The following is a 72,089-nucleotide window of genomic DNA, read 5'->3' as shown; positions in this document are numbered from 1 at the left end:
CTCAGGATAACTATAATATCACATCAATATAATTACTAAAAACAGTTTTAAAGTGTTCTTGCATATGCTCTCCCAATTCTTCCTCCTATTTTTAATAGTGGCACTATATATGTTATTTGAGCATATAGCCATTATGTACAACACTCACTCCCTCTCAATCTTGATTCATTAAGCAACTATGAGCGACTAGATGTCTAATGCTCACCACCAGTCTTTACAATATCTCACTATTCATTTTGGCTGTCTGACACTCATTTTTCTATTAAATTTATAAGGAAAAATATTCTCTAAATTTTTGCATTCTGATAATAGTTTGTTGTGCATTTTATGCATGAAAGTAAATTTTTCTGAACGTAAAATCTTTGTCTTACACTTTTGTTACTTGGACATCCTAAATATGTTACTCTGTTGTCTTCTGGCACAAAGAGTTACTGACAAAAAAAAAAATCTGTTAATTTTTTGCTGATGTAAGACACATACTATTTTTGCCTAAAAGTACAAAGGATTTTTTTCTTTTTTTTTTAAGTCCGGTAATTTAACGAGAATATATTTTCATATTGGTCATTCTGCCACAATATTTTCGGATACATGGTGTGTACTTTCAATATACAATCTTAAGTGTTTTTATTTTTTAAATTTCATTTATGCTTCCTTATAGAAAGCATAAATTCTTATAGAATTTAGTATTTATTCTGCTTCTTTGCATTAGTTTTCTTTTTCAGGGATACCAGTTATCTACTAAATATGTGTTGCCCCTCTTCAACATATTACACTTTTTCTAAAATCCTATTTATCTCCCCATTTCTTTTCTATATTTAAACATTTCCTCCTTTCTAAAAAAAACTTTCTTAGTCTGTTCAGGCTGCTATTAAAAACTTTTATAGATTGGGTGACTTACAAAGGACATAAATTTATTTCTCATAGTTTTGAAGACTTGGAAGTCCAAGATCAATGTGCCAGCAAACTTGGTGTCTGGTGAGAGCTGGCTTCCTGGTTATAGATGGTGGTCTTTTCGCTGTAACCTCGTATGGCAGAAGAGGCGAGGTATTTCTCTGGGGTTTTGTTTATAAGGGCTCTGCCCTTATGACCTAATCACTTACCGAAGACCTGACCCCCAAACATCATCACATTGGGGGAATAGATTGCAATATATGAATTTTGGGGAGACACATTGTCTATAGTACCTTCTGTTTCTCTTAAAGTATCAACCCTGAGATAATATTTCATGTCTGATATTTTATAATTCTGACTTATATTGATCTTGTGTAATTATTATAACATTCTATGTGTTACTATATTTATTATATATATTATGTGCCACTATTTTTTATCTATACATGTTACATCTTATATTTTTTCCTTAACGTTTTTAGCTTGTTTTGAAATAGTACATTACAATTTTGATTCAATATTTGAGCATGTATTGCTAGTATAAGGATGCCATTTTGCCTCTCTCTGCCTCTCTCTCTGTCTCTCTGTCCCTATCTCACTAATAACTTTGTTTGGGATTGACTTTGATACTTTTATGTTCATTTTTATGTAAAGTTAGTCTTCCCAGAAGAAGACAGTTGAGGGTAGTTTTTAAAATTTCACAGAGTTCTTGTTTATTGTTTCATTTGTCCTTTTTTCCTTCTCTTTTCTTTAGTTTTTATTCATTTATTGATTCTTTTTGTGAGGTGTATGTAGTGTTAAAAAGATAGGTTGGCTCACTTTCTGAGCTTTCCTGGCTGTGTTCTCCTTTCTCACTTTTATCTGGGTCTTCTCTTGCCTTCATTCTATTGTCTCTTTCCTGCTCAGTTTTGATTCCACTCTCAGTGGTTTCTCCTCAGCATAGAGCTCTGTCCTTGGAAGGAGCCCTGGATGGTCACTATTGAAAGTTTGCAGAATTTAGACTAATTTAACTCCTTCAAATCGTCTGTGCTTCCCCTGCATCCACTTACTACTGAATTGGGGTGAACAACTGTTCATTTCAGCGGCTGTTCTCAATTTCGCCTGTTGGTGCTTTGCCTAAACCTGGTTGCATTTGGGAGTTCATGAAAGAGCTTGTCATCTAGTTTTTAATATCAGTGCTGTCCACGGGAATTTGGTTTTGCTATTTAGTTGCTCTGTTTTTAAGGTAGTGATTTGAAAGTTTAAAAAAATATGTGGTAACACTGTTGTCATCTTCCCAGAATAGCCCCTTTGCGTTTTTCTTTCTTTCTTTCTTTTTCTTTTTCTTTCTTTCTTTCTTTCTTTCTTTCTTTCTTTCTTTCTTTCTTTCTTTCTTTCTTTCTTTCTTTCTTTCTTTCTTTCTTTCTTTCTTTCTTTCTTTCTTTCACATATGCGTTAAGAGAGAAGTTTTGTTGCTGGTGACAGTATTGTTTTGTTTTTTAAAATTTCTGTTTGTTTTAAATTTTCAGGAAGAATGAGCCTTTCATTTTCAGATTTTATTATTTAATTCCTAGATTTATTGTTATATTTCTAGTTTTGTGATCAGGGATGGTTTGGGGTGCAAAGAGATTCATAACTGTTTTATCTTTATTGTGAAATGTACCTTTTAGCATTAAAAGGTTCCCTCTTTTTGTTTCATTTAATAATTTTGTATCTAAATTTACTTTTTGTTTGCATTTTTCATAATACTATGCTATTATTTCTTACTTAAACAATGGATTACCTTTTAAAAGGACTAAAACTGGGAAACAATTCATATTTGTGGCAGGCAGAATAAAGTTCCCCCAAAGCTGTGCACATCCTAATCCTCAGAATCTATGAATATTATTATGTTATAAGGCAAGGTGTAATTAAGGTTAAGGATTGAATTAAGGTTGCTAATTAGCTGACCTTAAAATAGGGAGATTATCTTGTATTACCCAGGTGGGCCCAATATAAGCATAAGGACCCTCGTATGGGGAAGAGGGTGGGGAGAAAAGTCAGAATCAGAGAAAAGGCAACACAAGAAAATCTCAGTCTTTGTTGGCTTTGAAGATGGAAGGGGGCCGTGAGCCAAGGAAGGTGGGCAGCCTTTAGAAGCTGGAAGACGCAAGAGAACTGTTTCTCTCCTAGGGCCTCCAGAAAGGAATGCAGCCCTGTCAACACCTTGATTTTAGCCTAGTGAGACCAACTTCAGTCTTCTGATCTCTAGAACGGTAAGAAAAAAATTTGTTGTTTTAAGCCGCTCAGTTTGTGGTAATTTGTTACAGCAGCAACAGGCGAGTACAATATTTATCCATATATTTACCATTTCAGCCCTCTTCATTCCTTTGTATATTTCTCAGTTTGCATCGGGTAACATTATCCTTTTGCCCACTTCCTTTAACGTTTCTTGTTTACAGGTCCGATGTCTGAGAAAGTCTTTGTATCTCCCTCAATTTTGACAGATATTTTCATTTGGTATAGAATTCTAGTTTTAGTGTTTTTTTTTCTTTAGGCAGTTTGTAGATGTCACTCTATTGTCCTTTAGGGTGCATAATTTCTAATTTTGGTCTGCTGCAATTTATGTTTTTCTTTGCCCCATGTGTCTTTTTTTCCCTCTTGCTGTTTTTAACTTTCTCTCTTTAACATTGGTTTTAAGCAATCTTGTTATTATGTGCCTTGGTTTAGTTTCTGTTATGCTTATTTGGTATGCTGTTCATTGATCTTTTTGATCCTGTGGTTTTATACTTTTTATGAAATTTGGAGGTATTTCAGCCATTTTTTTCTCCAAATATTTTTTTCTCCCTCCTTTACCTTTGAAACCTCCCATTATACCCATATGAGACCACTCGATATTGTCTCAGAGGTCATGGCTGCTCTCATATTTTTTCTTCTGCTTTTTCTCTGTTTCATTTGGATAGGTTTTATTGATATTTGTTCAAGTTTATTAATCTTTTCTTCTTAGTGTGTAATCTCCTATAATCTCTTCCAGTGTATTTTTCATTTAGATACTTTATTTTTCTTCTCTACATGGTCCATTTGGGTCTTTTAAAAAATATCTTCTGGACTTCCCTGGTGGTGCAGTGGTTAAGAATCCACCTGCCAATGCAGGGGACATGGGTTTGAGCCCTGGTCCTGGAAGATCCCACATTCTGTGGAGCAACTAAGCCCGTGCACCACAACTACTGAGCCTGCGCTCTAGAGCCCATGAGCCACAACTACTGAGCCCGCATGCCACAACTACTGAAGCCAGTGCACCTAGAGCCTGTGCTCTGCATGATAGCCCGGAGATGGAAACAACCTAAGTGTCCATCATCGGATGAATGGATAAAGAATATGTGGCACATATATACAATGGAATATTACTCAGCCATAAAAAGAAACGAAATTGAGCTATTTGAATGAGGTGGATAGACCTAGAGTCTGTCATAAAGAGTGAAGTAAGTCAGAAAGAGAAAGACAAATACCATATGCTAACACATATATATGGAATTTAAGAAAATAAAATGTCATGAAGAACCTAAGGGTAAGACAGGAATAAAGACAAAGACCTACTAGAGAATGGACTTGAGGATATGCGGAGGGGGAAGGGTAAGCTGTGACAAAGCGAGAGAGAGGCATGGACATATATATACACTACCAAACATAAGGTAGATAGCTAGTGGGAAGCAGCCGCATAGCACAGGGAGATCAGCTCAGTGCTTTGTGACCTCCTGGAGGGGTGGGATAGGGAGAGTGGGAGGGAGGGAGACACAAGAGGGAAGAGATATGGGAACATATGTATATGTATAACTGATTCCCTTTGTTATAAAGCAGAAACTAACACACCATTGTAAAGCAATTATACTCCAATAAAGATGTAAAAAATAAAAAAAAAAAAGAGAAGCCACAGCAGTGAGAAGCCCGCACACTGCAATGAAAAGTAGCCCCTGCTCGCCACAACTAGAGAAAGCAACAAAGACCCAATGCAGCCAAAAATAAATTTATTAAAAAAAATATATATATATATCTCCTTTTTCTCTCCCAATAACATTCATGCTTTTCTTTACATCATTTAGCATATCTGTAATACTTATAATACCTTTTTAAAGAGACTTGGGTGCTAATTCATCACCTCTGTCATGTCTGGGTCTGTTAACAATGATTGGATTTTCTTTTCTTGACTGTGGTTCCTCTTTTCTTGCTTCTTTGTGTGTATGTTCATTTTTGATTAGATGCTGAACACTGTGAGTTTTACATTGTTGAGTGATGTATTTTTTTGAAGAGTTGATTTTGTTCTGGTACACACAGTTATGTTTGGATCCGTTTGATTCATTTGAGGCATGCTTTCCATTTTTATTAAGCCAGGTCCAAAGAAACCATTTTACTAGAGATCATTTAATTCTACTACAAAAGTTAAAGACTTCTGAGGATGGTATCAAATTTCCCGTAAATTACAAGGTCTCTCCACACTGACTCACCTTTTTGAGCTCCAGGAATTGTTAGTCCTACTCTGTCCTAGTGTTTTTTGCCCTGGCCTCAGGGAATTTCTACTTCTGAATGTGCACATCACTACTCAACCAACATGCAAGGGTACTCTCTGCTGATTTTCAGAGCTCTCACTGTGCATCAGACTATCCTCTGGTCCTCTACCCTGAAAATTATAGGTATCTTATTCTCCCTGAACTATAATCCCTGTTTCCTCTATTCAGCAAGACTGATGGGCTGTGTCTTGTTAACACTCTCTGAGTTGCATTCTCAAAACTATCTCCATGTAGTGAGCTGTTACAATTGTAGGGTTCACCTGATTTGATTTCTTTTTTGTCAGAAATCCCTGCTGTGCCCCTTGTTGACTAATGTCTGAAAACAGCTGATTTATACATTTATATGTATTTTTTTATTTTACATATATTTTTCTATTAGGAAGGCCACAGCAATAAATCTTTCAAGGGAAGAAGTGAATGTCCTCTATTTTTACTTTTAAAGACAAATTTTCATAGCCTAGTAACTTGAGGGAAGTCCATCCTGCCTCAGTATATTATGATGGCCTATGAAAAGTATATGCTTTCTTTGGTGTATATGTGTGTGTGTGTGTAATTAGGGGAAAAAAAGGGAGAATTTCTGGATTAGTATGCGTGGTAGTTTGGCTTCTCCTAAAATCAGAACATGAAATTCCTATGGCACATTCATGAATCTATACAATTGTCAGGAAGGGACAGATCAGGTCATGACATTAGCCAAATCAGCCTACGCTAGGGTAGAGTCCCAGGGTATGAATTGAATTACATCAGGATGTTACACTGAGTGGCTAGAATTATACATATCTAAGCAGTAACAGTCATATTTGAAGCAAGGGCTGGTCCCATAAGAGATTGTGAAGCCATCCAAGACAAGAGATCAAGTGCTGAAAACCTAAAAGTTTTAGAAAAAGAGTGCAAGATAGTATAAGATAAGTTTGGGATGGGAGATTCAGGTCAACAGTTCTAAAAGGCTGGAACTTCTTAATGGATGGTGGCCAGGTCGGGGGTTGGGTAGAATCAGATAAGAAAGGATGGTTTTCATTGGTTAGTTTAATTGAAACCAAGCTAGTTTGCACAGGCTCTTCTCATATCCTGTCTTGTATTGTTGATTGAGTACCCTATCCAAACTGTAAGCACTTTGGAGGTAATGTGTAACATTTCTATAACCTACATACCACCCAGCACAATGTTTTGCTCGCTGTATGTTTCCTAACTGGCTGAAAACCTTCCTAACATATCAGCCATTTCATTTAGTCTGGCATAAATAACGCTAAGTGCTAGTTCATGTAAACTACATTTGACAAATCGGTGTTAAATGTTTTATGATTTATTATACCTGGCAATATTTACTAAACCCGTTTTACTCTTTAAAAAGTAAATCAAGAACATGTTTGCAGGAGGTGTGTGAATTTTAAATCACTTTCACCCACATTAAATGGTCTCATTTAATTTAATGAGAATAGTCTCATTTCCATTAGGAAGTTCTCTTGTGTTTTACTACCCCAATGCCCTAAAGAGGGAGTCAAGTTTATATTCCAGAAAAGGGGCAGAGTTCCCTGTACCACTTTCATAGAAAACCTGCCTATGTTATATTGAAAGTTCCATCCTGCACTGATTACTGGTCTCAGTAAACACATTATGAAGGCTTTTATGGTTACCAGTGCTTGAGAGTTATTAGAAAATATAATAAAAAAATATTTAATATTGCCATGTGATTGCTTCCTCCTTTTTTTTTTCTTTTTTGTTTTCTATTTTAAAGTGTTAGTTAAAGTGGTAATATTCACCTCTACCTTCCCTATACACCACGATTATTGTAAAACTAAGAGACACACACGCACTTTAAAGAGCAGCTGAGCAGCCCAGGTTTGATGCTTTCCAGATGACTTGGTGTCAGGCAAAATGATCTCTCAATCTCAAAGCCATAGGTGCTCAGAATGGAGAGTCAGGACAGGCACACTCACTCCATGTCCCTGCTAAAATGTGACATTTACTGAATATTGAAAATATATGAAACCTGAACTCGTGAGATTATGTTTACAAACTATATATATTTTTTTAGTGTGTGTGTGTATAGGCACACGCACACGTGTGTGTAGGATGGAGGGGACTCTTCTTGACACAATAGATTAACTTCTACCAAATTTCTTAGAGCAGGCTGTCTTAGGCCTTGAGAATTCAACAAGATTTCTGAATATCCAGATTACTTTTGAAACTAACAATAAGTATTTTTAGTTTGTGAATGGGATGAGGTGAGTAAAGAGTCTTTATTCTATGGACTTTTTTTTTTAACATCTTTATTGGAGTATAATTGCTCCACAATGGTGTGTTAGTTTCTGCTTTACAACAAAATGAATCAGTTATATATATATATATATATATATATATATATATATATATATATACACACACACACACACACACACACACACACACACACACATGTTCCCATATCTCCTCCCTCTTGCATCTCCCTCCCTCCCACCCTCCCTATCCCACCCCTGCAGGCGGTCACAAAGCACTGAGCTGATCTCCCTGCACCACGCAGGGGCTTCCCACTAGCTTTTAAAGTCCTTAGAACAGGCTGTTTTAGGCCTTGAGAATTCAATGAGATTTCTGAATATCCAGATTACTTTTGAAACGAACAATAAGTATTTTTAGTTTGTGAATGAGATGAGGTGAGTAAAGAGTCTTTATTCTATGGACTTTTAAACCATTATAGGCCAGAAAAGTCATTCTCTAAAGAGGAGTTACTTAGAAATCACGGGCAGAGAGGTCTAATATCTATTTGTGTTGGCTTCATAAAGTGTCCGCTGGGCTAGGCTGAACTGCATTTCCCAGAATTCCCTTTCCTGTATGTTTCCTGTGAGAACAGGCTGGGTGGGATGAGGGAGATTTGGTGGCGGAAGTGGAACAGCAGCCATTTTGTAACTCATTGTGTTTTTGCTGATTTGCTGATGCACCTCATAGGTGTGAGGGAGTAGCTAGACTGCAACTGCTTCATCTTCCCTTGGATCTTCCTTCAGTTTCTCTGACTCCTGGGCCAGGTGTGTGTGTTTAGTTCCACGATGAAGGGCCCCAGCAGTCCACACCACCAAAGTCTGAGGCAACAAGAACTGACACAGGTTTCTCCATCTTTGTGGGGCTCTGGCTAGTGCTTGTGGATTCTTTCCCCCACATTATATCCATCTTCCCTTCACACACACAGACCCACACACAAGTATACGTAGCAGTCAAGATTCACTCAGAGAAGCTGAACCACAGGTTATACATGTATGTATAATCACACACATGTATATGTGTATATATGTTTAGCCTGTGGCGCTATTTCCCTCAGTGAATGCTGACTGATACACCCGTCTCCCAATTTCACACTGGTATTGAGGCTTGGGTTGAAGGCTTAGGTTTGTTATAGTTTTTGTTGAAATACATTCTTCATTTTGGGTAATCTGTGTTAGTGCAAGTGCCCTTGTAGTGGATTTCCAGCACATCCCTTGAGGGATTACTTTAAAAGAGCTGCAGTTGTGAAATCTGGGCAGCTTTCCAAGGCTCTTTTATTTACCTCTCCTCAATCCTCTTCTCCATTGGTGTCCCTCTAATGACCAGTTTATTTTCTATCTACAGAAAGGAGATTATGCTTAAGAGAGTAGCTGTGGAAACATTTTCATTTATTCTATGATTTATACATGTCATCTAGAGAAGAAAATTCAGAAAGAAATCTTCTAGTGGTGGTTAGTCCTTAGAACTTGGTCTAAAATTTGAAAATCAAATGAAGTTTAATCTTTCACATGGAAAGAAAGTTTAATCTTTCACATGGAAAGCTCAATTCTCTCATGATTTCTTTTTCACTTTGATCTGATATTCGGCACGTAGGACACAGTTGGATGCAGGATTCCAGACTCAATGACCTGGCCTGTCAACTCCTTTGTTACCTCATCACTCAGAAGAGGGGGCATTTGGAATTTTGTTGATAAATTGGCTTATATAGGAACCAACTCAGAGTGATCCAGCTTTCTCGTCCAGATCAACTTTGGCTCAGTGATGCTGACAGTAGCAAAAATTGCTTGTGATTGCAAGAGCGATTACCTTCAGCCACAGGGAGCAGGTCTGCTCTTTCTCGTCAGCTGACATGGAGCTCTGCTCTTACCATCATGGAAGTCATCCTGAGGTTTCCAAATATTTTTAGGCCAGATGTGAAGGCACACTGAGCTTGGATTGATCTGGTGCTCCTTAAAACCAATCCAATTTCTAAGAATTTAAACTGAGAATCATAACAGCTCACATTTACAAAGTGCTGATTCAGGCTTGATGCCAAGTGTTTTACAGGCATTTTCTCATTAAAGCAACTATCTGAGGAAGTTATTATTATCCCCATGTTACAGTTGAGAGCACTGAGGACCCAAGGGGTTAAATAACTTTTCTGAAAGTCACATGGCTAATAGCTTGAAGAGCTAGGATTTGAACCCAGAATGTGGGATGCAAAGGCATGTGTCTCATCACTGTGCTACACTGGAAACTGGAGGTAAGTCCAGTGGGAGAGAATGAAATAACTTTCATTGCTGATTTACAGTGAAAGATAGAAGCTTGCTCTGTTCTACTCCCCATCCCACCTTGCAGTCAGAGAATAGACCAGAGAGCTGGAAGTTCATGCTTATCACCTTCATGCTTCTCAGCCCCCAAAGCCAAGACAAAAAAAAAAATGGACTCAGCAGAGGAGCAGCCATCATGAGGGCACCTCCTGCAGTCTGCCTTTCCTGGCTGTGGCCCCATTCTCTGCTGAGATGACAGATTAGAGAAATGGTGGTGCTTCTGTGAAGGTCTACTAAACAAATGGGAAGCTGTACAGACCAATTTTCTCAGATTATTAAATTACTACTAAATTAGGGGGGGTAGGAGTAAGGCAGGGTGAACAGATTCTACTCCTTTTGGCAAGACAAGTCAACAAAAAAATCTGGTCCACATGATTCTAGTCAAATATGCTAAGTGCCCTGTTACCCAGAGAGCAGATTTTATGCTCCATGTTAAACTGTCAGGACTTGTTCCACTAAGTGGTATGTGGAGAGGAAAGTCAGTCCCGTGGGCTGCTCTTGGGCGGGGTCTGCAGACCCACTTGGACTGGGCCTGCTATTCAGCATGCCCCTGCTTGTTCTCATTAACATTCTCGTTGCCTTGTCATTGATAAAGAAATAAAATCAATATGATGACTCTCACTTGACTTATAATTTGCAGCTTTCAGCATTGCTTTAGTCTTTCAGATCTTTAAGAGTTAATGAAATGTATTCAAAATCAGAATTTCAGTTCCAAATCACCTTCCATTTTGTGAGCACAGATGCACCAGGTGTTGTATCTCAGTCCCCTATTGGTTTCTTTTCTTTTAAAAAAATCCATTCATTCCTTAGTTATATATTAAGTACCTCTCTCTGCTAGGTGCTGGGGACATCAGGCTAAGTTCCACATGGTCTTTCACATAAGGGGAGCAGAGTCTGGCACACGAGACCCATGGTTGTGAATGAACCACAATCATCCAATGACTTGTGTGTATGGGAGCTCTGGGGGAAACCAGCAGCTCTATCTAGGGGAAAGGATTTCGGGGAAGTCTGTTGAGGAGGAAGATGATTGAGCTGCATTTTGAAGGATACAAAGGACAGGTCCTTGAGAAGCTATTGAATGACTTTTGAGTAGTGGGAGTAGACAAAGGGCATGTGTGAAGGCATTTCCAGAACCACATGGAAAAGTAGGTGGAAAAGTAGCTAAGTTTTCATAATGGGGAAATGAGAACCATTTAATGATTTGAAGCAAAGGAGAACCACAATCAGAGTAGTGTTTTAGTATTTTGAGAATCTCTCTCTACAGCAATGTTAAGAATGGATTTGGGTGTCCAAAGTGGAGGTAGGGAAGCCAGTTAAAAGCCATTGCATTATTTTTGACAAGAGATGGTGGGGAAAAGAAGCCAGTAAACAGACCACAAAATGGTGTTCAGAGAAGCAGGGTTAGATATGGATTGAGGGTGGTCAAACAAGACATTTCTAATCCAGGGGTGGTGGAGAGATTCATGAAGGAAGGAGTGGCCAGTGAAGTTTAAAACTTCGGACACATCTGCAGATGCCAAGTGGGCATTGAATTTGGCATTTGGAGATGACTGGTGACCTTGGTGGGGTTAGTCTCTGTGAAGTGGTATGGGCAGAGGTCTGACTGCAGTGGGTTGGGGAAAGTGTGGGAAATGAAGACATTGGGACTTTAGTATGACCTGTTCATTTGAGAGGCTTGGCTGTGATGGGCAGGATGGTGTGGTATTTTTAGCTGCTGCTTTGTTTTGTTTTTTATTAAAAAAAACAAACTAAACACCCCAGGAGTTGGAAATTGCTGTGAAAATGGAACCCAGTCAGATCCCTGTTGTCTTGTTTAGTGCTGGCTCTTTAAACTTCAAGACGTCCTGCAGCTTCAGAAGGAAGAGCCAATTGGACTTAGCCACCATGAGAATAACTGTGTTTTGTCAAGGGCAATTTTCCTGATCCTTTTTCTACATTTATGCCTGAATCCTATCTTCCTCCCCTCTTACAGAACATTCCTCTGTTTACTTGGTTGGTGCTTGTGCCCTGAATTAGTCCCTGACACTGTTGTTGACCACATCACATTCTTCTGGCTTAGGTCTTGACTCTCTCTGCTCTGGGTTCTGAAGTTTATAAAGTCATTCTATAAAGTCATTCTGGGTGGCAGGCCCACCCATGCCTATGAATGAGGCCAGGATGTCAACCTCTCCCAGGTTAGCATCCTCTAAAATGAATATCAAATGGCAGTATATGGTAGTAGGTTAAGATTGGGGACTCTGTGGCCAGGCTGCCTGGGATCAAATCTTGGCTCTACTACCTGTTAGATGGGTGACCTTGGGCCAATTTCTTGACCTCTCTTTGCCTCAGTTTCCTCATCTGCTCCACTGGGAGTAATAACAGAACCTACTTCATGGGATTAAATGTGTTAATATTTGTAAGATGCTTAGAACAGTGTTTGGCACATAGTAAGCTCTCAGTGCTTGTCCTTATAAATAAGACAAGTTCCACAGTCCATTCCAGCAAGGGTTTCTACCTTTTTGCTGCCCTCTGGTGGCCAGTGAACATATTGGAGGACTCAAAATGCAAAGTTGACCCCTTGTATGCCGGACACAATGCAGATCAGATAATGATGATTATGATGATGGTGATGATGGAAGTACTTGCTTATTATTTAATTGAATCCTCACAGTAACTCTAGTGAAGTAGGTAGGGATTATTATCCCCTTTGTATTAAACAGGAAATTGACACAGAAAAAAAAACTGAGAGAAACTATACATGTATTAAATTAAATATCGTATGCACTAAAGTAAGCCTTATTTGTAGCCAGGGACTCAATTTGAAAGAAATAAAAAATTATTTGTTTAGTTTAAATTTAGTTCAGGAGATATTTTTATCTGATTTTGTTCCAGTTCAATAGTTTTATAAAACATATAGCTTTGGCTTCAAATCAAACTACTTTCTTAGTTTTCTTCCCTCTTCCCCCATGAAAGTTGGTTCAATTCATGGTTTAGTGAAACATTAACATTTAGGTTCAGTTCTGTTTGAATTTTGGTTTGGAGTTAGGTTTGGTTCAAGTCCTGCTTCCAGGAGTCTGGTGAATTTTAGATTGATGGACATATTCAGGAAACAGCCAATGGCTAACAAGAATGCACTGTGCCTGTTTCATCAAAAACATTTCCACGGCCCTCTTGTCTGAACCCAAATGATATCTGGTTCTCTTTAAGTTGGCTGTCCTGAGACAGAATAATAATGCTAAACATAGTAGTGAGCAGTGACTTTGTAACACTGACAAATGATCTCATTTTGCTGGATAGACTTCTAAACTCACAAATTCATGAATTTAGTCACACGTTCATTCTAAAGGATCATATATCACAGATAGATGGAATTTGGAGGTTCCATGCTTCTTGAACTTACTGTCTTGTCTCCTATTGTAACTGTGCAAACAGTATGTGATTATGACCACTGTTTTTAATGTGGACAATTACTCACTGGTAAGTTATTTTTGATTTTAAAAGATCTTCTGAATTTCAACTTTATTATATTCAGGGTCCAAATTGATTTTTGAGAGAATTAGGTTCTCAATTTTATGAAGTTTAATGGACAAATAGGGCTCACCTTATGGAAATGATTTATAGCCAATGTAACTGGAACATGTTTGTTCGATTAAGCAAGGGAAGCCTAAATTAAGATTTTGTTTGTATTGGGATAGTGGTTGATGGTGTCAGAGCATTGACAAGGACTAGGAAGCTGGAACCTGAAAGTAAAGGCTGAATCAGAGTCTTCGTGAAATAATAATTGTAATAACACTTATTGGGCACAGATTGTGTACCAAACTTCTGTCACATAGGTACTATATTTCCATTTAAGAATTGAGAAAAACAAAGCTTAGAGGACTAAAGTGACTTGTCCAAAGTGTGCCAGTTAGTAATAAACAGGATTTGAACCCAGGCTAATCAAGAATTCAATCATTTAACCATCATAGTAAATTTACAGGTAGTTGGGAACTGGGGGCAAATATAAATTGAGATAGAGGCAAAGCAGAAATTCAGACACCAAGCAGACAAGCAAAATTCAGGGCATGTACCGAGTGACCAGCAGTCAGGAGACGTCAAGGGTCAGAACCCTTTCATGTAGATGAAAACCAGAGAGGGGGTCAAAACTAGCTTGATAAAAGAAAAAAAAAGTAAACTTGGCTAGACAAACAGGGGAGCTAGGAGATCAACTGTAAGGCCGTAGCCACAAAGAAACTTTGACCAAAAGGGATCTTCCAGATTAGCCAGTTGGCATAGGCAGAGAAAGGAACCATCTTAAAACTGGACCCATTGGGCCTAATCATAGGAGAAAGTATGTCGGTACCTCCTGCTTAAGTAGACATGTGAAGTCAGAAATAAAAAGAGGTTTAAATTAATCTTGAGAGCTAAAGAATCTTCTGTTTTGTTACATGTCATCCAGTTCAGTTCCCTACTCAAAGCAAGAATTTCTTCTATGGTATCTCTAACTAGATTCTCCAGATCTCTGCTTGAACATTTCTAGGGGTGGTAAGCTCTTCTAGCCAGCTTCTTCTAGCCAGCTTCTTCCTTTGGTTACAACATTATGATTGCTGGAATGTTCTTTCTTGTAAAGGCTCAGAATTTAATCTGTTTGACTGCTATCCATTGTCCCGACTCTGTTCCTGTGGTCTACCCTTTTTTCTTGATGACAATCTATAAGATGAAGATGTTTAAAAATATCTAAAATACAATATTTTCTAAGAGGTAAGAAAAAACAATCAAACAAATCCAGAGCTTATTAGGGAAAGAACTCCAGGAGGGAAGAGATGTCATGCCCAACAGTAGTCCAGTGTCACTTTCAATTTTCACCCCAAGAAAATGTCACCCTCCCAGATACCACCACCACACCAAGTCTTAAGCAATGCTCTGCTGTCTTTGTAGAACTGTGAAGAGTTGACAGTGCTCTCTTTTTCTTATTAGTTCTGTGGAGATAAGCTAGCATTTCTCAAGAATAAGTATATTAAGAGACAGAAGAAAGAAAACGAAAGAAGATGAGCATAACATAGGTTCAGTAGACATTAGCCACAAATTTGGCTAGTATTTCTTTCAAGCCAGGGTGCCTCCTTCTATATGCTCTCTATAGCAGCAGTCCCCAACCTTTTTGGCACCAGGGACCAGTTTCGTGGACAGGGGTTGGGGGGGGCAGGGAATGGTTCAGGCAGAAATGCAAGAGACGGGGTGCAGCAGATGAAGCTTCGCTTGCTCACCTGCCATTCACCTGCTGCTGTGAGGCCCGGTTTCTAACAGGCCTCATACTGGTACCAGTCCATGGCCCGGGGGCTGGGGAACCCTGCTCTATGGGGGGGGGAGAAGGAGGATGCAGTGGAATCACATCTTCCTTTTGAAGGATTATGGCAGTGTTATAATGTGCTGAGTAGGGGAAGCTGTGGCTTTTTGTGTTCTGGTAGGTGGTAGAAAGCAAAGTGGTCATTACTTCTACCGTGAAACGAGAACTAGAGGAATCAGCCTTTACTGAGCACCTGCTATGGGGCTCTTAATCCTCACAGTAACCTAGTAAGGAGGCAGGTATTATGAAACCCATTTTACAGACAGGAAAAGGGAGGTTCAGAGAGGGTAAATTGCTTAGGTGCATATAGCTAGCATTAGTAATGGTAATAAATATAATACAAATACAAATGAAAGTGACATCATTTATTGAATGATTTCTATCATGTTGCTAGTTACATATAACAGTTACTTAACATTTTCTTCCACTCACTCATTTACTCAACAAATATTTATTATGTAACTTAGATCTAATATGTGGCCAAACTGGAATTTGAAAGCAATCAAATTTCAGTGTATATAGATTGAAGGCCTATCGACAAACCAAGATTATGCTAAGTATTTGATCAACAAAATACAATCCCACTTTCAGGAAGGGAATTTACCATCCAGTAGCTGAGACTAGTACACAAAAAAGCAATTACAATAGTGAAGGATAAATGTTGGTCCAAAGGCGATATTCTTTCCCCTCCAACATATTGAGAAACATGGCCTTTGGAAACATGCTCATGGCTCCTCCGGCTGGGTTCCAAGGAATTTTCCCTTTTAAAGTCACTCCCCTGCTTCCCCTGCACCGTGTAGCCACAGGAGAGGCCAGAGTGGCCACAGAGGCGGTCCTGTGGTACCTGGGGATGTTGGCAGGCAAGGACTTGGAAGTGGCTGCTGGGCCACATGTGTGTGCAGGAGCTTCCAGGCAGCTCAGCCCCTCCCAGAGCTGCTTGCCAAGGAAGGTCTGAGTGAGCCCTTCTGCAGGGCACTGGAGAATTGGCTGGGCCCTGGGGGGTGGGGCGAGGGTAAACCGGGGGAACTGGCCTGCTGGGGTCCACAAAGACAGGAACATAAATTTTTTTCATTAAAACAATCTTGAAATTGTTGGCAAGCCCATAAAAAGGATTGGTTAGAGCCGTCTTGGGGCAGCTTTTCTTTGAGTTCAGTTTATTAATGTAGGTTTTTACATGGCTTTTTATTAAGAAACATATGGTACTTTAGGCCATTTAACACTAAGGAAAAAGCTTCATAAAGAAACATTCTGAACACCAATATAATGTAAACTTGTACTCCTGCATTTTACAGAAAAGCAAGTTATTGGGAGATTTGTGAATAATTTCTAATGTTCATTGGCGAGGTATTTTATCTTCCTTTAGAAATATATACATTAAGCCTTTCAACAGGGAAAGAAGAATCTGGGTAGGAAAGGGTGTGTGTGTGTTGAAGGAGGATGGAAATTTGACAATAGGAGGTTTTATATATATTCCCCCTCCCCCAAAATGCCTTATTGACCCTTTGAGGTGTTTTCTTAAAGCAGCTGAGGAGGATGTCTCATGTTGCTTGAATTTAGGGCAAGATTCCATAAAATGAGATCCTTCTAAAACTATTCTCTACAAAGAAATGCAACCTAATTAGAAGAAGAGCCTTGGGGTTGACCTCATTTGCCATTTTTTTTTTACCTGTTGCTGGGCCCTGGTTCAGAGTGACAGACTCAGAAGCAAGAGAATTCTCAGAAGAGCATACCTAACCTCAACAAATCATCTGCTGGAAACATGTCCCTCTCACCTCTTGTTCTATGTGGGAACCAATACCAATATCAAGATGATAGCCTTGCCACCCTTCCTGGAGGCAGCCTTCCAGGAATGTCCCCATGCCAGGGACTGGAGCTTGGACATGAACCCCAAAGACAACGTGCAACTGATCGTGGACATTGGAAGGCTGGAGCTGGGACCAATGGAATCCTAACCTGACAGGGGTCATTTATATGCCACCCAATGGCATTTGGCAATATGTGGAAACATTTTGGGATGTCACAGCTGAGGGGGATGGTGCTACTGGCATCTAGTGGGTAGAGGTTAGGAATGCTGGTAAATGCCCTGCAATGCCTAGGATAGCCCTTTCTACAAAGACTTAACCAGGTCCAAATACCAATAGTGCCGATGTTGAGATACAAATGTCTTCTTGGCATTGGATTGGTGTACGCACATTGAAGTGAGGTGTTTTCATTTTTCTGCTCTACCAAGAAAATTCCCAGAAATTCACTTGACTACACCTGAGAGTCCCCGAAGACACTATATCAACTCTGCCTTGCCGCAGGGGCAAGAAGAGGTACAGACTTTCCTGATAATTGGGTAGCCACCTTAGGGAGTAGACAGGTGTCTCTGTTGTATTTTTGAAGGCCCTAAAATGTGAAAGCAAAGATAAGGTGGGGAGGGAATGGGAGAGGGAAGAAAATCTTTCGGGTTCTGGGTCCTTAAGATGAAAGACTCCACCTTCTAGGATGGATTTGACTCCAGTCCTGGTGATGGCTGTGTCTGTGACCAATAGGGAGAACTGCAATGGAAAGCATCATTGCTATCCCAGATCCGTGGAGGAGGACAGGACGAGGTCCAGGAACGGGCACAGAACCTCCCCAGGTCAGCTGTTGCTCTCCCACGAGTGCCCTCTTGTGGCCATGATACAAGGTGTTATGTTGTTGCTTCCCTTGTTGACTGAGGGGGTTGACATTTCTGTCCTCAGGGGATGACCTAGAGTGGATAGTTCCCCATGAACTGGGAAAAAGGAGAGTAAATACTCAGTTTACACCAAGCTCAGATTTTTGTTGCTCTCACTTAACAATAAAAATCACAAATATTCATTCAACTCCTGCTACTAGCAAGACACTATCCTGGGTTCTGTGGGAGAGGTATAAAGAGGAATGAATCATGACCCCTGCCCACAAAGACTCATTCTATGGTCAGGGAGACAGACATATCTCTCACACCATGGAATATAACTATAATAAAAAGCAGATCATCATAAGTGCTATAACAGAGGTAGTACAAGTCAAATGTAGTGGGACAACAAGAAACAGAAAATAAATTTATTCCAACTGGAAGCATGTGGGAAGAGCTTATGGAGAAAGTGGCATTTGTACAGGACTTTGAAAATGGTAGAACCTTGACAGATGGAAAGATTAGCGTGTGCCCAGAGGTAGGCACATGGTCAGCTTGAGAAATCACAGTTAATTCGATGTAACCAAAGCAGAAAATACTTTCGGGGAGCTGTAATGAAGACTACAAGAGCTGACCATGGAGGACATAGATACCAAGATGAGGAGTTTATATTTTATCCTATCTCTAGCAGCAAACTATGTGAAGGTATTTGAGCAGGGGAATGATCTGATCTACTCTTTTCTCTAGAATGAGAATTTTGCTAGCAGTATGTAAGATGGAATGGAGAGATGGGAGGCTGGAAAACCAGGCAAGGACCTTTGAAAGCAAAGATGAAACTGAAAGACCCAACCAATATTTGAGAGGCGGGCAGCACAGTGGAGTGGGTAAGAGCAGGGGCGCTGGAGCTCTGTGCCCACATCCAAATCCTGACTCTGTCACTTGGTTAGTGATTGATCTTGGGTAAATTACTTTACCTCTTTGTGCCTCAGTTTTCTCACATGTAAAATGTAACTAATAAATATAATCTTCTTACAAGTTTGTTGTTTTAAGTGCAATGTTAAAATCACTTAGGATAGAAATAGAGCTAATTATTAAATTTTCAGGAATTTTGCAAGCCATTTGATATCATGTTAGTAGATTGAAATAAACCGTGGTGGGAGTAATTACACCCTGGAAATTGGCAGGTGCTACAAATGAGAGAGAGAGAGAGAGAGACAGAGAGACAGAGACAGAGACAGAGACAGAGACAGAAAGACAAAAAGGGAAAGAACTCACACATGAGTAAGCTCTAGAACCATCTCAAATATCACACCCAACATCTTAAGCAACTTTGAGGTCTTTGGGTGTTACTGAACATTTGATGGAAGGAAAGGGGTCTCAGAATTAGGTACTGTAATATAGTCTGCATTGTCTGTCTCATGGGACTCAATATAAGTGGAAATTGGAAAAGTGGAATTTGAAGTGACTTTTGAGGAATGAAGTCAAGTGGGTTAGCTCAAGCAGCAAGTGCTAGAAGAAACACTTTATTGTTACATTAAGCCTAGGACTGCACAATATAGATAACACCGTGGTTTAACTGAAAATGAGATTCAAGGGTAACATAGCTGGTTGGAAATCAGACAACTTGAGTTTGAATCCCTCTTCGCTTACTTATTAAGTTGGACAAGTCTTATCCTTTCTGTGCCTGAGTTTCCACATCTATAAAATAGGGTATTAATAGCACTTCTTTTGCAGGATTGTTATAAGGATTAAATGAGTTATAGTATAAATTAATATATAGACTACATAGAACAGTGCTAGCTCATGGTAAATACAATAGAATTATTAGCTGCTATTATTATGTTTCCAAATATTATCTATGCAAATTTCAGTAAGTCATATGATTTCCTTGAGCCTTGGTTTTCTCATCCACAAAATGGAAATAATATTAACAACTAACTCATCTATCTCATAGGGGTGCTGTGTAGCTTGAATTAAATATCAATATATTGACGTGAAAGTGCTTTGGAAACCATAAAAAACTAAAGAATCACCTTTGGTGATAAGAATAAATGTAGCACAGAGAAGTGGTCTTGGGATGCAGTTCCAAGCAATGAGATAACTATTTTTGAGCAAAACCCACAGGCAAATTGTGGACATAAGAGACAAATTGCAACACGCTGTACAAATCAGGAATGCTTCTGCCAAGCACACATTGGCATGCACATGTACCCAGCATGGAAAAGAGTCTGACCACACAATGGTCTTTTGGCTACAAACCTATAAACAGATAGCAATCATTGTGAGAAACACCAACACACAGTAAAAAAAAGAAGTTCACTGTCCGGTTATAACTGAAACTGGAGGAGCCACAACATCAGTGAGTAATGTTGTGATGTTATGAGCTCTAGGAAAGCCACTAGTATTCCATCCCCTTCTGCCAAGCCCACCTACCTTAGCTGAATAATGTCTGACCTCAGAACTCAGTACATCGTTCCTCATTCCTAGGAAAGCTAACAGCTTAAGCTATTATCAGCTATTTAAACCTCAGGGTGAATGAAGAATTAGAAAAATACCCTCATCCAGATCTGAGCACTCTCCACAGCTCTTCTTGGATCACTTCTCAGGTGTCATCTCTGTGTTGATAGACCAGCTTCACTTTGAGATTGGCCCCAGTAAAGTCCTTTACCCCCACCCCCACTTTTTAGAACTCTCTTTTCCTTGAGTTCTGTGACATCATTTTATTTGGTTCTTCTATTTCCCCTCTGGCCATGCTTCTTTCAGTCCCTTTGTTGATACCCCTTCCTCTTAAATGTTGGTATTCTTCTTGATGTATTTCTCAGTTCATTCTGTAATCTCTTCTGTGTGTTCTCAGTTATATATTTATGTCTCCCACATGTAAATCTCTAGCCCAACTCTCTCCAGTGAAATTCACTCTCATTGTGGATGACTTGAAAGCAAGTCAAATGTTTAAAACCAAACTCAATTTTTTTCTCCTTATCCCCAACTTTCTCTTCCAATCATATTCCCAACCTTATCAACCAGAGCCAAGGTTTCCACCATCTACTTAGTAACCTAAGTTAGGAGTCTTCCTATCCTGGATGACTTCTTTCCTTTCATCCCACTCATTTAAATAGCTACCAACTCACAGCTTTTCTCCTGCATATATATCAACTAATTCTCTTTTAATGCTTCTCTCTTGCTGCCTTTATTTATGTCCTCCTCATGTTCTGTTTGCATAAGTGCAGTATTTACCTAACCTGTTTTCCTGACTTGAACCTCTCTCTCCAGTGGAATTCGTTTTCCGTAAGGCCGACAAATTATCTTTGTAAAGTGCAAATGTTATTATCCCATTCTCCTATTTGGGCCATCTATTAAACATTGAATTATGTTCAGACTATCACATTATCCAATCCTAAATACAACTCCAGCTTCCTCTCTCATTCCTGTCCAAACATACACTCCATCGTCTAGTTGCAGAAAAATAGTTATTGTTCTTCTATTAGGCTCCCACGCCTTTGTACATGGGATTCCTGGACCTCCCTCACCCATCCCCTCATCCCCACAGTTCAGATAAATATCACCCCTTCTGAGAAGGCATTCCTACTTCTCTATCTCAAAGTTGTGGTCCACACAAGAATGGGTATGGCATGATTGAAAGTAAATATCTGCAAACGATGACTTTGCCTCCGATGTCACTGAGAAAACTGAAACAGTCATAGGTGATTTTCCCCAGAATCCTGCCACCACATCTTTCTACCATCGCTGTCTGTCCCCATGCAGCTGACATATTCTGCCTGCCTGCTTGCTGCCGTAGATTAGCATTGTACGCTCCTGTATAAGGCCAGTTCCTCTGTCTGTATCTTTGATCCCACCCACTCCATGTTACCTACCAAAGGATAGCACTCCAGCAATCCTTCCTGTCTCTGTAGCACCATCAATTTTTTTTTTCATTCTCTACTGGATCACTCCTATTAGCATTCAGACCAGTTGTTATCTCTCCTATCTTAAAAGATAACCCTTTTCTTTGACCTCACTTTCCTCACCAGTTACCGGCTGATTCCTTTTAATTTCTTTGGCAAAAACTGCTCAAAAGAGATTTCTATAGTCACAGTTTTCTATTTCTTTTATCCTATTTTCTCTAAAACCTACATCAGTCTAGGTTTGTCCCCACTGCTACTCCAAAACCACTCTTGTCGAGGTCACTAATGATGTAACATAGCTCAGCCTTTGGTCCTCTTCTCTGTTTACAGTCACTCTCTTGGTGATACATGAGCCCCAATGGCTTTAAAAGTCATCAATATGCTGATGACTGCTGATTTTATATCTCCAGTCCAAATCTCTCCCCAGTTCCCAAACTCCACTCCACCTGCTTGCTTGACAGCTCCACTTGAATGTCCAATAGGCATGTCCAGAACCAAACCTCTGACCACATCCTGCTCCCCACACAGCTATCTCCATCTCAGATGGTAGTAAATCTCTCTTGCCAGTTGCTTAGGCCTAAGGTCTTGGAATCATGACTCCTCTTTTTTTTCTCATATCCCATGATCAGGAGATCATGCTGGAGGAGCTTCTGGATATATCCAGAACCTGACTGCTTCTCACTGCTTTCACTTCTCCCATCTATCCTAGAGCCACAGACCCTTCTCATCTGGACCATTGCACTAACCTAACAAGTCTGTGGTTCTAAACTTGCCCCACTGAGGTCTATGTCCAATATCAGCTGGAGTCAGCCTCTTAAAGTGTAAGTCAGATTATGTTACTTCTATACTCAAAACTCTGCAGTGCATCATCATTTTACTCAGATGAAAAGTAAAGTCCTTACCCTGGCCAAAAGGCCCATCATGACCAGTGAATTCTAGGCCTCTTTGATCTCCTCTTCTGCTTCCCTCCTCCTCACTCACTGCCTTACAGCCACTTTGGGCCCCGCTCCTTTACCTCAAAAGCTCTAGGCATGTTCCTGCCTTAGAATGTTAGTTCAAATTTTCTTCTGCCTCCGGAGTTCTTGCCTAGATATTCCATGGCTCACTCATCTCCTTCATGGGCAGAAGTGTTGTTTACTTTGTTCCCTAGTGTATCTCAAGTGCCCAGAACTTAGTATATGCACATAGTATATGCACAGTAATTCTCTCTCTCTCTCCTCATATATACACATATGCTTTCCCCTTGCTCCTTTCCTCCCTTTCTTTTTCTTTTTCTTTTCTTTTCCTTCCCTCACTCCCTTCCTTCCTCTCTTTCCAGACACTTTAAAACAACAAACCCAATTAAAAAGTGGGCAATGTATAGACATCTAACCGAAGAAGATGTAGAGATGGCAAATAAGCATATGAAAAGATGCTCAAAATCACTTATCATTAGGGAAGTGCAAGTTAAAAGAACAACAAGATATTCCTATATACCTATTAGAATGGCAAAAATCCCCAAACTGATAATACCAGTTGCCGGCAAAGATGTGAAGCAATGGGAATTCTAATTGATTTCTGGTGGGGATGCAGAATGGCACAGCAATGGTGAAAGACAGTTTGACAGTTTTTTGCAAAGCTGAACATGGTCTGAACCAGCAGCCATACTCCTAGATATTTACCCAACCAATTAAAAAACTCATGTCTATGTAAAAACCTACACGCAAATGCTTATAGCAGTTTTATTTATAATCACTAAAAATTGGAAGCATACATGTGATACGGTGAAAACGGCACTTTACTTGTGTGATCTTCCTAATAAAATCTTATAACCTCAGTCTAATCATGAGAAAAATATCAGAAAAAACCCAATTCTACAAAATACAAGTGCTCCTTCAAACTGTTAAGGTCATGAAAAATAAGGAAAGATTGAGAAACTATCATAGCCAAGAAGGGGCTAATAGACACGATGACTAAATATGATGAAATATCCTGCATGAGAGGCTAGAACAGAAAAAAAAGTTAAAACTAAGGAAATCTGAATAAACTATGCACTTTAGTTAATAATAATACACCAAAATTGGTAAATTAATTATGAGAAATGCACCAAACTAATGCAAGATGTTAATAGTAAGGGATCTAGGTATAGAGAATATGGAAACTCTCTGTGCTATCTTCACAATTTCTCTGTAAATTACAAAGTAAAGTTAAACGTGTTTTGTTTTTTTTTTAAACCACTAAGGCCACCAGGGAACTCCCATAAATGTATATTTTTTTAAAAACTCTAAAGCAATCTCAAATTTACAGAATACTTGGAAGTACAAAGAACTCTTTTATTTCCTAAACCATTTGAGATCATGCCCCCAGATGCCCCATCACACTCAGAAACTTGAGTGTGTAATTTCTACAAACAAGAACATTCTCCTACATACCCACAATACGACCATCAGTACCAGGAAATTAACTTTGATGTATCACTACCGTTTACTCCACAGACTCCATTCAAGTTCCGCCAATTATCCCAATAATGTCCTTTATCACAAGGGAGCCAGTCCAGAATCAGACATTGCATTTAGTTGTCAACTCTCTTTAATATCCTTCAATTTGGAATCTTTCTTCAATATTTTCCTGATTTTCATGACCTGGATATATTTTGAAGATTACAGGCCATTTATGTACAATGTCTCTCAACTTGAGTTTGTATAATGTTTCCTTATGACTAGACTCAAGTTATGCATCTTTGGCAGGAATATCACAGAAGCAGTAGTGTTCTTATGACATGACATCAGGTGTGGGTTTGTCCATCCACACCATCAAGATGATGCTGGTCATCTTGATCACTTAATTTAGGTGGTTTCTGCCAGTCTCCTCCGTTGTAAAGTTGCTTTTTGTCCTTCAGTATTTAATAATTATTCGGGGGGATATACTTTGAGACAATGTAGATATCTTCTTTCTCTTCAATCTTTTGTTTGTTCATTTGTTTCTTTTTTTTTTTTTTTTTTTTTTTTTTTTTTTGCGGTACCCGGGACTCTCACTGCTGTTGCCTCTCCCGTTGGGGAGCACAGGCTCCGGACGCGCAGGCTCAGTGGCCATGGCTCACGGGCCCAGCCGCTGCGTGGCATGTGGGGTCTTCCCGGACCGGGGCACGAACCCGTGTTCCCTGCATCGGCAGGCGGACTCTCAACCACTGCGCCACCAGGGAAGCCCCATTTGTTTCTGTATATCAGTTTGGTTTCTTGGTGTCCTATTGTATTAAATGGGCTATATAATAGTGCCATTTTTCATGTTGATGTGTTTGAAACTAAAACCTCTCTAGCTTCTGAGTTTTCTATGCCAGGGTCAGGACTCTTTAGGCTATAGGAGGTGATCAAACACTAAAGCCCTGTATTTCTCTATTGGGTTGGGGAAGGTTTAAAGATATTGCACAGGAAGTGTCAGTTGTGTTACTGTGGATCAATTTTCAGCTCATACTCTAAGCAGGAAGTGCCTTTCCTGCCAAAGGATTTCTAAATTTCTCTTTCATTTCTACATTATACATGATACAGATGAGGCAAGAGAGAGAACAGGTCTATAATTGTCAGTAAGGGGCTGAGTCACTACACAGACATTTTAGTTAGGTGTAGAAATGGTGCATACCATTTCTACAGTGATATGCCTACTTAGGACCACTGAAAAGTGCAGCAGTCAGTGTGTAGGACACAAAGGCCCACAGAGCTTTCTGAGGAGACCACCAATGAGGATTTAAACGCTGGCTTTGAGCAATAAGTAATCGAAGTTTAAAAACTTTCAGAAAATTGGTAGCAAGGGTCATAAAGCAAAATGTAGCCAACACTACTCAGATTGAAGAAGCCAGACCATACTAGACCATACTAAGCCTTCAGCTCTTGTAGGGGTGGGTTGCCACCACTTCATGACTCAGTATGCTGGACTGTCTCTCAGGGACTCAACACTCTTTCTCTTTCCATTCTCTCCCCTCTAGTATAGCTGGAAGTATAGCTATACTAGAAGTATAGCTGGAAGCCTGGAATTACATTTTCCAAATCCCTGCCAGCAAATTCTAGATTACGTTTTTTCAATGAGAGACATTGTATTAAGATGTAGAGTCGTGGGTTTTTGTTTGTTTGTTTTTATTCAGGAATGGTGAGGCCGACAGATCAGGAGACAACTGCCATTGAAAAGACAGTTTGTTATACTTAGAGATCCCAAGAGGATGGGACATGCCAAGCCATGGGGGCCACACAGGGATGCATCAGCGTCGGTCAGGAGGCAGAGAGAGTGGGAGGAATATAAGAAGAGCCTTTATGTGGTTTCCATGGTAGGAATGGGAGGCAAGTCACCAGGTTTAGGACTGGCTAGTTTGAGTAATTTCAGAGAGCTCTAGGTCTTAGGGGCTGTCCCTAGTCGTCTGGTATCTGGCCTAAGGTGATTAAGGTAGGTGGTTAGTGGCACAGAGTGTGAGAACCAATAAAGGAGGCGACTGGGGCTATGGACTCTGGATTGGTTGGTTTGCATGTGAAAAGGATGCACAAGTGATTAGTTTCCTATCTCTAGGAATTAGCTCATCCTGGGACAGGCAGTCACTCCTGTGTCAGCAAGGCTATAAGATGTCAGAGCATCAGAAAATATAGGCATTGACATGAGACATTGAAGCCTAAGCAGAAGCAGATGTCACATACTGTTACTCTGGCAGGAGTAGGCAGACAGGCTTTGGCAGTGGTGAGAGTTTGTGGCAATCCCAGAGACACTTCCTCTTAAACACACATCTTGGTGCTATGATCACTGCCTGGAATCTCTTGGAGTTCCTGTAATTTTCGACTCTCTAAAAGCTAACAGCACCCCTGAAATCTAGCTGTGGCCTTCTCTGACCTTCCCTTTGGCATTCTTCCAGTGGTTTTATAAATACCCAATTCCCAGCATTAAGATCTTTCTGCTTGAAATACCTAGAGTGATTTCTGTTTTTCTGACCAAACCCTGACTGAGATTACCGTGTACCTTTTATAGTCCATTGTTGATAAGTATGCTAATTGGACTTCTATCAAGATTCTGGTGCCTAGAATTGACAAAAGCATGTGCACAATTTCCCTTCTGGAATTCTGCCTTAACAGAGTTAATTCCTCCCTGGTGAGCTGCATACCACAGAGTCTTTTTATCCTCTAGTATTCCCAAAGCACTGTGTCTTTATTGCTACAGTGGTATGCCACTTAGGACCATAACGATTTACGTACAAAATTGTCCTTTCTGTAAGATCTGTGAGCTCCTTTAGGACAGGGACCTTGTATATAAAATACCTCATGGTGTAGCGTCAGAATTTTACATGCTTCTTGACACACTGCAAATGGATGGATACAGTCCACCGTAGGTAAGCATGTCCAGCCTTGGCTATAAGAGGGAGCGCAAACAATTATCACAAAACTGGCACCTGTTTATTAGTGGTACTATATGCTAGGTGTTTTACAACTGACATACCATTTAATCCTCACAAAAACCTCGTAATGTAATAATATTTAAGACTGAGACTTAGAAAGGTTTGGTCTTGCTCAGAGTCACACAGCTAAAAAAAATTGCCACCACCAGGAGGTAAACCCAGTTCTGACAGTCTCCAAAGCTTGGTTCTGTCCATTATACCCTTCACCCTCCCTGACAGCAAGGCAGGTGTCAAGAACAAGGAAAGAGACAGTGAAATATAAAGGCCAGAACATTAAGAATGTCAAAACAAGGTGAAGACTCTGTAATACATAGGCATCCACACTTAGAATGAGGGAATAGAGACAAGCAGGGGAACCGACCTATTATATGAGGGAAAGAGCTCAGAGGCCAGGTGAGTGAGTGTGTGAACAATGGAGCAGGAACAGTTGAGGGGGATCCGGCTAACTGGAACCATCTTTTTCCTCTTGTCCTATAAAGGATCCCAGAACTGCACAGCATTGGAAGGCCAGGTAAGGAGAGTAGAGGCAGTGAGTGGCTTTACTCACTATATGTAAAATTCCTTAAAGAAATGCAGTCCTGTTCTCCGCACACTTTTCTTCAACATTGGAAAACAAAAGAAACCAACAACCAAAAAAACCCCACAAAAAACAAAGTCCATGGAGAGCTACTTAAAACCAATTGAAATATCAACACCCTTGGAAAAAGGGTTTGGGGCAGAGTAAACTCAGTTACTCTTGGAATGAGAACAAGGAAGAAAATGAAGGGCTTGGCTTTCAAGGATTTAGAAAGTTACACAGAAGAACAAATTCCCAGCTGAGTGGGGATTTGTTTTCTCGACTTATCTAAGATCAGAGCTAACCGTCCCAGTGGTTCTGAAGGTCCCTAAATGTTTCTTTCCACTTGGGTGGAGCTCTTTTGGCCTATTTGGAACTGGATGCATCTCTTTGTAAATCACAATCTATCTTTGTGGTTGCCCACCTACGTCCCTAAGAGCTTTTTGAAGGCAAACATGATGTTTTCTTCATTTTCGCATTTTCATCACTCAGCACCATTCCTGACTCGTGTTAGTTGAGGAAATTAGTGATGATTAAATGAATAAGCAAATGCAAATAAATACATAAGTAGATAAATAAGAATGAATTCATTTCCCTAGAATATACCTTATTTCTGTTCTATATAAAGACATAAACAACATACTTGTGTCTTAAGCTTGTATGTTTTAATGGTAAATAATGGACAGGCTCTGGAAAATATTCTTGGCAAGCAAGGTTGTGGACTGATAGCTTTCAAAACTTGAGCTGCAAGACTGTTTCCTGTTTGGTGGTCTGGCTATTAAGATCTTGAGATTGTCACAGGCAGGTGAGCTGATAGAACTAACGTGAAGTTTTCTCATCCAGTACGGAAATGTAAATGAAATTCAATCTTAGAAAAATGATGGGTACTGAGACTTGACAAAGGGAAAAATTCTACTTGCTGTGATCTTATTATTTTTCTTTAAAACTACGAGGATTATTTCTTCCCTTTACTTTTCCTGCCAACTTCTCACAGAGCAGTGTGCACACATTATCAAATTGTACAATACTGTGTATTGGTTTTCCAGGGCAGAGTATCAAAGGCCTTCATGAGGAAAGAAAAGGTTTTTGTAGAATGACACTGGATACTCTAAACAGTCTCGTGTTCTTTGCCTTCCAAAATTGGAGCTCCTTTTTGATCAGATTTTACATTTGAATATTTTGAATATAAGACATTTAGGGCAGAAGAACAGTGTCCTTATTCTGTTAACATTATGACGTATTTTAGGAAAAAGAAGGGAAACAAGAAAGCCTTAAGGGAAAAAAGAAATCTTTCAGAATAATCAGTAGGGATTTATTATTTTTAATTCTTTTATGTATGCAAAATTGGATCTGTCAGTAAGTGATCTTGCTTTTATCCTGTTCATCACCTGTATTATTTCAGATCAATGGCTAACTCTGACAATGATTCGCCATACTCTATTTAAAGTTATCCAAATGGTTTACAGTCGAATCATTTCTACCTTTTCTTTGGGGACCTAGAAGAAAACAAATATTACATTTGATTTTTTAGGAATTTTTTCTAGTTGACTAGGTTAAAATGTTAAATTTAAAAGATTTGTAGTTATCCACATTGACTGGTGAATCCCACCCTGAAGTTCAACACTACAAATTGTTTTTGAAGAACATATGCTAAGGCAACAACTTCCAACACAGCTCCAGAGAATGAGATCCTTTTATTGATATTATTAATCTCTCCCTCTATAGGCTAGCAGTACTCTCCTTCTGACCTCCCTTCCTCTAGCCCCCAGAACAGTCTAATCAGAAGAGAATAGCCCCAGAACTATAGTCTTGATAGATTGCTGTCCCTCTGTAGGACACTTGTTCTCAAAGGAAACCTTCCAGATGTGAATTGAAAGAATACTAACAAGCAATAGGCAGGTCAGAACGTGAATGTCTCCTTAATAAGTGTTCTTGGATGCCGGAATCAAAGAGTTTGAAATTGAGACCAGCATGTTTCTGTTTTTCCATTAAATTCATAAATAACATTTTCCATTCACCTGTATTTGTTTTAGATGTGCTTCAGCTTCCAGAGGAATTTAAGAGCATGAGTCTTAAAAATGAGATGAACTTAGAGGATCAAATAGTCTTAGGGTCTTTTTAAGCAAGGAAGTTGACAAATGCCAACTTTTTCAAATATTCTAATGCGTATATAAATATTTTTACCAGTTCACATATTTTTCCCAGTCTATCCCCCTAGCTATGTCACTGCTCTAAGTTTTCTTCTCCCTGAGCCACGGTGGTCCAACTTATAAAGAAAATAAAACCTTAAGTAATACAGAAACACTGTTTACTTTCTTCTTATCTTTTATGCACAGGTAGGTAGTATTTTCTACAGTAAGAGTCCACAATAAAATAGATTTCTGAGTTTTCTATTAAAAAGCTAATACTAACCAAAGAGATTCCTTAAACTGGGAATCAGGGTATCATCTTTGGTATCTGCTCGCCAGAAGCTTATAGTCTAGCACCCATCAAAAGTGGAAATGTTTGGTAGTGTTTATATGTCCATAGCTAGTGGGAAGCAACGGCATAGCACAGGGAGATCAGTTCAGTGCTTTGTGTCCACCTAGAGGGGTGGGATAGGGAGGGTGGGAGGGAGATGCAAGAGGGAGGGGATATGGGGATATATGTATATGTATAGCTGTTTCACTTTGTTATAAAGCAGAAAGTAACACACCATTGTAAAGCAATTATACTCCAATAAAGACGTTAAAAAAAAAAGGGTAAATGTACTCCTAGGCTGTGCATCGCAAGTGGCAGTGAGTGGAGGAGAAAATATGTGCTGTGGATGATGGGAGGAGACAGGGGAGTCAGTAGGACAGGAGCAACTAGAGAAGGCTTCACAGAGGAGTTGAAATTGAAGTTGGGTCTTCAATGACAGTGTGCTTGTTTCCTGTGGAGGCTGTAATGAAATACCATACACTGGGTGGCTTAAAACTGGGCCATGCTTTCTTTGAAGGCTCTGGAGGAGAATCTTTCCTTACCTCTTCTAGCTTCTGGTAGTTGCTGACAATCCTTGATATTCCCTTGTGGCAGCTGAAGTCCAATTTCTGTTTCCACCAAAATGTGGTACACTTCTCTGTGTGTGTCTCTTTCTGTGTCTCTCCTCCTTTAAGGACACAAGTCATTGGATTAGGACTCATCCTAATCCAGTACGGCTTCATTTTAACTTGACTGCATCTGCGAAGACCTTATTTCCAAATAAGCTCATATTAACAGATAACGAGTCTTAGGACTTAAACATGTCTTCTGGGGGAACGTGATTCACACCATAACAGACAGTACCTTAGATGATGTTTCTTAGAATCAGAACCTGAAACAGAGAATTGTGAGAGCTGCATTTTGAAGAAAGTGTTCTCAGGAGAGGGCGAGAGAGGGAAGAACATTGGGGTGGGGGCTGGAAGTTAGTCAAGAAAGTGGGCATAGCTTCCTAGTGAGGCTGTTCCCATTGGCCCAAGGTAATTCTTGAGCAGGAGGCAGCTGTGAGCATCTAGCAGCCAACACGTGCAGCAGCTGGGGACGGGGGACATCTAAATCGACCTGGTGGGGCTCCAACGGCATTCACTTTATTCCACCCCTGATCCTACCCAGAGCTGCTTGCCTTTCATGATAAGTTCCCTCCATCCAGGCACAATTTCCTTTAAATTCTGGTTGTCATATTTTATGTTAAGGTTTATGAGGATTAATGGCTAGTGGCTGCTGCAGTTGGTCCTGAGGATGTAGCTGATTCTCATAAACTCCCTCCCTCTACATGTCCCTTACCCCTTGACTAGAACTTCTGCTGGTCTAAATGGCTCAAAAGGGAGATGGGTCTGAGCTTCTCTGTCTACCATCAATTTGTCAGGTCTCAGTTGCTCTACTTAACCATTTATAGTGAAAGCCTGGCGTGAGAACATTGAGTGACCCAGTGGATCATGAGTGTCCAACATATTTCTTCCTACCTCCTCATGATGATCAGGATTAACAACTCCTGCTCTTGTAGTGAGTTCTTTCTGTACCTGCTGCTTTACTGCTACAGGCAGCTCAAAGAGATCAGGTGGCAGTCTTAGCTTTTGGTTCAGTGGAACTCTTACTGTATCCCTTGACTGCAGTGTCTCTCTTCTAAGACCTGGGACTTTGAGACCCCCATAACCTGAAATTTTGGAAATGGGAATCACAAATTCCCCAAGTGGGTCACTGGGAGTGGTGGTCAGCTGGGTGACTTCTTACTTCCATGTCTTGGTTCTCAGATCTATGTATTCTTCCTATTGGAGACACAGCACCCTGTGATGGTAATTGGTTTAAGAACTATACTACATCCTTAAGGATGACACAACATCATTGCAAGGTCATCTCTAAGCAGGAGACTTAACTTCCTCTTCAAGAGGCCATTCCAATGCTCACAGTTTCTGGATGATGCGTATATCATCCAGAGATCTGACACCAAATGTGGGGGGTTTTCCACACCAAGCAATTCTCTAATTCTCAGAAAGCACTGACTAGGTGTCTCACAATTTAACCAATTCTCTGAATACTTCCTTTGGATTTTCTCTCACATCCAACTGTACCTTTCCAGCACCATAATCTTGATCCCAGTTGACCTCTAAATAGTGCCTTCATTGATTGATTTTAACTCCTCCTCTAAACCAATTTTTACTAATATATTTGGCTCAAATTGATCATAGCGACTTGAATAGAGGTTTATTTCACAGGTTGGCAACTGATAGCTTTGATTTAACAGACCAGCAATGTTAGAATTGACATCTATGTTTTTTCTCTTGAACATTTCTGTATGATACCAAAATGGCTACACTCATCACATCCATGTTCAAGGCAGGAAGAATGCAGGGGTTTGGCCCGCTGCATCTATAAACTTCTATTGAAACAAACACATTCCCAGGAATTTCCCCAGTAGATTTTCCATTATTACTCATTTCCAGATCTGGAGGAAGCTGGGCATGTGGGATTGTATTGACTGGCTTAGACTATCATGATCCAACTCCTAGAGATGGGCACATAGCGTCTGTGAACAAAAGTGGGATTTGCTTATTAATAAAGAAGGGAGAGATGGATATTTAGGTAAGTAACTAACACATATGAAATCTTCAGAAGTGTTATAAGAGTAGCAGAGGACAAACATAGTTTTCCTTTTTAACTACCATGCCATAACAAAATTAACAATAATTCTTCAACATAACATGTTATCCCATATTCAAATTTATGCAATTGCCTCAAAGATTTGTTTGAATCAGGATTAAAAGTCCACACACCACACACAATCCTCTCTTTTTCTTGAGCCAATTCTTTCCTGTCCTTTTTTAAAAGTTGTTGATTTGTTGGAGAAACTAGGTCATTTGTCCTGTTGACTCTCTCCCTATCCTGGATTTGGCTGGTTACTTCCTTGTGGTGGTGTTTTACTCAATTCCTCTATCCTCTATACAGTCATCCCTCTGTATCTGTGGGTTCTGTATTCACTTATTCCTCACTTATTCACTGGAGGAATAAGTTGGATTCAATTGATTCCTCACTTATTCACTGATTCCTCCAGCTCCGAATTTTTCCCTCAAGACCACTTTGGTTATTCAGGTTCTTTTGTGTTTCCATACAAATTTTAAGATTTTTTTTGTTCTAGTTCTGTAAAAAAAATGCCATTGGTAATTTGATAGGGATTGCATTGAATCTGTAGATGGCTTTGGGAAGTATAGTCATTTTCACAATACTGATTCTTCCAATCCAAGAACATGGTATATCTCTCCACCTGTTTCTATCATTTTTAATTTCTTTCATCAGTGTCTTGTAGTTTTCTGCATACAGGTCTTTTGTCTCCCTAGGTAAGTTTATTCCTAGGTATTTTTTCTTTTTGTTTCAATGGTAACTGGGAGTATTTCCTTAATTTCTCATTCAGATTTTTCATCATTAGTGTATAGGAATGCAAGAGATTTCTGTGCATTAATTTTGTGTCCTGCTACTTTACCTAATTCACTGATTAGCTCTAGTAGTTTTCTGGTGGCATCTTTAGGATTCTATACATATAGTATCATGTCATCTGCAAACAGTGACAGTTTTACTTCTTCCTTTGCAATTTTTATTCCTTTTATTTCTTTTTCTTCTCTGATTACTGTGGCTCAGGCTTCCAAAACTATGTTGAATAATAGTGGTGAGAGAGGACCTCCTTGTCTTGTTCCTGATCTTAGAGGAAATGCTTTCAGTTTTTCACCATTGAGGATGATGTTGGCTGTGGATTTGTCATATATGGCCTTTATTATGTTGAGGAAAGTTCCTCTCTGCCTACTTTCTGCAGGGTTTTTATCCGAAATGGGTGTTGAATTTTGTCAAAAGCTGTCTCTGCATCTATTGAGATGATCATATGTTTTTTCTTCTTCAATTTGTCAATATGGTGTATCACATTGATTGATTTGTGTATACTGAAGAATCCTTGCATCCCTGGGATAAATCCCATTTGAGCATGGTGTATGATCCTTTTAATGTACTGTTGGATTCTATTTGCTAGTATTTTGTTAAGGATTTTTGTATCTATGTTCATGAGTCATATTGGTCTGTAATTTACTTTTTTTGTGCGATATCTTTGTCTGTTTTTGGTATCAGGGTGATTGTGGCCTGTTAAAATGAGTTTGGGAGTGTTTCTTCCTCTGCAATTTTTTGGAAGAGTTTGAGAAGGATGGGTGCTAGCTCTTCTCTAAATGTCTGATAGAATTCACCTGTGAAGCCTTCTGGTCCTGAGCTTTTGTGTGTTCGAAGATTTTTAATCACAGCTTCAATTTCATTACTTATGACTGGTCTGTTCATATTTTCTATTTTTCCTGGTTCAGTCTTGGAAGATTATACCTTTCTAAGAATTTGTCCATTTCTTCCAGGTTTTCCATTTTATTGGCAGAGTTGCTTGTAGTAGTCTCTTAGGATGCTGTGTATTTCTGCATTGTCTGTTGTAACTTCTCCTTTTTCATTTCTAATTTTAATGATTTGAGTCCTCTCCTTCATTTTCCTGATGAGTCTGGCTAATGGTTTATCAATTTTGTTTATTTTCTCAAAGAACCAGCTTTTAGTTTTATTGATCTTTGCTATTGTTTTCTTTGTTTCTATTTCATTTATTTCTGCTATGACCTTTATGATTTCTTTCCTTCTACTAACTTTGGGTTTTGTTTGTTCTTCTTTCTCTTGTCCTTTTAGGTGTAAGTTTAGATTGTTTATTTGAGATGTTTGTTGCTTCTTGAGGTAGGATTGTATTGCTATAAACTTCCCTCTTAGAACTGCTTTTGCTGCTTCCCATAGGTTTTGGATCATCGTGTTTTCATTGTCATTTGTCCCTAAGTATTTTTTGATTTCCTCTTTGATTTCTTCAGTGATCTCTTGGTTATTTAGTAATGTATTGTTTAGCCTCCATGTGTTTGAGTTTTTTACGTTTTTTTCCCTGTAACTGATTTCTAATCTCATAGCATTTTGGTCAGAAAAGATGCTTGATATGATTTCAATTTTCTTAAATATACTGTGGCTTGATTTGTGACCCAAGATGTGATCTATCCTGGAGAATGTTCTGAGTGCACTTGAGAAGAAAGTGTAATCTGCTGTTTTGGGATGGAATGTCCTATAAATATCAATTAAATCTATCTGGTCTATTGTGTCATTTAAAGCTCGTGTTTCCTTATTAATTTTCTGTTTGGATGATCTGCCCATTGGTGTAAGTGAGGTATTAAAGTCCCCCACTATTTTTGTGTTATTGTCAATTTCCTCTTTTATAGCTGTTAGCAGTTGCCTTATGTATTGGGGTGCTCCTATGTTGGGTATATATATATTTATAATTTATATATCTTCTTCTTGGATTGATCCCTTGATCATTATGTAGTGTCCTTCCTTATCTCTTGTAACATTCTTTATTTTAAAGTCTATATTATCTGGTATGAGTATTGGTACTCCAGCTTTCTTTGATTTCCATTTGTATGGAATATCTTTTTCCATCCCCTCACTTTCAGTCTGTAAGTGTCCCTAGGTCTGAAGTGGGTCTCTTGTAGACAGCATATATATGGGTCTCATTTTTGTATCCATTCCAGGAACCTGTGTCTTTTGGTTGGAACATTTAATCCATTCACATTTTAGGTAATTATCAACATATGTGTTCCTATTACCATTTTCTTAATTGTTTTGGGTTTGTGTTTTTTGTTTTTTTTATTCCCTCTACCTCTCCCTCTCCCTCTCCCCCCTCCCCCCTCCTCCTCCTCTTCCCCTCCTTTTTAAACTTTTTATTTTATATAAGAGTATGGGTGATTAACAATGTTATATTAGTTTTAGGTGTACAGCAAAGTGATTCAGTAATATATATATATATATATATATATATATATATATATATATTATTTTTCAAATTCTTTTCCCATTTAAGTTGTTACATAAAATTGAGCACAGTTCCCTGTGCTATACAGTAGGTCCTTGTAGGTTATCCATTTTAAATATACCAGTGTGTACATGTCAATCCCATATTCTCTAACTATACCTCCCCACTCCGAATTCTCTCTTTTTTTTAATGTTTATTCATTTATTTTTCTTATTAGTCATCCATTTTATACACATCAGTGTATGCATGTCAATCTGAATCTACCATTCTTCCCCCCACCACCACAACCACCACCCACTGTTGCTTTCCCCTCTCGGTGTCCATACGTTTGTTTTCTACTTCTGTGTCTCAATTTCTGCTCTGCAAACCAGTTCATCTGTACCATTTTCTATGTTCCACATATATGCATTATTATACGATATTTGTTTTTGTCTTTCTGACTTACTTCACTCTGTATGACAGTCTCTAGATCTATCCACGTCTCTACAAATGATGCAAGTTCGTTCCTTTTTATGGCTGAGTAATATTCCATTGTATATATGTACCACATCTTCTTTATCCATTCATCTGTTGATGAGCATTTAGGTTGCTTCCATGACCTGGCGATTGTATATAATGCTGCAAAGAACATTATGGTACATAAGTCTTTTTGAATTATGGTTTTCTCTGGGTATATGCCCAGTAGTGGGATGGCTGGGTCATATGATTATTCTATTTTTAGTTCTTTAAGGAACCTCCATACTCTTCTCCATAGTGGCTATATCAATTTACATTCCCACCAACAGTGCAAGAGGGCTCCCTTTTCTCCACACCCTCTCCAGCATTTGTTGTTTGTAGATTTTCTGATGATGCCCAGTCTAACTGGTGTGATGTAATACCTCATTGTAGTTTTGATTTGCATTTCTCTAATGATTAGTGATGTTGAGCATACTTTCATGAGTTTGTTGGCAATCTGTATATCTTCTTTGGAGAAATGTTTATTTCAGTATTCTGCCCATTTTTGGATTGGGTTGTTTGTTTTTTTTTTTTGATATTGCACTGCATGAGCCGCTTGTAAATTTTGGAGGTTAATTCTTTGTCAGTTGCTTCATTTGAAATATTTTCTCCCATTCTGAGCGTTGTCTTTTCATATTGTTTTTAGTTTTCTTTGCTGTGCAGAGCTTTTAAGTTTCATTTGGTCCTTTTTTTAAAATTTTTGTTTTTATTTCCACTTCTCTAAGAGGTGGGTCAAAAAGTATCTTGCTGTGGTTTATGTCATAGAGTGTTCTGCCTATGTTTTTCTCTAAGAGTTTTACAGGATCTGGCCTTACATTTAGGTCTTTAATCCATTTTGAGTTTATTTTTGTTTATGGTGTTAGGGAGTGTTCTAATTTCATTCTTTTACATATAGCTATCCAGTTTTCCCAGCACCACTTGTTGAAGAGACTGTCTTTTCTCCCCTGTATATTCTTGCCTCATTTATCAAAGATAAGGTGACCATATGTGCATGGGTTTATCTCTGGGTTTTGAATCCTGTTCCATTAATCTATATTTCTGTTTTTGTGCCAGTACCATACTGTCTTGATTACTGTAGCTTTATAGTATAGTCTGATATCCAGAAGCCTGATTCCTCCAGCTCCATTTTTCTTTCTCAAGATTCCTTTGGCTATTCAGGGTCTTTTGTGTTTCCATACAAATTGTGAAATTTTTTCTTCTAGTTCTGTGAAAAATGCCATTGGTAGTTTGATAGGGATTGTACTGAATCTGTAGATTGCTTTGGGTAATATAGTCATTTTCACAATGTTGATTCTTCCAATCAAAGAACATGGTGTATCTCTCCATCTGTTTCTATCATCTTTAATTTCTTTCATCAGTGTCTTATAGTTTTCTACATGCAGGGCTTTTGTCTCCTTAGGTAAGTTTATTCCTAGGTATTTTATTTTTTTTGTTCCAGTGATAAATGGGAGTGTTTCCTTAATTTCTCTTTCAGAGAAAGAGAGATTCCTTTACATCAGTAATGTATAGGAATACAAGAGATTTCTGTGCATTAATTTTATATCCTGCTATTTTACCAAATTCATTGATTAGCTCTAGTAGTTTTCTGGTGGCATCTTTAGGTTTCACTAAGTGTAGTGTCATGTCATCTGCAAACAGTGACAGCTTTACTTCTTGTTTTCCTATTTGGATTCCTTTTATTTCTTTTTCTTCTCTGACTGCTTTGGCTAAAACTTCCATAACTATATTGAATAATAGTGGTGAGAGTGGGCAGCCTTGTCTTGTTCTTGACCTCAGAGGAAATGTTTTCAGTTTTTCAATATTTGAGAATGATGTTGGCTGTGGGTGTGTCATATATGGCCTTTATTATGTTGAGGTAAGTTCCCTCTGTGCCTACTTATGGGAGGGTTTTTATCGTAAATGGGTGTTGAATTTTGTCAAAAGCTTTTTCTGCATCTATTGAGATGATCATATGGTTTTTAGCCTTCCGTTTTTTTAATAAGGTGTATCACATTGATTGATTTGCGTATATTGAAGAATACTTTCATTCCTGGGATAAACCTGACTTGATCATGGTGTATGATACTTTTAATGTGCTCTTGGATTCTGTTTGTTAGTATTTTGTTGAGGATATTTGCATCTATGTTCATCAGTGATATTGGTCTGTAGTTTTCTTTCTTTGTGACATCTTTGTCTGGTTTTGTTATCAGGGTGATGGTAGTATTGTAAAATGAGTTTGGGAGTATTTCTCCCTCTCCTATATTTTGGAGGAATTTGAGAAAGCTAAGTGTTAGCTCTTCTCTTAATGTTTGATAGAATTTGCCTGTGAAGCTATCTGGACCTGGGCTTCTGTTTTTTGCAAGGTTTTTTTTTTTTTTTTTTTTTTTTTTTACAGTATGTGGGCCTCTCACTGTTGTGGCCTCTTCTGTTGTGGAGCACAGGCTCCGGACGTGCAGGCTCAGCAGCCATGGCTCACGGGTCCAGCCGCTCTGCAGCACATGGGATCTTCCCACACCGGGGCACGAACCCATGTCCCCTGCACTGGCAGGCAGACTCTCAACAACTGCTCCATCAGGGAAGCCCTGGAAGATTTTTAAGCACAGTTTCAATTTCAGTGCTTGTGATTGGTCTGTTCATATTTTCTATTTCTTCCTGGTTCAGTCTCAGAAGGTTGTGCTTTTCTAAGAATTTGTCCATTTCTTCCAGGTTGTCCATTTTATTGGCATATAGTTGCTTGTATTAATCTCTCATGATCCTTTGTTGTTCTGCAGTGTCAGTTGTTACCTCTCCTTTTTCATTTCTAATTCTATTGATTTGAGTCTTCTCCTTTTTTTTATGGGTGAGTCTGGCTAGTGGTTTATCAATTTGTTTTCTTCTCAAAGAACCAGGTTTTAGTTTTATTGATCTTTGCTACTGTTTCCTTCATTTCTTTTTCATTTATTTCTGATATGATCTTTATGATTTCTTTCTTGCTAACTTTGGGGTTTTTTTGGTCTTCTTTCTCTAATTGCTTTAGGTGTACGTTTAGGTTTTTTATTTGAGACATTTCTTGCTTCTTGATGTAGGATTGTATTGCTATAAACTTCCCTCTTAGAACTGCTTTTGCTGCATCCTATAGGTTTTGGGTCATCGTGTTTTCATTGTCCTTTGTTTCTGAGTATTTTTTGATTTCTCTTTGATTTCTTCAGTGATCTCCTTGTTATTTAGTAGTGTATTGTTTAGCCTCCATGTATTTGTATTTTTTACAGGTTTTTTTTCCTATAATTGACATCTAGTCTCATAGTGTTATGGTAAGAAATGATACTTGATGCGATTTTAATTTTCTTAAATTTACCAAGGCTTGTTTTGTGACCCAAGATATGATCTGTCTCGCATAATATTCCTTGAGCACTTGAGAAGAAAGTGTGTCCTGTTGTTTTTGTTTGGAATGTCCTATAAATATCAATTAGATCCATCTTGTTTAATGTATCATTTAAAGCTTGTGCTTCTTTATTTATTTTCATTTTGGATGATCTGTCCATTGGTGAAAGTGGGGTGGTAAAATCCCTTACTATGATTGTGTTACTGTTGATTTCCCCTTTTATGGCTTTTAACATTTGCTTATGTATTGAGGTGCTCCTATGTTGGGTGCATAAAGATTTCCAATTGTTATATCTTCTTCTTGGATTGATGCCTTTATCATTATGTAGTGTCCTTCTTTGTCTCTTGTAATAGTCTTTATTTTAAAGCCATTTTGTCTTATATGAGAATTGGTACTCCAGCTTTCTTTAGATTTCCATTTGCATGGAATATCTTTTTCCATCCCCTCACTTTCAGTCTGTATGTGTCCCTAGGTCTGAAGTGGGTCTCTTGTAGACAACATATATACGGGTCTTGTTTTTGTGCCCATTGAGCCAGTCTATATCTTTTGGTTGGAGCATTTAATCCATTTACATTTAAGGTAGTTATCAGTATGTATGTTCCCATTACCATTTTCTTAATTGTTTTGTGTTTGTTATTGTAGGTCTTTTCCTTCTCTTCTGTTTCCTGCCTAGAGAAGTTCCTTTAGCATTTTTTGTAAAGCTGGTTTGGTGGTGCTGAGTTCCCTTAGCTTTTGTTTGTCTGTAAAGGTTTTAATTTCTCCATTGAATCTGAATGTGATCCTTGTTGGGTGGTGTAATCTTGGTTGTAGGTTTTTGTCTTTCATCACTTCAAATATGTTATGCCACTCCCTTCTGTCTTGCAAAGTTTCTGCTGAAAGATCAGCTGTTATCCTTATGGGTATTCCCTTGTATGTTATTTGTTGTTTTTCCCTTGCTGCTTTTAATATTTTTCCCTTGTATTTAATTTTTGATAGTTTGATTAATGTGTGTCTTGGCCTGTTTCTCCTTGGATTTATCCTGTATGGGACTCTGCACTTCCTGGTCTTGATTGACTATTTCCTTTCCCATATTAGGGAAATTTTCAACTATAATCTCTTCAAATATTTTCTCAGTCCCTGTCTTTTTCTCTTCTTCTTCTGGAACCCTATAATTCAAATATTGGTGCATTTAATGTTATCGCAGAGGTCTCTGAGACTGTCCTCAATCCTTTTCATACTTTTTTCTTTATTCTGCTCTGTGGTAGTTATTTCCACTATTTTATCTTCCAAGTGACATCCATTCTTCTGCTTCAGTTATTGTGCTATTGATTCCTTCTAGATAATTTTAAATTTCATTTATTTTGTTGTTCATCATTGTTTGTTTGCTCTTTCGTTCTTCTAGGTCCTTGTTAATTGTTTCTTGTATTTTCTCCATTCTATTTCCAAGATTTTGTATCATCTTTACTATCTTTACTCTGAATTCTTTTTCAGGTAGACTGCCTGTTTCCTCTTCATTTGTTTGGTGTGGTGGGTTTTTACCTTGCTCCTTCATCTGCTGTGTGTTTCTCTGTCTTCTCATTTTGCTTAGCTTACTGTATTTGGGGTCTCCTTTTCGCAGGCTGCAGGTTCATAGTTCCCATTGTTTTTGGTTCAGTGGGTTGTGTAGGCTTTCTGGTAGAGGGGACTGGTGCCTGTGTTTTGGTGGTTGAGGCTGCATCTTGTTTTTCTCGTGGGCAGTACCACTTCCAGCGGTGTGTTTTGGGGTGTCTGTTACCTTATTATGATTTTAGACAGCCTCTCTGCTAATGGGTGACTTTGTGTTCCTGTTTTGTTAGTTGTTTAGCATAGGGTGTCCAGCACTGTAGCTTACTGGTCATTGAGTGGTGGTGAGTCTTAGAATTGAGATGGAGATCTCCGGGAGAGGTTTTGCCATTTGGTATTATGTGGATCCAGGAGGTATCTGGTGGACCAATGTCCTGAACTCGGTTCTCCCACCTCAGAGAAACAGGCCTGACACCCGGCTGGAGCACCAAGACCCTGTCAGCCACACAGCTCATGAGAAGAGGGAGAAAAAAAGAAAGAAAGAAAGAAGAAAATAAAATAGAATAAAAAATATAAATATTTTTTAAAATAAAAATAATTAAAAAGTAATAAGAAGAAAAGGAAAGAAAGAACAGAGCAACCAAACCAAAAATCAAATCCACCAATGATAGGAAGTGCTAAAAACTATACTAACAAAAAAAAAATGGACAGACAGAACCCTAGGACAAATGGTAAAAACAAAGCTATACAGACAAAATCACACAAAGAAGCCTAAACATACACACTCAAAAAAAGAGAAAAAGGAAAAAATTATATATATCTATTTAAAAAAAAAAAGGAAGAGAGGAACAAAATCAATAAACAAATCTACCAATGGTAATAAAGTTTAAATACTAAACTAAGATAAACATAAGACCAGAAACAAGTTAGATGCAGAAAGCAAACCTCAAGTTTACAATTGCTCTCAAAGTCCACTGCCTTACTTTTGGGGTGATTTGTTGTCTATTCAGGTTTTCCACAGATGCAGGGTACATCAGTTGATTGTGGAGATTTAATCCGCTGCTCCTGAGGCTGATGGGAGAGATTTCCCTTTCTCTTCCTTTTTCGCACAGCTCCTGGGGTTCAGCTTTGGATTTGTCCCCACCTCTGCCTGTAGGTCACCTGAGGGCATCTATTCCCCACCCAGACAGGACATTGTTAAAGGAGCAGCTGATTAGGAGGCTCTGGCTCACTCAGGTAGGAGGAAGGACAGGTGTAGAGTGCGGGGCAAACCTGCAGCGGCAGAGGCCAGCCTGAGATTGCAACAGCCTGAGGCCCGCTGTGTGTTCTCTGGGGGAAGTTGTCCCTGGATCACACGACCCTGGCAGTGGTGGACTGCGCAGGCTCCCGGGAGGGAAGGTGTGGATAGTGACCTGTGTTTGCTCACAGGCTTTTTGGTGGTGGCAGCAGCAGCCTTAGCATCTCATGCCCGTCTCTGGGATCTGCACTGAGAGCTGTGGCTCACGCCCTTCTCTGGAGCTCGTTTAGGTGGTGCTCTGAATCCCCTCTCCTCGTGTACCCTGAAACAATGGCCTCTTGCCTCTTAGGCAGGTCCAGACTTTTTCCTGGACTCCCTCCTGGCTAGCTGTGGTGCACTAGCCCCTTCAGGCTGTGTTCACACAGTGAACCCCAGTCCTCTCCCTGGGATCCGACCTCCGAAGCCCGAGCCTCAGCTCCCAACCCCGCCTACCCTGGCGGGTGAGCAGACAAGCCTCTCAGACTGGTGAGTGCTGGTCAGCTCTGATTCTCTGTGCGGGAATCTCTCCGCTTTGCCCTCTGCACCCCTGCTGCTGCGCTCTCCTCTGTGGGTGTTCCCCCCGCCACTCCCCGTCTCTGCCAGTGAGGGGGCTTCCTAGCGTGTGGAAACTTTTCCTCCTTCACAGCTCCCTCCCAGATGTGCAGGTCCTGTCCCTATTCTTTTGTCTGTTTTTTCTTTTTTTTTTGCCCTCCCCAGGTACATGGGGTGTTTCTTGCCGTTTAGGAAATCTGAGGTCTTCTGCCAGCGTTCAGTAGGTGTTCTGTAGGAGTTGTTCCACGTGTAGATGTATTTCTGATGTATTTGTGGGGAGGAAGGTGAACTCCACGTCTTATTCCTTCTCCATCTTGAAGGTCTCCACTGAATATGCATTTTTTTATGGACTTAACAAACATTTATTGAGGGAGTAAATGAATAAACAATGTCCTTAAAAATAATACCCATATTGAACATATTTTTTTAGTATTTTGTGACTGTTGAATGATTTTGTTGGATTATTCTTGAATGTACTACCTTTTTTTAGGCATGGAGAAGAATTCAAGTAAAAGTAAAGTGAGATCCCCATCTCAGGGAAATTTGGGCCTGGATAAGGAAATAAGACCTGTCCCTGGCTGGTTCTTGGTAAAAACCCGCTGAAACCCAGGCTGTATGTTAATCGGGGGTATTATTTCCAAGACATGGGAAGAGCATAGGGCTGAAAGCACAGCATTTGGATTCAGATAGATAAAGATTTCCATTTATTCATTGCTATCAGCTTTGGATTGCTCAATAGGTGCTAGATATTATGCTTAATACTTTTAAAGTAAACTCTAATTTAGACTTCTTTTAATAGTATGAGATTTTGGTGTATCAGATTAAAGATGACTGTAACTTTTGATGCTTCTCCCAACAATGGGTAGGGTTTATATGCCCTCTTCTTGAGTGCAGGCTGGATTTTGCCTGCTTTGACCAACAGAGTGCAGAAGTGAGTCTAACCCAGTTCAGGTTTAGCCTTTAAGAGGACTGGTTGGTCCCAGTTCACTCTCTTAGAGCCCCGAGTAGTCTGATAAAAAGTTTGACTACCCTGATGGGCAGACCACGTGGAAAGGCCTGAGGCTCTGTGGAGAGGGTTAGGGGCCCAGCTGGTCCCAGACTTCAGACATCCCTACCAAGGCGCCAGGCATGTGAATAGAACCACAGTGGACCCTCTAGTCCAGCCCAGCCACCAGCTGTGACCCTATTCAATGCCAAGTGGAACAGAGGAACCACTTAGCAAAGCCTGGCCCTAACACCTGACGCAAAATCGTAAGCTAGAATAGAATTGTTATTTAAAGCAACTAAGTTTTTGAGTAGGTAATTATGCAGCAGTAGATAACTTGAACACTTGGGTAAATAATTTAACTTCTCTGAAGCTCAGTGTCTTCATCTGTATGATGGAGATACCACCATCATTATCATCAGTATCATTTCTGCTTAACATTTATTGAAAGCTTACTATATGCCAGACATGGTTCTGCGTACTTCATATTTAAACCTTCCAAAAACACTATGAAATATGTGCTATTAATATTCCCAATTTCCAGATGGTAACTGGGGCACTGAGATGTTAAGTGAATTAAACAAGATCACACAGTTAGTAAATGGCAGAGATAAGATTCAGACTCAGGTGGCCTGACTGCTAGATGAGGTTTATAGAGCATAGAGTATAGTGTCATTCATAAAGTAGGGGCTCAGTTTATGATGATGGCGGTGGTGATAGTAGCAGTAATGATTGTTATCACCACACAGGAAAATTATCTTGGGGAATCTGGTTTTGAGCAAACACCGCAAGGAAAGGAAAAAATTGAGATATGTGGGGTGACAGGGAAAATGGCTTTGACTGGAAGGCAAGAACAAGATCTAGCAGAGGGGCATGCAGACATAGTAGAAAATGCTGCCGGGTGAGGGGAAGTGCAGGAGTAGAAATCAAGGCTAAACTGGTGCTTAGACAAGTAATTCAAAGCAGTACTCTATAGGGTCTTTCAACTCAAAAGGAGAAAGTGACAGGCTGGGCCATGGGTAATTTACTATGGCATCCAATCAGGCCACACATTCACGAAATGCGTGACTTACCACTGCTCTGCATTACCATGCTCCTCTCCCCAATTAGGGGAAATACCTTGTTCATTTATGAAGTGGTTCATGGGCACCTGCACAATCCCACCATTGAGGAGACGTGATGGGGTCATATCAACATGACCAAGGTCAAGTGGTCAAAAGTTATTTACAGCCCATTAGGCTCTGTTCGTGTCAGCCAAGCATATCCTGTGCAGCCTTCCTAAATGAAGTAAATTTGCTGGATCCCGGGCTTTCAGCATGGCTGTGTAACCAGGGATGTTTGTAATTTATCTGAGAAATCCAAACAGCAACAGCCAAAGTGATGGGTCATCGTGTTCTAGCTGAGTGCTCATGGAGAACCTATCTTTTCCTGAGTAGGGATTTCAGAGAATCATCAAGTGTGAATTCTGGAAGAGACCATAATCTAATCAATTCATTTGAGAGATGCATAAACTGACAGCTATCAAAGCAAAAGGATTTGTCCATTAGTGTCAGAGGTCAGTATAGAAAATGTTTCGTCACTTCTATTTTCCCTTAGAATATGTAGTGATTCAAGATTACTTAATAGGGGACTTCCCTGGTGGCACAGTGCTTAAGAATCCACCTGCCAATGTAGAGGACAGGGGTTCGATCCCTGGTCCAGGAAGATCCCACATGCGGCAGAGCAGCTAAGCCTGTGCACCACAACTACTGAGCATGCGCTCTACAGACTGTGAGCCACAACTACTGAGCCTGCACACCACAACTACCAAAGCCTGCGCGCCTAGAGCCCCTGTTCTGCAACAAGAGAAGCCACCACAATGAGAAGCCCATGCACCACAACAAAGAGTGGCCCCCGCTCACCACAACTTGAGAAAGCCTGTGCACAGCAACAAAGACCCAACGCAGCCAAAAATTAATTAATTAATTTTTTTAAAATGTAATCTTTAAAAAGGATTACTTAATAAATGACATTGGAATAACTAGATACCAAACTGAGGTAAATCCTTTAGATTCACATCTTATAACACAAGATAAACTCCAGACTAATGACTTAATTGCAAAAATGTCATCCCAGGGCTTCCCTGGTGGCGCAGTGGTTGAGAGTCCGCCTGCCGATGCAGGGAACACGGGTTCGTGCCCCGGTCTGGGAAGATCCCACACGCCGCGGAGCGGCTGGACCCGTGAGCCATGGCCGCTGAGCCTGCGCGCCCGGAGCCTGTGCTCTGCAATGGGAGAGGCCACAGCAGTGAGAGGCCCAGGTACCGCAAAAAAAAAAAAAAAAAAAAAAAAAAAAAAAAAATGTCATCCCAAAGAAAACAGTAGAAACTATATTTATTATGTTTGGAGAAGCATGATATATGTAATTATGTCAAACTGAAGCAATAAGGTAATTTAACAGATTTGACTACATTAAAAAATTTTAACTGTACAGTAAAGGTAGCCAACATGCAATCAAAAGAAATATCACAAATTGGGAAGCTCTTTAATAACATAGCAAGATTTAAAAGCTAACTGGCAAGAAACATAAACAGATAATTTGCCCAAACAGGATATAATTATTAAACACATAGGAAAATGTTAAACTTCATTAATAATCAAAGACATGGTTAAAACAAGGTACAATTATATACCTATTAAATAAGCAAAAGTTTTCATTTTCTTGATAGCAAACAATACTAAGTAGATAGTAATGACATCATTTTCTGATGTCATACATTGTTACAGCTATTTTAGGAAATAATACAACAATATTATTAGGAACCATATAATATTTTTATAACTTCGGCTTGGTAATCCCACTCTTGAGAATTTATCCAAAGTTACCCCTTGACTCATTAATGACACCCAAATCTACTGCTCAATTTCTGATCCTTAAATGTGTTTTAGTTTCTTATTTCCAGTGCAACTCTCCTGGGTACCTTAAACTCTTCCTGTCCAAAATGAATCTCATCTTCTCTCCTCTAAACTGTGTAGCAAGTCCCTTTTAATCTCTGCATCACTAACACTTAACCCATGCTTTGCACATAGTAGGCATACAACAAACTACACCCATGTTTTTATCTTCCGGGCCAGGCTAGGAAGCTTGGAGTTATCTTTGACTGTTCTTCTCCTTCTTCCTTAGATAAGGTCTGTCACAAGATTTTATTCTTTCACAATGTCTCCTGGCCTCTCCTTTCTTCTCAGATCTTTCTTGCATCCAGGCCCTGCACTTTGTTAACTGGAGTAGCCTCCTGTTTTATCTTTTGGTCCTCAAGTTTCTCTCTTTCCCAAACCACCCCATGAGAGTATAACCTCTAATTTATCAATACCAATTAGAGATCATTGGTGTAACCAACAGAAAGCAAATCTGGCCAACATAAGCAATAAAAAGGATATTTTGGAAGGTTGGTGGGGAGCTCACAGAATGGGAGGAAGAGCTGATCAATCAAGTATCAGAAAGATCAGAAACCAGGGCTATTCCTTTATTTCAACAACACGGATTTGTATACTGTCTCTCTTGGCTACCACTGTTAGATGAATAGCCCCAAGTGCTTTTCGGGGCAGTAATAATTTTCTTACTGTCCTGTAAATCCAACAGCAAGGATTATGTAATTTATTTTGCAGCCCTAGAGTACTGAGTGCATAGTATATACTTGACTGACACAGACAAATGATAGTAAAGAAACATGAGCTGACTTGTGGCAGAGTATGGGGTAGGACACTGGGGAAAAGTGACGCCAAAGGAAATCTGGAATTGCATTTCACTGATCCTGACCTACATCTACCAGAGCTACTGTCTTCTCTTCTAGGTCTCTGAGAGAGAGCAAGCCAGCGAGGATAATCTGGGAAAATGCCCCCTTGTTATTACTAGTTAGTACTTTGAGCCCATATTACTTTGTAGCCTTCCACTCTGATAAAAGAGCTGGATCAACTATGAGATGGGAGACTTCTTTACTCCTTTTTCTCCTGAGCTATCCATTGGGCTACTAAGAAGCCCTATGTCTGCATCACCATGACATAAGGAGGAAAGAGAAAGGAAAAGCCCCTTCAAGCCATTCAATAGGAAAGGTCTCAAGAAGGATGAGGTGATCCTCCAAAGGGAAATCCTAATGGAAGGTAAAGTTTGCTCCTATCACAGATTCTGATCTCTTGGCCCTGGTCTGATTGTGAGCCTTGGGTACATACTGGTGTCCCTCCTGGAGGAAGGGAATCATGCTGAATTCACTCTTCCTAGTACAGTGGCTCCCCAATCCGGCTGTGCATCAGAATCACTTGAAGAGGCTATTAAAATCTAGGCCCTATTCTGGGTAGAATTCTGGGGAGGGACCTAGGATTCACATGGAAACAAGTTCCCCAGGTGATTTTCAGGCAGTCAGCCCAGCACTGGCACGTGGCTTGGATTTTAGGAAATACTGCCCTAGAAATTGGGGCAGTGCCATTACACATCACATTTTGTCCTTTCTTGGGTTAACCCAAGAACATCTAGGCTCCATGATCAATCAGAGATGCGAGTGTCCTTTTCCATGGGTGAGAATCACCAAAGCATCAGAAAGTTCCTTCATAAGACATTGTAAGGACAATGCTCTTACATATTCTGCTGTAATCAATGATGTTAGAATATTGTTAGATATTATGATATCTTGGTAAATTCCAGAATATAGTTTATGCATTTACGTGATCAAAATATATTTTCCCTTGCAAAAAAGTTTAGATTAACTTTCAAAACATATGATACAAAGTACATATGTTTTCCTCCAAAATAGTTTATAAAATTAAGATACAAGCTAAACAATATACTTAACCAGATTTAACCTTCAAACTTTCTCTTTCCCCAGCCTTTGATTTCCTGAGGCCTAGCAAATAATAACAGTTAATATTTGGTGAGCATTTGCCATGTGCCAGGGACTGTTCTAATTTTTACTTGTGTTAACTCATTTAATTCTTTCAATAACCCCGTGAAATATGTACAACTTATCCTTCTGCAGATGAGGACACTGGGGCAGAGAGAGGTTAAGGAGCTTATCCCAGGTCATTCAGCTAGTAAGTGGTGATTCAAACCCTGGAGGTCCCGAGCCCAGGTCCATATTAGCCGAGCCATGCTGCCTTTGTAAGCTCTACTACACCAATTGCAGCACAGACCTCTCTTCCAGGAAATACCACTTTCCCTATTAAAGTAGATCCTATCTGTTCCTTCTGGATTAATACGTTCATCCTGCAGCCCTAGGGATTCACGGTGAGTTAAAGAGAGAAAGGAGTATTGAGAGATCAAATATCGTGCCATCTACCAAACCAAGAACCTGTAGATAACCTTGCCCTGAATCTAGAACTGAGCTCTTGTGAATGCCAAGATCAGATTCCTGATGATATTTGTGAAAAGTCACCCAACAGTTCATGCAGTTGCACTTATAGGTAGAGGACCCCCGTTAGTAGCAGACTCTATCTTTTAAAGTTTCCCCCATAGTTTCTCTAGAACTTTGCTCATGAAAAGACAAGTTGCTCTGGCTCTAGAATGAATGATTATCCCTGCTGACACCAAATTACTTTCTCCAGATCCAATCTCAGTGCAGAAGTCTTCCCTCCCACCTGGGAATTTGCACTGAGAGTTTGGGCTGTTGCTGCAGTGTTTTGTCCCTGAGTGGACCTGCCATCCAGATCCTAGTCCCTCATGCCTATGTTTTCCCTGATCTTCTGGACCATGTCAGATACTCATCATGATGAGTGAAGCAAACCTCCAAACCCTGTAGATGCTCAGCAAGCCACCTACTATGGGTTTCAAAGAAAATGTGTAAAATGGACTGGACATGCAAATGAACATTTTCTCTGTGGCTCAAATTAACCTGGAGACCTGTGTAGCTCAGTCTCAGAACATTGTTGTGTCCCAGAAACAAATTCAAAGCCAAGAGTAAATAAAAGGGATTTCTAGTCTTTATGCTCCAATGAACATTATAGGAGACACATAGAAATGCTTCCTGAACCTCCTTTCCTCTCATCCATTTCCCCTATTCATGCAGCTGCTCCTCAGCCTCCCCTCCATCCCACATAGTCCTTTTCTTCTCCTTGCCTCCATTCCTGCACTTCCCTCCATCATACCTCATTAAGTCAATCAACTTAACCTTGCTCCCCAAAAGAAAGAAGACTCCTTCTTCAGAATGGACAAGAGGCTTTGGAAATTGAGCTGACAAAGGATTTTCTCTGTGGGAACTTTGGGAAGGTTGAGGCTTGAGTCTCTGAACACTGCTATCTTAATATTTCTTTTCCTTCCCTTCCTCCCTTCTTCCCTTCCTCCCTTCTCTCCTTCCTTCCTCCCTTCCTTCCTTCCTTCCTTCCTTCCTTCCTCCCTCTCTCCCTCTTCTTTCTTTCTTTCTTTCTTTCTTTCTTTCTTTCTTCCTTCCTTCCTTCCTTCCTCCCTCTCTCCCTCTTCTTTCATCCTACCTTCCTTCCTTCCTTCCTTCCTTTCTTTCTTTCTTTCTTTCTCTTTCTCTCTCTTTCTCTCTCTCTCTCTCTCTCTTTCTTTCCTTCTTTCTTTCTTCCTTTCTTTCTTTTCTTTCTCTTTCTTTCTTTCTTTATTTCTTTCTTTCTTTCTTTCTTTCTTTCTTTATTTATTTCTTTCTTTCTTTCTTTCTTTCTTTCTTTCTCTCTCTCTCTTTCTTTCTTTCTTTTATTTCTTTCTTCCATGCTGCACATTACATGCTCATGACTTACTTATTCTATAACTGGAAATTTGTGCCTTTGGCCCATTTCACCCACTCCCCTCCTTACCTCTATGTTCTTGCCTCTTCTAGCCATACTTCATTCTGTGGGTCAGTTTGAACACCTCCTCCACCCTATTGAGATAGTGATAAATTGAACAAAGAGCGTAGATTTACAATTATAACCTTCAAAAGACAAGAAAATATTTTAGGTAGGTGGGGAATAAATGGTCACACCAAAATAGACTATGACACTTCTGTTAGGCAAGTTTTTATGTTTTAAACATTTTCTGTGTCCTGAATAATTTCCAATAATCCATACTCTGTAAAATGCAATAAAAACTAGTATGTTTTCGCAGTAGAGATTTTTCTTCAAAAATTCTGTGACAAATATATTTAATGTGGTGTTGCCATAATGCCATTTCAGTTTTCTTGCTGGATAAATCCATCTTATGAATGTTTTACAGGAAATCTGGGGTATGTTTTCTGTTTTAGAAATCAGAAATTTGGAGGTACTCAATTCCTTGTTGTAAATCTCTTGAAGTAGGGCTTATCATATTACTGATAATTAATTTATGGCATAATTTAAAGTTGTAGAAATAAAATGTTGATTGCCTCTGGCAACTACTGATCTTTTTTTATTTAAACATCTTTATTGGGGTATAATTGCTTTACAATGGTGTGTTAGTTTCTGCTTTATAACAAAGTGAATCAGTTATACATATACATGTGTTCCCATATCTCTTCCCTCTTGCGTCTCCCTCCCTCCCACCCTCCCATTCCCACCCCTCTAGGTGGTCACAAAGCACTGAGCTGATCTCCCTGTGCTATCCAGCTGCTTCCCACTAGCTATCTATTTTACGTTTGATAGTGTATATATATCCATGCCACTCTCTCACTTTGTCAGAGCTTACCCTTCCCCCTCCCCATAACCTCAAGTCCATTCTCCAGTAGGTTTGTGTCTTTATTCCCGTCTTGCCCCAGGTTCTTCATGACCTTTTCATTTTCTTTTTTCTTAGATTCCATATATACATGTTAGCATACGGTATTTGTTTTTCTCTTTCTGACTTACTTCACTCTGTATGGCAGACTCTAGGTCCATCTACCGCTCTACAAATAACTCAATTTTGTTTCTTTCCATGGCTGAGTAATATTCCATTGTATATATGTGCCACATCTTCTTTATCCATTCATCTGTTGATGGACACAGGTTGCTTCCATGTCCTGGCTATTGTAAATAGAGCTGTAATGAACATTTTGGTACATGATTCTTTTTGAATTATGGTTTTCTCAGGGTATATGCCCAGTAGTGGGATTGCTGGGTCATATGGTAGTTCTAATTTTAGTTTTTTAAGGAACCTCCATACTGTTCTCCATAGTGGCTGTATCAATTTACATTCCCACCAACAGCAACTACTGATCTTTTCTCCATATCTATGAGCTCTGTTTTTTTCTTCATATGGTATTTGTCTTTCCCTGTCGAACTTAATTCACCTAGTATAATGCCCTCAAGGCCCATTCGTGTTGTCACAAATAACAAGATTTCATTATTTTTTATGGCTGAATAATATTCCATCATATATATATATATATATATATATATATATTTGTTTGTTTGTTTGTTTGCTTGTTTGTTTTTGTTTTTTCTTTATCCATTCATCCATCAATGTACACAGGTTGTTTCATATCTTGGCTAATGTAAACAATGCTGCAATAAACCTGCAGGTACATATATCTTTTTGAGTTAGGATTTACATTTTCTTCAGACAGATACCCAGAAGTGGAATTGCTGGATCATATAGTAGTTCTATTTTAATTTCTTGAGGAAACTCCATACTGTTTTTCATAGTGACTGCACTGATATTTATCTTGTCACATTACTAACTGGAACTTTTTATGAAATGCTTATCTGGTCTTCTTTCCTCATGAGTTAGTTTAGACTGTATTTGAACTGGGAGGATTCTTTTGCCTAGACTATCATAGCAGCTACATGGCTGGGATGAGGAAGAGAAAAGGGAAGCAATTTTTACAAAGGGCTTTTATAGAAAAGCTAAGAGGACAAGGGAGATTCTGAAAGGAAAGGGAGTCCTGGTGGGCACTCCAGACAGGATCAAGAGCTTTGAACCTCATGGCTCCTTCCACCAAATGCTCCACCCCAGACACCTTGGTCCAACTGACCCACACATCACAACAGAACTTTTCCTCTTGAGGATTTGGGGACCTGAACTCTCTCTAGAGGTTGAAATGTGCCACTAAGAGCAAGTCATTAGAATATATAATGCATAGGGATTGAAAGGAAGCCAAGTGTGAAAAACTATGCGAATAATGAATTTATTACTTCTAACCCAGTAAAATAATGAGGCTTCATAAAGAAGGTGACAGAAAGAATGAGTGAGTGATTGAATGAACGAGCATATGGGTGCTTTATTGCTTTAGTTTATACTTGATTGCACACATTTTCTCATTCTGAATATTTGAAAATACACATAAACTATAGGATGCATATATCTGTTTTTGGAGATGAGATATTTCTTGATTCTCTTTCTGGAATTTCTCTAGAGTTCTCCTTGCCATTCTACTTCCCAGCCTGGCTGGCTTCTGTGCAGGAATGCTTGGCTCTTCCTGAGCTATGGTTTATGACAGCAGTCCCTTGGAGTCTCTGTTGGGTAGGCATAGTTTCATTTTATGTCTGCAATCTTCCAAAGAGTTTTGAAGCTCCCCAAAGCTCTAAATCCAGGACCAGCTATTTTGAAATAGGATAAAGAGACTAGAAAAAGCAAACTGAACTCTATCTCCCCTACCCACCCTTCTTCCATGTTAAGTTTAACTGGGGTGATGGTATTCAGGAGAGAGGAGCCACCCAACAAGAAACACAGAATGATTCTTTTCTTCAGCATTGTGGGAAATAATGGGTTTGCTTTGAATGCTGTGTGCTGGGGGGCCAGTGATCCTCAAGCAGTTAAACCACTTTCCAAGTTGTTTTTAACTAAACTTTTGCCCCAGGGTTTAAGAAATCTCCCTCTTTAATTGATGTCTTTAGTCAGTGGCCGCTTATAATCAAGAAGATTGCACTTAAAAGGGATAGAGGCCGGTCTTATTATTTGCATTAGAAGATTTTGCTTTGTAATTACAAGCCAGGGAGTCTAGAACCAGTAGATCTGATGCAGAGAGAATGACTGACATTATAGTGCAAACTGTGCATATTCATCAAGGAAAACTGTGCTGTGCTCTTTGTAACAAGAAGTACCATTGGCTTTTCATCTTTGGAGCTTCTGATATCCTAGTTCATTTGTTTTATAATGAAATTATTGGTGATATTCATTTATCAAGTACTTACTGCTTAATAGTATGTGCCAGACATTGTACAGAAAGCTTTGTAAACAATGAGTTGAGGATAGAGTTTCAGGCAAAGAAACAGATTGTTGAATTTAAACCTATATGATCAGGAAGACTTGGGAAGGACATACATCAGGGGTCAGCAAATTTTTCCATTAGGGGCTAGATAGAAAATATTTTAGGCTTTCTGTAGTGCTAATGATCTCTGACACAACTACTCCACTCTGCTGAATGTTGAAGGTGAAATTGACCATAGACAACACATAAATGATGAGCATGTGTTGTCTTTTAAGTTGTGTTTATTTATGGGCATTGAAATTTGAATTTCATGTAATTTTTACATGTCACAAGAATACTCTTTATTTTGATTTTTTTCAACCCTTAACAAATGTAAACACCATTTTTGGCTCATAGGACTTACAGAAACAGACAATGGAATAGATTTGGCTCATGGGCAGTCGTTTGCTGACCCCAGACATGAAATAATCTCTAGGACCATCTTGCCACCATTTGGGAAGTACCTGATTGCAATGGAAGAGAGAGGAACAAGTGCATTCCTTTGTCTCAGGTGTGATTGTGTGTAGCACTCTCACAGAGGTATTAGAGTTGGTAAGATGTTTAATTCTATTCTAAATATTGGAAAGATATTTGGAGAAGGACACTCTCCACACTCCACTCCTCCCCATATTAAGTGTTCCAATGTGCAAAACCCTTCATTTGAAGTCATTCTTCCCAATGTCTAAACTCAATCCATTGTGCTAGAGGTAAGGCTGTATCACCAAAATGAGACCAAATTCTGAACACTAATGCATCTGAATTGTTTCTCCATAGAACTCGATGGCATGGGAAGAGCTTAGCTGTAAATAAGGATCAAGAACAGGAGGGCAGTGTCTGCAGTGTGGGTTTAGAAGGCTAACATATCGGCCTTATTGCTGTCACATGGAAAGAACCTTGTCAAATTTAAAGCCAATCTTATACTAAAGTCTGATGATGGAGTGAACTGCTTCCAGAGACAGGGAGGTCCACAAACTAAAATTGGGTAAGGAGGAATTAAAGATCCCTTAGTGATAATGGGGAGAAGGTGATGTGGGATGTGCAACTTGAATTTATAAATTCTAAGACCATCACAGATGATGACTTTGTGGCACATGTCATCTTGCCTTAATTGGAGAAACAACATGAAAAAAAGAGAGACTAAAATGCAGTATGTTGTCATGCACAGTATTTTACATTTCAGATCACACAGGTACAACCTCACAACATGGCAGACATAATCACCAAGACCCACAGTTCCCCGGGTCCCTGGGATGAGTAAATGATCACCAAAGAGGTGAGCATTTTACATCCAGGTTGAGTTTTTCTCAGTCTCATGAGAAAAGAGCCAGGCATTTTAGTAAAAGTGGATGAAAAAATGGAGGCGTTTCAGTTCATTTAATAACCCAGGCTAACGTCCTCTCCCCTGTCAATTTCTGATCTTAGAAACCAAATACCTGCTAAGGGGGATGAAGTCTGAAAAGGGAAAAATTAAGCTAAGCTTTAGTTAAGTATGTCCCCATGGTAAGCATTTAAATTAGAGTACAAGAAAAAAGTTCTCTAAACTAAGTAGAGAAGCCTCCCCTGACCTAGACTCTTAGGGTCCAACCCTAAGAAGAAGGGCAGGTCCCTGAGGCAGCTCTCTCTTGCACTGGCTGGATGAACTGCTGTGTCAGCAGTGCCATGCATCATTAGCTGACCTGGAAAAGCTCCAGCTGCCTTCCTCTTACACTCTCTCTGTACCTCTCACTTTAAAAAAGCTTTCATCAACATCATCCCAGACATCTTTTGTTTTCCCAGCTGGAGAAGCCTTTCTTTCTGTTTGCATCCCATCTCTAGCTAACTAAGTTCTTTTGCCCTTAAGAACTGCAGCCATGAATCAAAGGGAATCATCACCTCTAAACTCTAAAGTGAATCTGAGGGCTTTGGGATTCCATAGCCCATCTATCTTCTTGGAGCTGCCATATTTAGTTACATTTTCCTCTCCACTGTTGGTGGTCATTATCTTCCCCACTTTCCATCCACCATATTAGAGACAAAATAGAAGAAGCTCCTCAGAGCAAAGTTTTCTTCTGAGGTTTAGTTCCAATATAGCATAATCCTCTTTGCTTGGTGGGTTTCCCAATCTCTCTGTCAGGCTGGGGTGAGATACATGTCTGGCCTATGGCTGGAGTTATTTACTACATAAAATGATCTCCTGCTGGGGTTTTCTCTGAATTTCCTGCAAATGGCTTTACAATAAATCTGGGAAAGGAAATCAATTTTTTTTTAAAGGATTGATACCCATTCCTTGCCCACAAAACCTCACACAGAATCCTTGGCTTTTACTGTCTTCGTGCATTTTAATCCTTACCATCTAAAGCTAGATGGAACTTTGAAAGTCATTTGTTCATCCTGCCTCCATAGAGGAGAGTCTACTCTGATTTAAACATTGTAAAAGCACAAAATTCTGCTATCTCATTCAGGAACACTGGTACCTCAGGAATACTTTCTTATAATGATTTCTCCTCTTGTTATTTTGGATTATAGTAGAAATGGTGAATAGACTATCATTATCTTCTGAGAGACATAATTTGATATAATGAAAATATTTTCTAGATGAGATGCTTCCAAGCTGGGGAGTTACTGACATTTCATCACAGCCCTGCCTTTAATACTATGACTCTTACTCTACCCCTTACTTGTTTCTTCTTTTTAAAGTTGGAAAATCCAATGACCAGGTCACAAGAGGAAGAAACCCAGGGAATGAGCACAGTTCGATCTAGACACACACAAAATTGTTAGTGCAAAATTTGCTGCTCACTAAATGATCTTTTTTCTTTTTAAAATGATCTTAAATATCCATGTAAGTGAGTTTTGAATGAGACTGAAAGCCCTCCCTGGTCTATGGAAAGTTTTCTGGATTTTTATTCCCAAATAAATTTTCAAGGTATCAACTGGTCATTTTCAAAAGCTAACTTCCTAGTGTCAAGCCAAAAGTAGTGGCTTTGATTATGTGAGAGAGCCATCCAATACCCTCCTATACAGTTTCTGAGCAACAGGAAGGGAAATGGGGAAGAAAGTGAAAGGAAATTGATACCATCCTGCCCTTTGGAAGGTGGGGCTTTTTTTTGTGCCAGTAAACCTAAGGGAAAACTACTGACATGACAATGGTAATACCTTGAATTTTCAAGTACCTGGGCCTCATGGACATGCAGCTTTCACAGAGATCAGTAAACTAAAGCCTGAAGAGGTGGCATTATTAGACAAGACTATAGAGCTCATAAGTGATAAGTCTCAAATTGCTCAGCTTCTAACAGGGGCTGATATACAGCTGATGATCATAGGAGTAGCTGTACCGGTTGTTAAAATATTGGAATACATCTCTATATTTAGGAGATAGCTGTTTCCTTGAGATGCCCTAGTTCCTCCAGCCTTCACCTGGGAACTAACCTTAGCTGCAAGCCTCCCTCATAATGCTTCAACTAAAGGTTAGCCCTGGACATAGCAGGCAGCCTCCAGGCCCTGTTCCAGCTTTGTGGTAGCTGATATTCATACTGGTTTGTCAGTGCCTGTAGTATATCTGTTATATGGTTTAAACATCACTCTCGCTCTTAACTGTGAAACTTCGCTTCATCTGTATGCGGTCATGGATGTGACCACACTTCCTGTGATCTCTGCTTGGTGAGTCTGTGAATCTCAGAAGCTTGGATTCTCAATCTTTTGAAGAGCCCAGCCATTCTCAGGGGGCAAGAACTGCTTTTATAAAACTTTAGTTTCTGTTTAGGAATCAGAACCTGTTATGGACTGAATTGTGTCCACCCTCTAAGCCAAATTTATATGTTGAAGTTCTAACACTTAATAGCTCACAATGTGATATATTTGTGAATGAGGCTTTAAAGAGGTAATTAAGTTAAAGTGAGGTCTTTAGGATGGGCCCCACCCAGTATGACTGGTGTCCTTGTAAGAAGAGGAAATTTGGACACAGACATGTATGGAGGGAAGACCATGTGAAGACACATGAAGCAGATGGCCAGCTACAATTCAAGGAGAGAGGCTGCAGAAGAACCCAACCCTGCCAACAACCTTGATCTCAGGATTCTAACCTCCAGTATTTTGAGAAAATACGTTTCTGTTGTTTGAGCCACCCAGTCTGTGGTACGTTGTTACAGTGGCAAACTAATACTGGCCTTGTCATTAATTCAAAGATACACTTTCTTTGCAGTATTAAGTTTCTTTGCCAAAGAACATTGTGCTTAGGGTGATCACTCATGATAATTTGCCAGGATAGTTCTGGTTTATGCCTGCTGTCCTGCCATAATAGTTATAGTGCCCCCTTTTTCTCTCAAAAGTATCTCAGTTTGGACAGTAAGCTGTTTGGTCACCCCAAATTTGTTTAACTCTTGAGTCCAATATTTGTAATTTTCTCTCACATTCTCAGTCTCTTTCTTGTCAAATACTTGTCACTTTTTTCAAACCTTGATATTTGCTATGTTCTCTGGGTTCCTCTTAAGTAGTCCAGCTCACCATATGGCCTACTAGGCCATGGTGTTGTCCAGTGGACATGTGCTGTGTGCACAGTCTTGAGCAAGTTTCTGTGGAGAGCTGTACAGGAAAAGGACTCCACTCCTCCCCTTGAGGAGTGGTGACCCAACATGAAACATACATAAATCAGAGTCATCCTATGTCATCCTTCTGTCCTACACAAACCATTATTGTATACTCAAGTAATTTTTTGGAAAATGTTCTTCATGCTGTTTAATCTCCCCATCCAGATTCACTGCAGTGAATTTATGGCAGGCTTCAGAATACAATTAATGCACACTTCTATCCTATCCCATCCTGTAGCTGGCTGTGGCAATATAATGCTTTTTGGCAAGCTGACAGAAGAAGGAGAGAAGAGAAACTCTGTTTTCCAGGGAAATGTTAGTGATAAGTGAATTGGCAGTGTTTCAAATGGCACTGGGAAGCTATTTTATGGTACTACAAGTGTGGCCTTACCTAAATGTCTCCACTGAAAAACTGCAGTAAATACCCTCTCTTCCTTGCCTCCCATTTGACATTAAAATAATAATAATAAATATAATAATAACTGCATTAGCAGCTTAAGGAGTCATTAATCTACCAGGTCAGAACAAGCATCACATGTAAAGCTTGAAGGTTGTGACTGAATCAAGAAGGACCAGAAGACAAGAAGACATGAAATTCCTTCTTTCCTATTTCTGTGGGGTTTTTTCTGCAGTAGATTAGCTGCATGAGGTAAAGGGTGGTGGACAGTGTTTAGGAGGCTCTATTCTAAATCAAGTTAAAAATTTCTCTAGAGGCAACATTCCTCTAGAGGAGGCCAGTTTGTGATCTTATCCAAGGTCCATTTGGCTAATGAGGATATAGCCCAGGAGTGAGTCCCCTCAGTTCCATTTCTAAACAGCTTACATTAACTTGGAAACATGAACTACCTTCTCGGCCCTCAGTTTCACTGTCAGTACAGTGGGCACAATGACACCCAATGACCCATTTAATTGGGATGTATGAGTGTAGTCCGGGTGCCAGTGAGATTTGTTGTGCATATCCACATGGGCCATGGACCCTGAGCAGTCCTGTGTGTTGATGATTCTCCTGGACAGTTTCCCATAGGCAATATGTTCTTCATCCTTCCACATATAGATTTGGGAAACTATCCTTTTGAAATAAAGATTGGAGTTTCCAGGCCCAGGAGATAATTTATATAATTATGATGAGGGAAATGAACAGAGCACAGGATGGTTTCCAGCCTTCACGTCCTGTATTTTGTCAAGAGACATTCTGGCAAGCTTGCTGTTTGGTAACATCTCTATATTAGATATTACAAAAATTAGAGAATTATTATTCTCTATTAGAGAATTAAAGAAACCTGCTTCTCTGTGCTCCAAATACATTTGAAAGGAAATGCTATAATTGGACATCATCACTGTCAATTATATTGGGTGTAGAAGAAGGAGGTAGGCCATTAGAGAGGGAGAAGAAATAAGGAATGACCGGGTTGTGTTTTGGGGCAATGCTCTTTCTGTTTGCCTAGTCCAAGTCTTGATGGGATGCATGTGGGGTCTGAGGAGCAGTTCTTAAATCTCTGCTCAGAGCTCAGAAATATTTCAGGGTACCATTGGAGGGCTAAGAAACCAATATGGTCAAATACATTATTACTCAATGTTACTATGATTTTTTAAAAAAGAAAAAGAAATGAAGGGATAATTTGGATGAAAAGTGTTCTAGATGTATATCTGTTCTTAGAGATCTGTATCTTTCACTCAGATTTATTTTAAAAACCCCAAAAAACAAAAAAGGAAAAATAAATCTACTTATAACTTTGAAGACCTGGCAGGAAGAAAAGAGCTTTCATAATTTTTTTTGTGGGGGTGGGAGCAAACATATCCTGAAACATACTTTGAGATGATCAGTTAAGATGCTCAGAAGTCTCACTCTCACAAAAGCCCATGAAATGGCCCTGCTCTCACCTCATTTGACTTCAAGAAAGTGCATCCATTACTCCGAGGTGGTCCATTTTATTTCTTCAATCAATGAAAAACCTTGTAAGAATCCTCAACCTACAAATCATAGAGTTTTATACTTAAGAATAGAGGTGCCATGACTTACCCCAATGCTGTCAGAAGATAACTTTTCCTCACTCTTCATATCCTTGAGATGGGGCATGGGGCTCTGCCTGATCTGCTTCTGCCTGGGTCTCTTGGGGTCCTTAGGGTTTCTATGTCACTGGACAGGTAGGGGAGACACTTTTGTCTTCATCCCAGCTGAGCTTGTTCTGCTCTTCCTTGCCTTGTTTTGGGAATGAACCAGTAGTGTAATTGACACGGATAATAACTCCAATTTGTTCATTCAAAAACTGTATTCTGTCCCTTCTCACCGGGCCAGATGACCCCTTGGTTCTCAATGACTGCCCTGGAATTGGATTGATTCAGTCCATTCCCTGCCTTGTGCTTAGAACCCTCTCCCCAGGGCAACCTTTGATACCAAATACCATGGGAGAAATAGCAAGAGCCTCTAGGACAATGGAGTTAAACCTTTTGGCCAAAGAAAAGAAATGTGAACTGCCTCTGACCCCTAGGGATGGAGTGATGGTGCCCTGAGAGGGGTTTGGTGATGGTCCAAGGAGACTGTTAGGAGGGAAATTCAGGGTACTGGTCCTCAAATACTTCCAGGCTATTCTCTGGGAAACACCACAGCTTCCTAGTAAAAGTTTATTTTTTAAAAAGCTAGGAAGAGGATCTAAAAAGCTTATGCCAGTTAAATACTGAAAGAGCAATGGCTTCTAACTTTAGGAAGGAGGACAAAATCTCTTACACAGAGAAGCATCCTAGCAACAGCAATTGCAGAGGATATGAGCAGCTCTCAAGAAGCAGAAAGGACGACAAGTCACCCAGGACCCACAGAACAGGGACAAGCCTGAGGATTTTGGAATTCCAAATTGGAATTCTACTCCACTGTGATTGCCTCCATAGTTGATTGACAGGAAAATAAATATCACACAAGGATAGAATTATTTGATATAATATCTGAGAATACACTTTGGGAAGTACAGGTTCTTCATTTATATATGTGTTGTGTATGCACAACACACACACACACACACACACACATATATATATATAATATATGTACAGTATATATTCATGTATATGCACGTGAAACACTACTACTAAGATTTATTTTGTAAAATCTCAAAGAAAAAAAGATTTCAGTCCAAAACTCACCTATTTCAGGAAGTCTTCCTAGATTAATCTCATTCAAGTGCCTGTATGTAATAGGAATTGATTAGTCTGTGGTTAACTCTTTCATTCAAACCAACACATTTAATGGCAGTTGACAATTTTGATTCTGTTTATTATTCTTGCTTGAGGCTCCTCAACAATACCATGGTCTCTGTGGTGTGATGAAAGGAGTTATATACGTTCTGGCTGCTGTTCAGCTTGGCTTCTAAGGGCCAGGTACTGTATTTGGTTCTGAGATTGTCATGGAGACTGATGGACACAGTTACTCTCCTCTCCATGTTCTCAGCCCAGCTCTATCCTAGCACCATTCCTATTGGCCAACCCTCCTGTTTTCTCTCAACTGTATTTCATTGTCATGGGGTTCACTGAAGACCGTGTCTGGCTCTGCCAACACTGCATGCACCTAGGCAGGTCATGAGTTGTTGATGCACGTGTGGGTGTTATATTATTCTTTGGACTTTGTGATAGCTTAAACTATTTTTCTAAATTGAGAAAAAATACTTTGTAAACTTTCACCCATGTTGGTTATCTTTATAGCAGTTAGATTATAAAGTGCCTTGAAAACAGGTACTGTAAGGAATGTCTTTTAATTCCCCCAGCACTCAGTATAGGGCCTTGGATACTTAATGTATGCTAGTTAATTGAATGGGTAAATAAAATGAATGAATGTCCTATATAGTGTCTGTGAGCCTGTGGTTAAAAGTGCCATTGAACGCAATGTGGTTTTTACTTGAAAGGCCATACAAACTTGCATCAGTAAAATTCTGACTCAACTGGGGGCTCAAATTAATGAGAGAAAAATGTGCCCGAGTTAATTACCTTAATTCTTTCTTGCACCTCACTTCAACTGCCAAATTTCATGAGATCCAAGACATGATGAGGCCAGAGAAAGTCTGTAATGACAGACATAATAATAGTGTTGGGATTCTACTGTATATTTTTCTAAACTCCCTTCTGAAATTATAGTGTTCTGTTTATATCAGTCCATGGAAGCTCCTTCTTAAAGATCCCAAAGTTTCCCTTAATTCTTGGAATAGATCTATAATTTAGTTCCCGCTACTGTAAGTCTGTGCCATTACTGTTCCACGCCTGCATTTTTTTTTTCATGTAGATCCAGAGAGTTTCCTAGAAACAGAGAACTAAAGTGAAAGCTGAGAGCTTACCTCAAGTTGGAGGAAATCTAGATGGAAGTATAACTATTGACACCCCTGTGTATCAGTTAGGGTTCTCCAGAGAAAAGAGAACCAGCAAGATGGGTTTATACATGTAGAAAGAGATTTACTATAAGGAATTTGCTCTTGTGATTACGGAGACCAGCAAGTTCAATTCTGTAGTATGGGCCAGCAGCCCTGAGACCCAGGAAAGCCAATGGTGTGGTTGAGGTCCAAAGGCAGTCTGCTGGAGAATTCTCTAGTGCTTGGGGAGGCTGATCTTTTTTTTTTTGCAGTACGCAGGCCTCTCACTGTTGTGGCCTCTCCCGTTGCAGAGCACAGGCTCTGGACGCGCAGGCTCAGCGGCCGTGGCTCACAGGCCCAGCCGTTCCGCGGCATGTGGGATCCTTCCAGACCGGGGCACGAACCCGTGTCCCCTGCATCGGCAGGCGGACTCTCAACCACTGCGCCACCAGGGAAGCCCGAGGCTGATCTTTTTGTTCTATTCACGAGTTCAGCTGATTGGATGAGGGCCACCCACATTATGGAGGGCAGTCTGCTCACTCAAAATTCAACAATTTAAATGTTAATCTCATCCCAAAACACTCTCCAGCTTGACACATACAACTAACCACCACATACCATGCGGTACATAGTACTGATCAAGAAGAGAGCTCCCAGAGAGAAGAAAGTGTCAGCCAGAGGTAGTTCTGGTGCTGGCTGGCTTTGGTAGGTATCCAGGGTGGAGTAGGAGAGAGAGGTGTGGAGACAGAACAAATGTGCACAAGTATGCAATGCTCAGTGCTTTTGTGAGGGGTTTAGCGTTTGTGGACACCCTCAGCTTCAACCTTGGTGCAGACCTGGAAACTAGTTATTGAGGCTAAGCCCAAACACCACAGCTTGTTCCTAAGAGAATGAGCCTGCCTTCAGCTACTGCCCTCTTCTTGGATTCCCATGGAGTTGGTGAGGGCAGTAGACAGAGATTCAGTTTAACACTGCCTGGGTGAATTCTTGATGACGGTCACTTCAGGTCACCTTTGCAGTAGCCCAGAGGAAATATTCAATTTAAGCAAATGTATCAGACATGGGTTTCCATTTATCAATCCATGCTGACTGACCTTTAATGAATTAGACAGAAATCCATTCCACATTGCCTGGATAAAGATGTAAGGCTGATGCATAAATCTTGACTTTAAGAAAAGGTAAATTCAAACCAGAGTTGGGAGCTTGTGCCTTCTGAGGCCATAGCAAGGATATTAATGACTCACAGTTACGTAATTATTTGAGCTTATTTCTATCTCAAAACCCTAAACTCCATTTCTCATGGTATCAATTCAGATTCTCCAAGTTTGGAGTATTAGTGAAACTCACTGCCTCCCATCCTTGTCCTGTTCAGAGTTCGTCACTGCATTCTGTGTTGGACAGCAGTCTTTGGTTTCCTTTGTTCTTTTGTTTATTTGTGTTCATTTGGTGGAAGAATAACTCATTCATCCCTCACTGAGCCAGTCTGATTGAAAAAGAAATACAGAACTTGTTTTCCTTCTGTTCCTTTTAAAACTGTCCCCCTTCATCCCAATTTTGCTCTCAAGAGATATGACCATTGTGGAAATTAAATTATAATTAGGGTCAAGGACTTTGAAATAATGACCCCCAGACTGACCCCTCTGTCTGTACTCTTAAGTGTCTCCTGGCGGTGCACCCAGTGTTGTGTTCTGGGCCATTTTAAACCTGTTTCCAGAATTGCCACCTGACACCTAACCATGACACAATGGTTTGCCTTAGTAAATGCATCTGTTATATGGTACAGCACTAAATGCTTTCCTGAAATCCAGATAAATTATGTCTGCTGTTTGGGTAATGTGGCCCAAGAATTCAATTTAGGTGAATTTATCAGACATGGCCTTTCCTTTATCATTCCATGCCGACTGACCTTTAATAAATTAGAGAGAAATCCATTCCGTATTGGTGGATGTACAATCTGAGGGGAAGAGTAATCGGCACCGGATCTACAAACATGCCCCTGACTAATTTCCTGCCCTTAATGTGCTCCAGTCTGTGACAGGGCACGGGGAGGCTCATTCAAATTGCCTCAGACTCCTGAAGAGTCAAGTGGGATGTGAAGTTGGAGGAAACGTGAGGGTCTTTATGCCCAAGAGGTGCAGGGAGGGGGACCATGGCTTAGTCGTCTGGGTGGGCTTTGCAAGGTTTCGCTTCTGAAACAAAGGGCTGTGTGGTTTTAAGGAGGTTCTTCCCTATCTCTGAGCCTCAGTTTCCTCAGCTGTAAACTGAAGTTGTCGGGAAAGGAGATCTCTAAGGCCCCTTTCACCTCTAAAATCTTTCAGCTGAAGGAAGAGATAGAGCAAGGAATAATGATTGGTACTCCAAGGTCAGGTGAGGGTGGCATTCAGACTGGCCTGATGCTTGACTAGGATCCTGACTGGTATTAAACTAACTAGGCTCTGATGAAATGGATCCAGTTTCCAAGATCAGAGGGATTCAGAAGCAAGCAACGTTAGAGCTCTCTTTTATCCTAGAAGTCTTATTAAAAAAAAAGAAATTTGAAAAAGGTGCCAGAGATGTTCCCTGTAATTCTTGTCCTTGTAAGGATCCATTTTAATTTCAATGCACTTAAGATAGTGACACCTGCTGAGTTAGAGAAAAACTTAAGCCAACTCAAACTTGAATTTGACAAGATGATCAACAAGAAAATGGTCCATGGTGAAATAACTTCTCAATGGTCCAATAGTACATCCCATCTCATGCACAAATCCTGAGGTTCACAATCCTGTTCAGATCCCATAAAGGCTCTGAAAAGTCCTGCAGTAAAGGAATCTGTTTAACTTTGTGTAACCCAGCAGTTTGCAAACTTTTTGATATTGGGACCCATTTTGTTTGCTTGTTTTTTTTTTTTTTTTTTAATGCAGTGCCTATTAAAATCATTCAGAACTAATATTCCACAGAGGACATTTTGGAAAACGCTGGTTTGACCTATCCAGGGATCCTCCTGTCTGCTTGTGTGTTATGGTCATTAAGAACATTTTCATTCTTTCTCCCTTTGGAGAAGTCCATCTCCAAAGTGATCTTCAAGTTGTACTCATATTCAGTTCCTTAGAAGATATGTTTGCCAATTTGGCTCCACAATCCTATCTTGGTGAGATCCATAAAAACTTGCCAAATGTGAAAATCCTTGCTTAAGCTTTTAATATTTAAAGATATCAATTCAGTATATAAATAAGTAGAGAGGTAAACATTTATTTATGTAAAAACCAAGAGCTATTTAATAAAAAGTTTCCCATAGCCCCAAATTCTTTGGAGAAGAAGATAGAGCCAGAAACTTCCTTGGAGAAGAAGTGTTTGGATTGATGACATAGAGAAATCCTGGCTACATTGAGTTCTGAACTAGCTGAGCAGCAGATATGCTGGCTGTGCCCTGGAGATGCCAAGTGGAGGCTGATGGGAGCTGTGCTGAGGCTGAAACCCAGAGCAGAGCACCGAGAAGGTGAGAGTGACTCCTTTAAGCTGGTCCTGGCATTCACAATAATTGCTAACAGACCACATTTTTCCTCACTCTTTTTCCTCCCCTACCCCAATTCCTAGCATGTTAACAGCATACTTTATTTCTGAGTTATTAAAAATTACATCTTTCTTATATTGATTCTTGACAGTTGCCAGCTGACCTCTAATTGGTTCCAGGTCTGAGGTTTCAAATTTACTGATTTTCCTTTTGATATTTTAATCTTTCTTCAATCCCCTCCTCATTCCCTTTCCTGCTCATTGCCTTATTTTCAGCAGCTGTGAGGACTCTAGCTCCATATTTCTTGTGAAATATTTCTTTGTATTTTTAAGGGGAATCGCGAACCAGGGAGATGGGTATTGCCGTGTCTATACTTCTTTGATCTGTTTTGAACAACTGCTTTTTACACCAGAGCAACAGGCCTGTGAACTCCCCCAAAATGTAATTTGTGGTTGTGGCTCTTCCTCGTTCTCAGGTGATGCTTGGGCAATAATAAGAATTTAGCATTGAACCCCAAACAGATCATAGGATAAAATGATGTATAGAAATGTGAACATGCAATGAATTCATTCTGAGCAACTTGGGAAAAATGGGATTGGGACTGATGTGTGGCTGAGTGAACCCGCTGGCTCAGGCACACTGGGATTTGAGATGACAGTGAGCTCCATGAGGTCAGAGAATTTGTCTACTTGTTTAATATTGTATCCTCAGTGCTGGTGCAGCTTGAGGCTAACAGTAGGCACTGAATAAATATATGATGAGCTGAGTATGGGTTTTCTTCTTCCTTTTCGTGATTCCGACCAACAATCAGAGTTTGGGACAAAATTAGTAAGTAAAGTCTAACAGGAAAATTCCACACTTCTCCTAAGTGATTTTCCCACCCTTAACACCATTTAGCAGTTTCCCTCTTTGGCCCAAGAAAATATTCTAAAAACAATATCAATAAAACCTCCCTTTAAGAATGCATATTCTGGGCTTCCCTGGTGGGACAGTGGTTAACAATCCACCTGCCAATGCAGGGGACACGAGTTCAAGCCCTGGTCCAGGAAGATCCCGCATGCCTCAGAGCAACTAAGCCCGTGCGCCACAACTACTGAGCCTGCGCTCTAGAGCCCGTGAGCCACAACTACTGAAGCCCATGTGCCTAGAGCCCGTGCTCCGCAACAAGACAAGCTACTGCAATGAGAAACCCAAGCACTGCAACGAAGAGTGGTCCCGCTCGACACAACTAGAGAAAGCCCGCATGCAGCAATGAGGACCCGATGCAGCCAAAAATAAATAAATAAATTTAAAAAATAAAAACAATTGTATAAAACAAAGAATGCATATTCTGAATATAGAGATCCATAGAATGTTTAAACTTTAGAGTCAACTGGGTTCAATGCTTTAATTTTGCAGTGCCACAGTGGGGCTCTTGGAAGTGAACTAATTTCCTGCAGGGAGTCCTGGACTACACAGAGCCTGTATGAGCACCTTATCCACGGAATGAACATTTATTGCGAGCCTACCTTGGGTAAAGCCCACTTCTGGTCACAGGCAAATAAGGGGAAATACGACCCATTCCATGGCCTGCATTGTCTTATAAGCACTTTTTCAACCTGCTAGGTTGACCAACATTTAACAGCTTGGAGTTTTTGTAGTTACGGAAGTTAACAGATTATCTTTTCAAAATATCCAGGGAAGGGTGGAACGAAACTGCAAAAGGCATTTGCCTCAGTTAGAACTATTCCATCAGACCACACTTTTTTTGTGGTCATGGACTATTTCTTATATGACTTGGTGTTCCTAGTACCTATCACAGTTCTTTGCATGTAGAAGTGACTCAAGAAACATTACAGAATGTGATAAATGTGAATTGGCAATATGGTAGATTTGTCTATTTGAGCCAGAGTTGTGAACACACTGGATCCAGGCATTAACTTGGGCAAGTCTGTCTGGTGGGTCTGTGAAACTAGCCTCCTTGCAATTATCCTGGGCAAAGGGGTCTATAGGAAGGTGTCATTATCCTGGAAAGAAGGACAGGAATGCAGGGCATATGAAAAACAGCATATTGGAAGTTTTCCAAATCAGCCCTAAGGGGAGAGAGGCTAAAGGCAGAAGTTGAAGAAACTGCTTCGATAAGGGACTCAGTGCCTTAGTCTGGTTTCCCCGAAACTGACCCTGAGATTTAGGTGCAAGTAGTCTATTTGAAGGATGAAATTAGCATCAATTGAAGAGTAGGGACGTGATACCGGGAAGAAAGGACAGCCAATAAAAGGTAGGATATTAAGCTGATAACCACAGTGGTTAACTTGGACTTAGTCCTGAAGGGAAATTCTGGCAACAGTATAAAACTCAAGCCTTGGGATTATCCCACACGGAGGGGAAGGAGGATAGATCACGCCTTGAAAGTCATTGGTTGAGGGCTTCTGGTGGTTGTTAATTCCCTGGTACGTCTGGCCTACTGCACACGAGGGCAGAGAAGCCTTTTCCAGTTCTGAAAAAATATCCCCTAGTCAGAGAGATGCAGATCCTGGTAGCTAGAAGTTAGTTGGAGCAGAGTGAAAGATTGGAGGGACACCGTGGGGGACACTGACAGTGCCCACTGCACTTAGTTTGGTGTGGGGATGACAAACAGCTTTCCAGACTACAACAAAGAGGGTGACAAGGTGTGGAAGGGAAGCATGTAGCTCTGTGACTCTTGCTTCATAGTGGAAACTACAAGGAATGCATTGCCTCCTTAAAACCCTGAGGTTTAGAGTTTGAGAGTCCTGGGATGCTGTTGCAGGGGCCCTGATAAGGCTGGTGCTGATGAGCTTACCTCTCTTGGACGCTTCACAGCCATTGGCATCAGTGCTGGTGTCAGCAAGGGGAGCCAGGGCAGAGCACAAAGGAGTCTTTTGTGACATCATGTCACACACTCCTGGGGAGTCCCAGATTGAACTGGGGAAGTTTTTGAGGTGGGTCTTACGTTACACCAATGGGAGCATAACCTGGGAAGTTAGAATTATTTTTCAAGTGAGTTCATTGGTACTTATAGACTAATAAGACCCAGAAAAACTCCAGATATGAGAGTAAAGGAGCAAAACCCCCATGGGGGCTCCATACCTCCTCTTCCCACTGCTACCTGGGACCAGGAACAGGACTTGGAGAAGAAGCTTGTAGAAGATTGACTCATTGGTCTCCAACTCTTCAAACATCCCTGTGTTAGAATCACATATCCATGCCATCTGTCACATGACTTTCCTTCCTCCCGCTAGAGGAAGAGTATATTTTCCTGCTCCTGGACTTTGGGTTTGGCCATATGATTTGCCTTAGCCCCTGAGGTTTTAGAGTAAGTGATGTGAGCAGAGGCTTGAAATGTATACTTGTTTGGCCCTCTTGAGCATCTTCCATTTGCCATGAGGAGAGACCTCAGGTAGCTTCTGTTCTCAGTATGCAAAAAGACATGGGGGCACACCTGAATGCAACCTGGAGCCTGGAGCCAACCCGACAAACCTGCACCCCAAAGTACAGCCACTCAGCCAGCTGAGCTCAGATTAAATTAACCAAAACATAGTCCACCTACCAACCCATGAGGTCCTGACATTTTTGAGGTTGTTTGTTATGCAGTGTAAACTGACTTCTGCAGATGCAGTGTGTGTGAACAAGTTCTGAAAATGCATGGGAAAAGGTGAATCCTGGACACTATGTCTGTTCAGGGTAACCAAACTTGACCACCCAAAATCTCTGACCACATAATTAGCACAGGCTTTGTGACGAAGCCAAAGTTGGAAAGAAGCTCCAATGAACCAGCAGTATGGGTAGAGGTGGGCCAGAAATTTGAAAGGAAGGAAATCGGGCTTTGCAACACTTAAAGCAATCAAAATAAACAGCTGTGAAACCAGGAAAAGGCAATCCCCAGCCCCGGGGTCTGCTGCTGGGCCGCCTCAGCTTTGGTACATTTAATCTATTGCATTAACACAGCTTTTAGAGTTACAATCCCTCAAAATGATTTGGACTCCATTTCTATCACAGTTGCCAGGGTCTAAAACTGTCAGTTAGAAAACCATTTACCCAAGTAAACCCCTCCACTGGCTGTCAGGTAAAAGTTATTACTTCAGCCTTCATCTTGGCCCTTTCTTACATGCAGATCCAAACTCTCCAAATCGGCTTCACCATTCAAATCACATTCCCACGGCGTGTTGCAGAAAGGAATGACCTTGAAACAGTTTGCAACTATGCAAACATTAGTCCTCACGGCTTTGTCTCTGAGAAGGTGTGATGCAGAGGTTTGGTTTGGCGAGGAGCTGGGCAAATCTTTTCCATGACTCCTTTTCTTGTTTTTTTTTTTCATTCCCATTTCTAGTTTCTTATTGATTGAATAAAGTAGATTCAAATAACCTTTTTAGTCCCCTAGTCATATTACTTTCACACTTCTTATGGAAGAGTGATCAACACAAGTGTCCTTTCTAAAAGTGGGCCCTTCTAGTCCAGGATGCAGAGGACAATTGCTGTTCTTTGCACACCTCCCTGAAATGTGCCACTCAAGGGAGAAGGGAAACTAGCACTTCCCAAGTGCTTCTGCCTATGTTATCTCATCTACTCCCACAGCCCTCCTGAGCGGAGCGCCCATTAGTTCCACTTCACAGAGGGAAACACTGAGGCTGGAGAGGTGATGTGATGGAACTTGGATTCCAACACAGCCTGATTTATTTGAAGGCCAGATGCCCTCCTCTTCACACAGTGCTGTTTGGAGAGAGGAAGATTCTATAGGAAAAGATCCTGAGTCTGTTCCCAGCCATCTTGTAACAGGCGAAGGCCCTCTACCTCTAGACCTGTGTTTGGGCGTGACAAGGTCAGCGGAGTTCTCTTTCACTGTCTGCAGATGGTTACTGTATTAAACTTTAAATGCATCATGTGCTGTGTTGTACCTGCTAATCTCCTTGCTTCTGCTCTTACCTCCCTAATGTTCTTTCCCCACGAAGCAACACAGCAGCCAGCAGGGTATTTGTAACCCCTACTTAAAACCTTGCAAGATGTTCCCATCTTGCTTAGGGCCAAATCCAAAGTCCAGGTTTTGACCTACCAAATCCTACATGATCCAGCCCCTGCTCCCCAGCCCCCACCTCATCTTGCACTGGCAGCCCACCCTCTTATTCATTAGGCACTGGTTTCTCTCTAGGGACACTTCTGTTCCTAGAACCTGCCAGCTTTTTCCTGGTCTGAGACTTTTACAGTTGCTGGTCCCTCTGTCCAGAACATCCTGGCCCCAGATCTTTGCTCAAGTGGTGTTTTCAGTTGGTGTACCTACTCCTTCACCATCCTGGCTAATGTAGACTTGCCTGCTTG

At 40.1% G+C, this 72,089-nt stretch overlaps 1 long non-coding RNA gene across 1 annotated transcript; it reads right to left on the bottom strand.

The window, feature by feature from the left end:
• Positions 1-29,195: 29,195 nt before the first annotated feature.
• LOC141276853 (uncharacterized) lies at positions 29,196-62,983 on the bottom strand. Its single transcript, XR_012327104.1, has 6 exons — positions 62,934-62,983; positions 62,097-62,137; positions 60,982-61,161; positions 51,074-51,138; positions 30,784-30,908; positions 29,196-29,277 (listed from the first exon to the last, which is right to left on the bottom strand). It is a non-coding gene; the product is annotated as an uncharacterized lncRNA (long non-coding RNA).
• Positions 62,984-72,089: the final 9,106 nt, after the last annotated feature.

The sequence above is a fragment of the Tursiops truncatus genome, chromosome 17 (genome assembly GCF_011762595.2).
Source record: "Tursiops truncatus isolate mTurTru1 chromosome 17, mTurTru1.mat.Y, whole genome shotgun sequence".
NCBI lineage: Eukaryota > Metazoa > Chordata > Mammalia > Artiodactyla > Delphinidae > Tursiops > Tursiops truncatus.
The sequence above is the reverse complement of the archived record's forward strand: the minus strand, read 5'-3'. Positions and strand labels throughout refer to the sequence as shown.